The following is a 60,948-nucleotide window of genomic DNA, read 5'->3' as shown; positions in this document are numbered from 1 at the left end:
TCATCCAAATTATATACTTACCTCCGCTTTTTTTTAGTTGACACGTATTCCGTTTTAAGAAGTTAATGACACATTCTTTAGGATAAAAGAATCAGTTATAAGTAACATTTTCAACATCATTCAAAGTTAGACAGGTAACATTCATCCCAGTTTCCGATTATCCTTGTTTAGAACAAAGATAATTCACTTTAAAACATAAATTACAAAATTACATTTTACACATCCATATATTTATACAAATTAAACTGCATAGCTATGAATACAGTAAAATCACCTCCACCCTGATTATTCACAGCATCACATTCTCAATGCAATCGATCAAACGAATTTCTGTAAATTTCTGTTTCAGATATACTTCATTGCTGTCCAATCTCTCTACTATATCTCTCAACCAATGCACTTCCATCACTTAGGTGTAACAAGCAAATCTGAAACTTATGCCTTAAAAAAAGCTGCACGGCCCAGCAATGCTAATTGCCAATAGCATATACTACGCAAAGACAGGGACACCAGCAAAGACAGGAACACCAGCAAACACAGGAAATATTCTCTTCTTAAGCACTAGCAACTCGTATGGTAAGCGACAATAAATGGGGATGATAATCACTTTAAATGAAGTATTGAGTGCTAATTGAGAGTGATTAGAGACTTCAGTTACAAAAATAGACAATATCATTTTCATTTCCCCATTTATATCACCTATCAAATGAGCCAGAAAAGCTTACCCATTGCAGACAAATACCCAAAACTATATCTCTCAGCAATCAAAAAATTTCCCGCATCAAGATAAGGTAGTTTTATCTTTTATGTTTTTGAGGGGAGGGGGAGGGCACATATCTACAAGGAAGCACGGTAGCCGAAAAACTTATAGTCAAGAGTAACTTTAAAACATATAATCCACAGGCAAAGGCAGAAAAAAAAAAAAAAAACACCATAGCCTTAAGCAAGGAACAAAATGACACCACTCAAACAAAATCTTCCATCGTAAATCTCACTAGTCCGAAGATTAGGTCTTAATCCCCGGATCCTACTTGAGCTTAACAAGCTAACCTTTATATCTCAAGAGGATCAAAAGATCAATATCATCATATTTTCAAATTCCCTATCACACCAAAATAATAATCTGGACCAAGGTAGATTGTAAGCACATAAAGGATGAGAACAGAGATATGTACAGAGGATTATAGAGGAGACTGAAGTATGTTGAATGGAGTTGGGAAAAAGAGCAAGAGAGACAAAATAAAGCAATGTTATGAGCTTGGAACACCACTAATAAGATAGTCTGTCCCAAGTACTGGAGACAGCTTCCTTGGTTGCAAAAACAAAACAAGTCCCCATCTAGAATCTAAATACTACCTCCGTTTCATAAAATCTGCAACAAACTCTCTTTCACATTTCCCAAGACAAAATTTCTTAAGCAAATATTAGTAGAAAAGGGTATGTGATTAATTAGATGAGATAAAATTAAACACCACCACCACCCACCTAGTAACCCTCCCTCCCACCACCACTAAGATGAGAAACCCCACAACCACCACCCAAAACCCACCTAAGACACCCCACCACTACCACCAATCAGCTTGAACCACCTCCCAAAACCCCCACAACCAACTCGACCAGCCACCCCTCAACTCTCACCACCCCCCAAACAAACCCCACCCAATCAACCCGACCAGCCGACCACCAACAAACCCACCCAACGAACCAAAACAACCACCTTACCACCTCCAACAAACCGAAACACTAACAAACCACCACTAATTTAGATCTAAAACCCCAACAAACCACCACTAATTTAGATCTCAAACAACAACTTACCATCATCCAATTTCGATTTTGAAAAGGGGTGAACTTTGAAAATGGGAAAAGAGGCGGCCTCGGCAACTATGAAAAGGGGAAAAGAGGGGGGGCGGCAGCGAACTTGTGACGGTGGCAGTTGTTGAGAGGGAGTAGAGAGTAAGGTGGTGGTTGAGAGAGAGGAGAGAGGAGAGAGGAAAATTGGTGGTGGTAGAGAGGGAGGAGAGAGGAAAATTGGTGGTGTTGGTGGTGGATGTGGTTGTGACTTGTGAGGGAGAAGGGAGAAGAGAGAATGTGGGTTAAAATTATAAGTATGAATAAATTAATTTGGGTTAAAAAGTTAATTGGTTGTTTATTGAAGTTAAGTAAATATAGTAAGGGTATAACAGTAAATTTACACCAAAAAATTACTATATTAGGAAAGTTTTTTCTGTTGCGCATAATGTGTAGCTTCTGTTTTGGGTAATTGTTGCAGATTTTATGAAACGGAGGTAGTACGAACTTTAGGCATTCGTCACAAAATTTTACAGTTATCTACGATCCCATTTCAGTAGATTAAATCCCAAGGATTAACTTACCTTCATCACATTAATAACCCACAGGCCACAACCCTAATGAAGAACCAATACACACTCTAAAGCTTGTACTGAATCTCTTATAGCTGTAGATAAACCTACCCACTTTCATTACACTTCCCAGTAAAGTTATATAATCTTAAAAGTAACACAACTTTTCTATTAATTCTTTTAGACATCATGTCTAAAACACTTGCTGCACACCTTTTTAAAAAACAAAACGAACGAAAACAATCTTTCAGGTGACTAAACCTAGCAAAATAAATAAGTCAAAATGATAATAAATTTGCAAGAGCAACCTACAATTAAATAAGTACGAATTTTGAAAAAACAGCACAAAGTCGAATAAATGGCGCAAAGAATGAAGGTAAATGAATTGCAGCAATGAGATAAATGCCGAAAGCATAGCACTGATGAAACTATCAAGGGCTATCTATAGAATATGATCTGGGTATTAAAGTGCAATGACAACTAAAGGGAAAACACTCAGCACTAAGTTTTGGGATAAATAGGAAGATGGAAAAATAATCAACTCAAACCCTATGAAAAGTTACAGCGGTAAACGTTTTCGAACAGTTAATAACAGTGCAGAACAAACTAAGACAAATCAAGGCATACTGTGGCTACATAGGTTCAGTGGACCGGAAACATAGAAAGAGCTTGGTAATTTGGTATCATGGACATGGCAAGTTTGATATTGTAGTTCTCCAAATAAATTGGTCTCCTGGACAAAAGCATCAAGGTTGGCCAAATGTTTGTCAAACCCTTTTGATCTGGTCTTCTGGTTTAAGCAGGAGGCTTCGTCAAAGGAGGCAGGAAGCAAGCTTCGGGGCTTCAAAGTTTCAGCTGTTTTAATGGGAATGGAAAGGAAGACATGGAAAACATGAGTATCACAACTCCATACAGGGATTCAGCCTAGGTTAAGCAAACTTTTTCTCTACTCTAGATTACCAGAGATTAGAGATACAAAGTATGATTTTGGATAACATAACCCAGGGAACCAGTTACCTGAAGATACCTCTTTGCTAATCTTAATAATATTGTCTCCTTCTGGAGCCTGGAGCCTGACCAGATAGCCTGCCAGGAAAATCTTATGTTAGAAATTTTCAAAAGGGCATAGAAATCAGCACATCAATGGTTTATACATAAATAGTATTATGTTCCCAAACTGTAGTGATAATAAACTTCCATAATGCCTCAGTTCTCAGTAACAAATTATCTAAAGGAAAGTCCCAATCATTCTATCTTCATAAATAACAAGAGTTTCTACATCACCGATTAGTTAGTAAAACCCATCTCTCCCCTCCCTAAAACCAACAAAAGAAAGATGCAGCTGCAGGTAAGGATTTATTAAGAAAATAAAACTCACATTGAAGTGTGGCAAGTAAATATACAAGAATTCTCAATCTTACCCTGAACTACTACGCCCTGATGAATAGCTGCCATAAATACCATAATTACTCCCACTTCCAGTGCTCTGCAAATTAGGTTATCACGTGTTATCCATAGCCCAAAACAGAATAAAGATGAACATATCAGATTAACAAGCCATATACAATGCAAGAAAAATGAAAGATGTGATATAATCAAGTCTCAGTTTAACAAGCCATATAATCAAGTCTCAGATTAACAAGCCAGATAATCAAGTCTCAGGAATTGAAAATGTATAAAACGACAAATTATAAGGTTAACACCCATCAGATCCAAGTGGAACAGGCAACAAATATACCTGTATACCAGCATAGCTACCATAGTGATCAACCGAGGGCAAATCATTTGAGCCACCATATCCACCTGAGTATGAAAGCCCACGACCATGTCGTTTACTATCTCTACCGTCATATGGCATGGAATCATGATCATCAGGTGAAAGGGGGACATAAGGAAGAACAGGAAGCATCACTTGCCCCTCCTTTTCAAAGAGGTTTGCTCTTAATCGTGATGCAATATGTATAAGAGCAGTTTCAGCTACATCCAGGTCACCAGAGATCTGACAGGTCAAAGATATTTTTTCATTAACATCAATCAACCAATTAAATGTTATCACTAATCACAAGACAAGCAATATCTACAATTTGCCTCATTGCTTTCTTTACCTGCACCATTTCTTCATCATCTGCAGCAACCTTTGGGAGATCATCCTTTGAAAGGATGCGGATATTAGCCTTTGTAATGTTCCTCATCTCAGTGATAATAGCACCTCCTCTACCAATTAAGCAGCCAATACGGGTTGAGGGCACAAGGAGACGGGTTGTAAATGCAACAATTCCAGAGTCCCTCTCAATCTTCTCACTACATCTGGGTTGCAAGCGCCTAGCTGCTTCAATTGTTGGAGAGACTTGATCTTCAAAATACTGTTCAACAAACATGATATTATCATAAAGATGGCAATAAAATCAATCATCCCCATAGATAAGCATAAACATTTATTTATCTTACCTCCTTCGATGATATTGTTATCAGGCAGTCATCCCCTTCGGTAGATGAACTATCCACTTTGATACCTGCTCTAGTTTCTTGTCTGATTTGATTTATGATAGTACCACCTTTTCCAATCACACCTCCAATATTTGCAGTAGGACAGACAAAACGAATGGAAAAATCCTTCATTGAAGAATCTTCCCTTGATGAAGGGTAACCAGAACGAGGCCAATCTCCCCTCTCAGCTTTGTATCCTCCATATGAACCAACAATAGGAGCAAAAATAGGAGCACCACCAGGTGCCCCAATGAGTGAGCCTGCTGTTTGATACAGACTAGGAGGTACAGCAGAAGTCAGCATGTGTTGTGTTCGTGAAGGATTATCATGAAGACGGGAAGCAATCTGGAATAAAGCTTTCCTCACGACTACAGCTTCTCCAGATATCTACACCACATGAAAGCATTTTAAATGAGTTAATAGAGTTTAGGAAAAAGGGAAAAAAAATTGCCAGACCTTAATGCTAAATAACACCTGATCAAGTGACAAAACATGAATATCAAAAACAACACCAAATTGCTTTCCCAGCACACAAACAAGATAATTATTTTTTTTTTTTTTTAAAAAAAAACACATTCACATTAGAGGGATGAGAGAGGGAAAGGGTGAAAGTAAAACAATCATCTACAAAAACGTCAAAACATGCTATTTCACTTGAAAAAAAAAAATTTTGGGGGGGGGGGGGTGGAGAGAGAGAGAAGAAAATTGATTAATTTTTAACTTGCAAAAATACACACATTTGGACCACATAAAAAATCCTAATGTCATGATTCTAGCAAAAACAGTCTATAACAGAAGGCAAAATAGTATCTCAAATTACCTGCAAAAGTTCATCAGTGCTTAAGGCACATGCCGGCAAATGATCATCCTTTAAAATCCGTATCTGAGCACCAGTTTCACTACGAATGGTTTGAACTATCTGACCACCTTTACCAATAATACATCCAATCTGATCAGAAGGGACAAGCAGCCGAGCAGTAACATTTTGATTACCTTCAGGCTCATCATCAGCACCTGCATCCTCAGCAATCACTCTGTCATGCACCCTAAAGAGTGCATCCTGGGCTGGACAAACCTGAGAATCCATTTCATCAAAGGAATTGGTTTCTTCACTCGCACTATAAATCGTCACGACCCGCTCATCACATCCTGGCACAGTCTCACCAATTCTGATCTTTGCTTTGGTGTCCAATCTCAATTGTTTGACAATCTCCCCTCCCCTGCCAATAATGCTTCCAATCTTTGTTGCAGGGCACAAGTAGCGGTATACAGTATCATCTGTTCCAATTGAAAAAGGATCTTCACCTGAACTTCTTCGTTTATTCCTACCATTCTCAGAACGATCCAGGGAATGAGCTCGCTTACCGTGATTATTTCTCTGTCCTGCCATTAGGTGAAACAACTTTCTGCCTAAAATTTAACCACACAAGACTGTTAGTTTATGAGGGAGTAAACAAAATTTCTCTCTCCATAAAAGACTTGATAATAAATAAATAAATAAATAAGCCACATAAAAGACTTGATAATAAATAAATAAATAAAAAAGAATCAGCCCATGCCAATGCTTCGCACCTATTCACAACTGAGCCCCCAGATCCACAAAATGTCTGGTAATCTTCAAAGGATAGTATTGTGGCGCCCCCAGAATAGGTAACAATTTCTTGGTGAGTAACAAGTAAATTTACATTACAAAACGAAACGAAAATAGAAAAATATCAAGTGTTATGAAAGCTTAACTTACAAGGGACTCATCTATTCAATCTACTATTTAGGAACAAAATATACACAGCTTACATTGACAGATTTATCAACGATTTTACAAAAGTACACTAAATTTTATTTTATTTTATTAAAAAAAAAAAAAGTCCAATTTATAATAATGGGATAAAGTAAAAACCAAAAAAGGTAAAAAAAAAAAAAAAACAAGAATGTTTGTGTCACCTCCCATAACCAGAAAGAAATCAGATTTCCCATTTAACATCACATAATCTATCTACCCTTTCTAAATTTGGAGAACTCGGATGATATAACAAATCCCTTTATAAAATTACAGGTGAAAAAAAGATACGCGGCAAAAACTATACAAGCATAATATGGAATGCTGCAACTACCTCCAACATCTCCTAATTAAAATTTAACATATAGACAGTCTAATTGAAGCCTAAGTTCACCAATCGAGATCGAATAAACTAAGTTCCAGCACATCATCTATGTCTTGAATTCCTTAAATACATAAATCTCGCGAAAACTCTTCAATGAACTTGCCTCCCAAACCCACAAGGCCACAATAACTAAACAGGGCAGCATACTAAAAACAATCAGAGAATTAATCCAATTATTCATCCCGATGATCAAATACACCAAAATTAATACCAAAATCGGATAATAAACCAAAAAATATATCTTTAACGTAATCTAAAGTTCTAAACAACAGTTTGCAAAAACCCTAATCAAATATTTCTGCGATACTACAACAATGTAAAATTGAAAGCCTTATAACACAAAATCCTCCAAAATATGAAAAATAAAGACAATATGTTTTGATAAATAAGCACAATATCCTTAACAATCAGGCCATAAACCCTAAATAAAGAAAAAAATCATCAAATTAAAAGGTCAATCAAATCAAATCAAATCAAATTAAAGCGAAACAAAACAATCAACAATCAAAAATAAATCGATTGTAGAGTAGAATTGATTAATTGTTAAGAAAGATGAAGAAGAGAGAGAATAATAACCTTGGGTAATCGTAGAGATCGAGTTTGAAGAGAGAGAAAATTGATGATGGTAGAGAGAGAAAGAGAAGATTTGATACGCACTCGTGGAATGTAATTCAGTCTCAACACTTTAGACCTCCGAAAACCAAACCCTAATAAGCGGCTCTATTTTACCAATTATATAGGACAATATAGGAGGGTAGTTTTGGGTTTTTGACATAATCTGAGCTACTGTACCTGCAGGACTTTGACTTCTGATAAAATTCTATCGGTAATTTTTTTATTTTCACTAGTTGTTGGCCTGCGCGCTACGCGCGCGGTCCTCCAATGTGATTTCGTCTCGTGATTAGTGTGTAATTAGTCATATTTTATGTGTTAATGTATTTTAATTTTGCTAATGATCACTTTAGTTATAGTACATAATGATGCAAAAATAGAGGCTAGAGTGGGCAACATCGGATGGCATGCTGAAGGCATATGAGCATGTTATTAAGGGGAATGATTGGCGAGATATTTAGCATTTTGTTATAACATAAAGATTGTACAAAATGAGTTATTAATATAGTTTTAGCATTGTAATGGCTTTATCATCAACTAATCAAATCATTACAACTGTTCCCTAATATTTTCTTGAATACAGTCTTGTTTTTTTGGTGAACATCCTCGAGTATTCCTTTCTTTCTGTAATCATCAGGCTTGATCCTCATCACCTAAATTGCGCATAACTAATGCTTGAACTAAAACTGGAGTCGCGCGGTCCCCCAATTTGGTGATCTATCCTTGGTGATTAATGTGCAATTATGCGATGATATATGTGTAGATTATTTATAACGTTTTATTTGTAACAATTTAGGTATAGATGTTGGCGTTGATCAAAGTTGAAATATGATATAATAGATTGTGCTGCTAAGGAATTAATGTAATGTATGGGTATGTTGATAAAGTACAAATTACATCAATGTGAGCCAGTGAGTGTGTGATTAAAGGATTGGTAAATTAGGTGTAGTGATTGGGGAATTGGCAAACTGGATGATGTGATAAAGGAGATTAGAGGATTAGCAAACTGGGTGGTGCGATTAAGGCGATTGGAGGATTGGAAAATTGGGTGGTGCAATCAAGGTGATTGGAGGATGGGAAAACTGGGTGGAGCGATCAAGGTGATTGGCAAAATGGGTGGTGCGATCAAGGCAATTGGAGGTTTGAGTGGAGGATTGAAAAACTGGGTGGTGTGATCAAAGTGATGGAAGGATTGACAAACAAGGTGGTGCGATCAAGGCGATTGGAGGATTAGTAAAAGGGAAGTTGCTTGCATCAGTTTAATGTGTTAATACCAACCCTTACTCAAATTAAAATGAACATAGGCAAGTGTGGTTAGACTCCTAATTTAAGTATATTGTATATAATACAAATACTTATTGAGATTAAGAGAGGGAGGTCGGAAGAAAGATGGAGATAGAGAGAGACAGAGGGATCAATTACTTCATTCTTTTCTCCTAGACCCTCCCCCCCCCCCCCCCCGACCCCTTCTCAATCTAGCACAATATCTTTGTTAATAGTGCTTTTATATAATTCATGTTCACTATGAGATAATCAATAAGTTTATTTCAAATAAATCCATCTCCTTCTAATCTCTCCTTTTAGCACTTATTTCAAATAAATCAATCAATTCAGTTCAGCTCAGCTAAATTCAGTAAATGTGAATATGCTTTACTCTTCTCCCAATCTCTGCTTTTAGCACTTATTTCAAATAAATCCATCTCCTTCTCCCTCTTGCCTTGAATCCTTTTTTTTTTTTTTTGAAACCCCTTGAATCCTCTTTTAGATTGACATAATATTCTAACTGTACTATTTCATACTGCAAGATATCTTCAAAAAATGCTTTTGATACTTATTGCAAGCTAATAAATTAGTTGATGACGATGCTAAGTAAATAATTATCTTAGGATATTCGTTAATTATAACATGAGTAGTTAGTTGAAATTTAAAAATGATTGATCACATAAAGTTTTTAACATGCTTCGATTAGCAAAATGTGACGGAAGTCATACTTGTTAACAATAATGAATTTATAAATTTTAGGTTGTACTTTCCCCCCCCCCCCCCTCCCCCTCTAAATATATTGTGTATTCTTTTATCTTTTATTGTAACTTTTTACATGAATACACATTTTACATTACTTTTTCCCCATCCCTCTCTCAGTATATTGTTGAATAGCTGATACTTGAATTATTGCAAGTGTTTGGTAGGCTAACAGCCAGGTAAATTGGGAAGAGCACTCGACGAAGCAACCACACTCAACTCCATTATTAGAATTGTCAAATTAGGCTCCAAAAATCATTTAAAGTTCTTGCTTGAAACATCAATTAAGTAACAAATTTACTTGCTAAAAACTCTCATAACTTTAGAATATATGACAAATATTTCAATAACTATGTACTCTGTATTATGTTATTCAGCTCTTAAACATTAGATTCATGATTTTGAGCCCAAAAAAAAGAAAAACAGAATAAAAGCCTATATCAACACACAAATTTGAGGTTATACCATTTTTCAAGAACCCTACAAAAATACTATCCATAACAGAAAAAATAGGCATAACATACACATAAATGAATGTAAGAACTTGGAATCATGTTGGTGCTAACTCTTACAGCTTTGACTATCCAACCATTCCATTGCAATTCAGCCGTAAAATAAACACATAATATCTGCAATATTTTCATTTTCTTGAACATTCAACCCCACCATCAGCGTAATCAATGAACACACCCAAGAAGAGCTGGCAGGTCACAAACTTAAGACAAACACATAAATCTGCAAGAATTTGGAACTATAAGCACAGCAAAGAACAAAAAAAAAAACAATTCAAAAACTTTTTGATAGCATAATTTTTGTTTGTACATGAAGAGCTGGCATGTCACTATTTTTGATAGCATAATTTAACCAGATAAAGGTTTAATGGAAGGATACAAGAAGCAAAAATACATGGAATGGATCAACTTATTCTAGTATAGGGTGTGGTTTTTTTTTTTTTTTGAAAAAATTTCTAGTATAGTTAGCTGAACCAAGAGTCTTAAGACTATATTAATTTAAACACCCAGACAAAACTCTATATAATTTCTTAAGTACAAGCTGCTGTAAAATTAGGGTCCTTTAATTTCTGAAGTACAAGCTGCTTTTGCCTCCCCCCGTTAAATTACCCTAATTTTACATCTTGATATCCATAAAAATGACTTTCTTGAGAAGTAGTAGCTGTGGACAAATTAAAAATCAGTGATGTAACTTGGATAGCAAATGTGTGATGCTGCCCCCCTACACATGACATGAATTCATCATCTGTATATCGACATGACTAAACTGAGTTTAATTTTACTTGTACTTCAGTAAGCTCAAATTTGTGCTTAATTCAATTAGGCTCAAAAAATCACACAAAATTCTTCTCACTTTAAAATATCAATAAATCACTCGTACACTCTTTACAAACTTCATTAATATGATACAGAATATTGGAAGAGTAGATTGTGAAAACAATATAAGGTGATTAACAAAGACATCTTCACATATCACAACTCAAAACTCAAAGTACAAACTATGAAACAATCATCAAACAAACGACATACCATGCCTTTTCTTGAACTTGACTTAGAATAGCTGAAAAAAGCTTTTCTTTTTGAGCTGTCTTGAATTCCTGCACAAACATATTACTATTAACCCAACTTATTTATGATAATCTTATATCCTTATTATTCAGCAAAAATAGGTAATTCAATAATTAAGCTGGGACAGTCAAAAGGGTAAAGGATGTCATCAAACCATCATGAGATTTCAAAATCATCAGGATCCTGCTTCTATAAAAAGTGCAGACAGTACAAAACACACAAACAATATAAGTATTTGACATCAAATGTGAGAATATAATCCTAAAACTTACTTAAGTCTATCTCTACTTGCTTAGTTTTCCCTTGTTCTTGCAGCTTCCTATATCTTTCATGAGCCCTCTCTGTTTTTCCAATTCCTCCCTAAAAAATGAATACATATGATAGTCATATTATGAATAGTGTCGCCATCTTCACTCAAACTAACTCAAAATCATGCATTAGATATAACCAACTAATAACATCACTTTAAGTTGAGCAGATTTTCTTTCCAACCGATAAATTTAGGCTGGTTGCTGCAAAGTGTTACAAACATGCCAAGCTTCATACACAGGGTGGTAATTTATATAGCCACACAACATTCTCATGAAACTTAGTCCCAATCTTGTATATGAGATGCCTACTTCAATCCAATTTTGATCGGACAATATCATTCAAAGAATAAGGTGATAAGCACATGAATATTAAAAAAAATATATGACTTGATTACATAGACCACCATAGGACATACCTGCAAGGCTGCAAATGCATGCCAACCAATTTAGTGGCTTTTGATAGCCTAACTTTAAGATCAATGGAATCCAACATACGTAGCCGCTCCTCGAAGCTTATTTCAAAACTTTGCAACAAATAAATCTGCCAGTGTTCAGTGACAGATTCTTAAAGAACTTTTTGTCTTCCCACCAGTCTTTTGTTTCTGGAGACATGAAAGCATAAGTTTAGTACCTTACCGAGCATACTTTTTGAACAAAAAAACATTTTAAAAAAAGAATAAAAAATTAAGGGTCATATGAAAACCTAAAACCCCTAGATTAAATGAGAAAATACCCACAATCTATGTTCATTCAAGCAATTCATCGAACACTTTAAGAGCGCATATTTACATGACAAAAGCACATAATATAACATTAAATTAGATTCGAATGAACTCACGTTGGCAGATACATTGACAACTCAATCAAGAATTTTTTTAATTCAATCTTGAACATATGGGTTTCCTACAAAATCCCCCAAAAAATAAAATCAGAAATAATCAAGCTTAAGAAGAACCCTAAATTGACAATAAAATTAATGATGAACCCTACAATTGGTATTTGACGAAAAAGAAAAATTCTTACCTCAGAAGTTGATGTATTCTTTTCCGTTTATCATAATTATAAGTTTCAGTTGTTAAACAATTATCTAAAAGGTTTTTCAATAATTATAACATAGATTTCTAGCTATTGTATTATTTTACAAAATAGGTCTTAGGGCTATAACCAGTGAGGTAAAAATCTTCTATTTATCATATTTATTTACTTGTACCCTGGTTACCTTTTTTAGTAATATCTTTTATTCAACAATCTCTTTTTAAGTGGTCTCTTCTCTTTTTATTTGTTTTAACAAATTGCATAGTTTATAGTTAAGTCCTACTTGCATATGTACCTTATTCATTTGGATTCATGTTTATAAGAAATTTATCTAACTCAATTTTACAGGTTGTACGTACTCCCTCTCCTCTATCTCTCTCTCTCATAAAAACATTAATGTGCAAATCTAGCATGATTTTATTATAGATTCTTATTAGTGTTGTTGTCTTTTGACCCTACCTTGCCTCATTTTCACTTGTTTAATTGCTTTCCTTGTCCTTTACCTTCTTCCCCATTTTCTAAAGGTTTTACAAATTTCAAAAATTATTTTTGAATTTGATTTTTCCCTTCCCTCATTAAGTACTTTTCATACTTGTCTTTTACGATTTTGCATATTTCTTAACAAATTTCATTGCTGGTTTTCCTTTTGCTTTGTTTTCCATAAAATAAACCATACACTATTAACGTTCTTTACAAAAATGATCAATATCTTGTCTTCAAATTTAATTTTAAAATGGTCATAACTTTTTTTTTGTTCTTTTTGATAATCTTTCTCCTAGTTTTTAGATTTGTTAATATTATAAAGTCAGTTCCCACTTGCTCTCCTCCTTATCTCTCCTTTTATCACTTATTTCAAATTTGTCCATCTCCTTCTCCCTCTTACCTTGAATCTTCTTTTAGATTGACATGGTTTGAAATTATACAAACTATTTCATATTCTATACAAAGCTGTATTATTTCATATTGCAAGATATCTTCAAAATAAAAAATGCTTTGAATACTTATTACAAGCTAATCATTAAGTTGATGACAATGCTAAGTAAAGAATGATGATCTTTAAGGATTTTCATTAATTTTAACATGAGTAATTAGTTAAAACTTAAAACTGATTGATTTGTATTTTTTTCTTCAAAATTTCCTCATATATTAAGAATTTTATTTATATGTTCAACGAATGAGAAAAAAGGTTAATTTTTAACAACTTACATAATATTTTTTTTATAAAAAATAAGAAATTATTGAATTGAACAGCTAAGGAAAAATCGAAAAATTATAAAAGTTGTTTACATTACTAATGGCACATGTTATTTACAATTTTTCCTCAATTTTTCAAATTGAAATCTACAAAATTTCTTCTACTCAATACAATATGACCAGACCCCATCAATCTCCAAATAAATAACCAACTTTCTGCCATATACACCTCGTGGTTGCTCAATTAAATCGGCAGAATAATGTGAGTAGAAAAACCTGAAATTTTGCAAAGAGGCAATTAGTCTTTATGTAGCTACAATATAAATTAGGAAACTCCAACTATTCACCTTAAGAATGGCTTAAGACATACTTCAACAACCACTAAGTTGTCACTGAACAATTAAGATGTGAGTCTTCCAAAAAATAAAAAAAATATAAAAAATAAAAAATAAAAAATAAAAATGATGAAGATATGTTGTTAGCTTTTGCTACAGCTAGATATCCAGAATAAATTGACCTTATTCATTTCCATAAGGAAGTAAGATATTGTTGTTCAAAATTCCAAAATGAAAACAAGTTTCGAAAAGAAGCAACCACGCACATAAACATATTTTTTTACAAAAAAGACTATCAGTTGAAGTAAGAAAAAGCTCTGGAGTCTAGAACTTGTGAACCAATTAATAATTATAAGAACATCTAAGGTTAGTAAGGTATTACCTTTTTCTCTATTTTTTTCATACCCCAAAGCCTGGTTATATCATCACCACAAACAAAAGTTAACCTTTTAACTCTTACACACACTTGGATCCACCTATACACATTTTCAAGCACACAAGCACTTGATCTTGAGAACTTAGACAACAACCCTGTATATTTGTCTGTCGTACGACATAGTGTGTGCTGTTAGAGCAACAATACACTTGTTCCTGATTCCAATCTTTGAATCTCTTTCGTTGCTTCATAGCTAAACCATTGTGTAATCTGCAGTCACAAGACAGTATATTGTATATATATATATAGAAGTGTATTACCTGACAGGCCATCAGAATAAAGTCAAATGGAGGGAAGTTCCAGCTTAGAGTTGAAGTTATACTTGCTGCTCCGCATCCTTCGGAATTTAGAGAGGATTTGAGAGTGTTTAGTGCATGTGATCCATATCCGACAGCCATGTCCAGCTCCTACTTTGTCCAGTATTATTGTAGCCACTCTCTGAAGATCTGTCTTTTGCAAGGAGGATCTTAATTCCTTCTAAGGATTTCTTCTGTTCACTCGAATTCTTTACAAAATGCACATCCTTCCTTTCTTTAGAACTACTGCTGATCAAAGTGCTTCAATTCTCGCCCTTAGAAGTATCACCCCCCCCTCTAATTCTCCCTCTCTCTCAGACTAAGTATGACCCCCCCCTCTCTCCCCCTCCCTCTCTCTTTACCTCTCTCCTCCTTGCCCCTTTATATCTCTCGGCTTCTCTCTATCTTCCTCTTTGTTCAAACCTCACTTTCTTTGTTTTTCCTCCGACCCATCTCTCTCTCTCTCTCTCGACCATGTTTTTTCTTTATTACTCTATATCTTTCTCTTCTGACCTTTATATATATATATATATATATATATATATATATATATATATATATATATATATATATATATATATATATATATGTATATATGTATTTCTCTCTCATCCCTAGCCCTTTAGATCTTATTCAATCAATCACAAACAAGGATAGTACGCGTTACAGAGTTAACTAAAAAAAACATAGCAAATAAGGTCTGATAGACCAACCTTTAGCCACAACTCCAAGTCATGAGGATCAGGCACTGCAGTTTTGGGGATCTGCAGGGAATTGACAAACCAAAGATAAATAATCCTGTCATATCATGTCCTAATAATGTATTGAATTCGATATAAGAGAGTTTGAAAACATGAATGTATTTATTCAAATCATATCTTACCATTTCACTGATGGGTATAAGCGTGTCGAGTCCCTTAGCTAGCAGCCAGAAGAAAATGTGAAACATAAAGTTAGAGAAGCATCTGAAAGTTTGTTACAGAATTTCATGACAGGAACCTTTTATGTTAATATAATTAATTTCCAATATGATATTTGATAGAAATATAAGTTAATGTTATAATTTGTTAATGTTAAAAAATGAGTATATTACCTTGATAGTAGCTAGGAGTTCGCTGTCATATCAAGTCCAAGAGCATAACCTGAAAAGTCAAGATCACTGCAATTAGCTTTCTTTTCAAATTAAGAACAATTGTAGTTTTAGATCATTAGGATACTAAAGAAGGATTCTAATTCAAAAGGATGTTGAAAAAGTTTTAAGTGGACTACTTTCACTCTTCCTACGAATTACTCGTATGCTCTTAAATAGTATGTGTATGATGTCACATGTTTCTCTTACCCCTTCCCCAAAAGACAATTATACATGAAAACATACGTAGTACAAGAGATAGTCACGGTATTATGGAGTATGAAATTTCAATTACATTCATAATAACGAACTAAATCAATTGTGATCTAGGAGTATTATTTCAAGTTAGAAAAAATTCAAAGTATTCACCATACAATATTGAGCTTGTCATCAAATCTCATTGCTAATTTGCTTTGTGACAGACTTTTTTTTAATAGTGATTCTATATTACTTATTATTGTACATTTAATTTAAAGCTCCAAATGTGTCAAAAAAAAAAAATTAAAGCTCCAAAACAGTGCAAGTAATTTTCTTTAGTCAATTCTCCCACATTTATACTCATATGGATTAAGAATGGGTTTTGGGCTGCCAATTAACCTGATGGGCCTGAGCACAGTGGTCAGTCCAAAACTCCAAAAAGACCCCAGTCATTTCATGACTTACCAAAATTCATTTTATAAAATTAGATTTAGATCCCAATCAAATGAATCAATTAACATTGATTATTAAACCAGAAATGAAAATTGCATTTTCATTTTGTCAAATGGCTAACAATTATTATCGTTAAGTATAATTAAACATTGGTAATGAAAATTTGTGTTAATATAATGAAAATTTGTGTTAATATCTATTTAAGTCATAATCACTGTTTAAAAAAAAATAAAAAAAAAAACTATAGTTAAGTTAATATATAAATCGTGCAAAAAGTCAATGTGTGTCAATTATTCTAAAATAGATAATGTTATAGTAGGTTGCGTTCATTTTCACCATATTTCTCAATGATTAAACTTCAATCAAATGCGGCCTATTATATATAAAGAGAGTAAAAGAGTAAGAAGACGAAGAGAGACAAACCTCCAACGCAATCCAAGGCCTCAGATCCAGAAACATCGCGAGCTTTCTTGCCAATAACAACAGCAAGCTCAGCTTCATACCAAACTTGCTGCATTGAAGCTGGGATTTCAATGGTTCCTCCATTTTCCAAGTATGATGATGTTGGCTTCAAGAACAACACTGGTTCCTATTAACCCAATAACACAACAAACAAATCAATCCCCCATCACAAAATTATAGTCACGTACTCACGTTACATAACCTTGTTAACATGTCCGGAGACAGTTGTCACATAGATTTACTAAAGGCTAAAATCACAAATATATCAAACTGTGGTTGATTTTATTGTTATACCCTTGCTAAAAAGAACAAAATTCAGAATAATATGCTTACTTGCACTCTGTTATAAGCAGGTCAATAGCTTTGTCCCTTTGTTTCTTGTTTCTGAGCAGGTCCATTGGCACTGCTTCAAGGACTACTCTTCGTAAAATTTACACATCAATAGTCAAAGTTCATTCAAGAAAACAGATCATCCTATTAACTTAGACAATCCAAAAAGAATAAATAAGTGGGAAGAGAATCTACTCACAAAGACAAAGGCAAATAGTATACATGTATATTTCAGTTTCATTATAGTTGCTATAGGCACTTAATTATTAATCCTGATACAAAAAAGTATGCTGGGCGAAAAAGATGAAGTGACATGTAGATAGAAATTTGAATGCATGACTCTACAATATGAAATTTTCATCCAAGTACAATAAGCTGGCCTGTTACCTGAGCATTTCCTTTCAATCTCAGCTCAGACATCCATCCTGTATCAGCATTGTGTCTTCCCTCGAGAACTAACTTTGTCCCTTGACTGACCACATGTAAAATAATTTTTTTTAAAAAAAGGTTCAAATACTTACAAAATCATTGTCAACAAGAAGACTATAGAAAAAAAAATCCTCTCTTTTCCTTTCTCTTCATCTCTTACACACGCAAAAGAGGAAAAAAATGCAGATAAAAACATATAAATTAATTTGTGTTGCACCCAAGGAAATCAAAGTATTTAGAAGAGGAAATAGTATAAGAGCACAGCAATTGTCATCTACTGAGAATAAGAGCTAGCTTGCAAATTGCAAAATGTGTTCACCACAGCATACCTCTTAAGATCGTACCATACAGGAGATAGATGTGTAAACTTGGGGCAGAACCTTTTAGCTAGATCATAACCAGCCGAGTCCCTGCACCGTTTGATTAGGTTGCAACTATTAGTATTGGAAACTGGTTTAGCAAAAACAAAATTTTGAGAAAGGCTTGATAGAAACCTAAAAGGAAACACAGCAATAAGAAATCAAGGCTAACTCAATCAACAATAATAAGGTTTATCATCTAATTGCAAAGTTTGAACTTTAGTTGAGTCAAAAAAAAAAAAAAGTTTGAACTTTAGTCCTACATTTGTGAAATAGGTGCTAAATTTGGAGGAGAAAGATTTATGTTGATGACTACACGGAATAATCAAATTTGGTTCATGTTAGCCGACCCCACTTTTGGGATTAAGGCTTTGATTGATTGATTGATTGATTGATTGAGACAAGTTCCAAACCCCATTCTCCGGAGCATATAGCGTTCTCCCAGAGGTCAGCACTAATCACACCAAAGCTAATCTGAAAAACAAGTACTTAAGTTCACGTCTCTTTAGCTCATTGAGCTACCTTTCGGATTAAGCTCGTCTAAATTTTTTTAAAAAAATAAAGAGCCATAACTAACCCAATAATGCAAATAATCCCAAGGTATAATTGAATTACTTGAAAACATTACAAATCAATGCAAAAAAACGGCGGTAACTAATGAAAAAAACAAATTTAAGATTAGCAAAATGGGGTTACCTGCAGTTGAAACGCAGATCAGCAATTTCACCAGATTTCAATTCCCAGCCTTGGCCTTTCTTCCATCAGACTGTAGAATTCGCCCCACAAGACGTATTCATGCAAATTCTTGACCCCATTAAATTTCAAAAACCCAAAAAAGCTAGCAAAACTCCACTCCAATTAATCTGCAATATTAAAGATTAAAACACATCACAATTAACAAACTTTAGACCCCAAAAACTTTCACAAAAATCCCAAACAGCCCTCTCACACGTCACAACATCTACCCCGCACAACATCAGCCCACAAACCTCACCGATCGCGCACCACCATTAATTCTCCACCTACGCCCAACAACAGCCACAAGCAGCCCATTAACCACCATCACCGACACTACAACAGCCACTGCGCATCTCCTCTACTACACAATCGCACACCCCCGCATTTCCCCTGCTACACAACCATATAAACTACTACTACTGCTACTCCTTGCCACTTCACGGTCACATTCTAACCGCAACCAACACAATCTAATGCCAAACAACAACGACATCAAGCAACCACCATTCGGCACCTCAAAAGTCCAATTTTATCAACAAAACCCACCACAATCCCTGATTATGAATAAAACCCATCAAAATAAACAGAACTTAAAACCCAAAAAGAATATGAAATTACCTCAGTAATCGAATTTGAGAAAATTACTCCATAAGATCAACCAAAACAAATTGAACATGTACCCTAGATTTTCGAATTGATATTAGATGATTATTAAAATGATAAAAGATCTTACCTCAAGGAGCTGCTGTAATGGAGAAGAGATAAAACACAGAGTACTCTTCGATCCCTCATTTGAAGCTCGGAGTAAGCTTCAATGGAGGAAAGGAAAAAGAAAAACGAAAGGGAAAAACTTGATTTAGCTAACCAGAGAGGATAAATGCCACGCGTCAGCTCATTGAGAACAGCTGGAATATCAAAGCGAAAAGACCAAAATAGCCCTGTCAATCTGGGAAGGGTGCTAAGGGCAAGGGAGGGCAGAAAAGTCAATTCTCTGTTCATAAGGAACAGTAAATTGGGAATAGTAAGGGTGGTTGGGGCTTTTATAAGGGTTATAGATTTTTTTTTTTTTTTTTTTACAACAGTTTTTGATTTTGGCACACTCTTAATTAATACTAGATTAGTCCCGTGCGATGCACGGATTTCTTTAAAATATAGAGTATATATTTTATGTATTCTTACATATCAAAAAAATTATTGAGACATAATCATTAGTTGTAAATACTAATTTTATAAAATTAATCTTGAAGAAGAACAAACCGAATATGAAAATTTAAGCATATACATAAAAGTGAGTTTTTAAATATACGATTTTAATTAAGCAAATAAAAAATGATTTTAAACTTGTAATATATAAAGGAAAATAAAAAAATTTATACATCAAAGTATTTTGTTCGATGAAGCATAAGGGAAAAGATATATTAAATACCAATGGTTGATGATAGAAGAAAAACAATTAAATTAAAGAGTATAGCTAGATAAATTGAAAGGAGGAAAAATTAAATTTGAAATTTGAAACCAAATATAATGACGTCAGATTTTTATTTAGGCGGGAAAATCTTTCTTATAAAGCTGCCACGTGGACAATATGATGTCAGCGGTTATTCCTTTAGTTTATTTATAGATTGGAAAATTGATTTTGGCACACCCCTAATTAATATTGGCACACCCCTATGTGAGAAACTTTGCTCTCACATAAGATGTGCCAAAATCATTTCCCAATGTTATGGTCTTGTTTGACTTAAATAGCGATAGCGGGTAGCTTTTAGCAATCAAGTAGCGGATAGCTATTAAAGTAGTTAGTCGCTGTCAATTAGTAGTGGGTAGAGGTTAGTTGTCAAAGTGACGGCATATGTGTTTGGTAAAAGAAGCGGTTGCAATACTAAACTATATCAAAATTCATATAAATATTACATACTTCGTAATAAGTACTAAAAATATGTCAAACATTACCCGCTACTTCAAAACGCTACTATTTTCAACATTTGAGAAAAACTACTTAAAAGCTACCGCTATCGTTAACCGTTACTTGAACCGCTACCTTGCCAAACACTCTCAAATCTTTTCTAAGTAGTGTTTTAGCTAGTCAAGACACTAATCGCGACCTCAGACACTACCACTAAATAAAGCCTATATGAAATATATATGAATATAAAGATAGATTTTACTTAGGCTCAACCAAATTGATTTGATTCAGTTCATTTTGGTGAAAAATTGTGCAAATTGAGTAGTGCTTAATTAATTCTCACCCCTTACTTTGCCACAGGGTGCAAATTGATTGGTCTAGTGTAGTTCAATTCAATTTGGTCCAGTCTTAATCCGGTAAATAGCTCTAGAACGAACATGCCCTATAACCCCGTCCAATAAAACTTTTTTTTTTGGGTAGCGGTTCAAATAATCACAAATTCAGCACTTCAACAATTATTCTCGCTTTAGTGGCAAGAGTGTGGGCTCAATGTACCATTTCCCTTTGAAACTTGATACATACCAGGTAGTCCATATTCTTTGCCAGCTGAGTGATGTTCTCTACTATACTCTAAACCTCTATAGAAGCTTTATATGGGTACTTGAGAACTTGTAAACCAAAACCCTTCTGGACATAATTTTTTTTTAAAAGTAAAATACATTGAGGAGCTAAAGTAAGTCTTACCGCAAGACCGTGACCTAAACTATCACGGAGTAAAAAAAAATAAGAAAATTTACTATCTAATAATGGATCTATATCTTGATGAATCGGAGTAGGGTAACCGAGAGAGTCAATATAATCTCCTGCTTGATTGCCTTCCCGATAGATGTGTCTTGCTCAGCTCATAAAAGAATCCAAAATAGCCATGGCATCAACCATAAGAAGCTAAAGTTTCCATGAACAATTGAAATGGCCCTGCAAAATATTAATAACAATCAGACTATACTTTCAATTATAATATTAGAAATATTATTCCCTAGCAAGAAGGAGGCTATTTCGAAGGGCTATAGATTCAACAAAAAATAATAGACTATAAAGCCACAAAAACCTTAACAAGGTCATATAGGTCAAAACGAGCTCATAAGGTGCAAATTATCCTCATGAATCAGATGTTTTAGGGGATCTTAAAATTTCAAGTGTTCCACCCATGAATATCCAAGAATTCCAGGTGTACCCCTTGACTCTTAAAAAAAGGCAAAATTTCAGACTACTCATCGACTCCGTGTGCTCCGACAACTTCTCAGGTGCCGTCGACGGTTGCTCAATCTCGTCCATGTAAATATAAAACCATTTGTGGTAAGTTATGAAGGGTAAAGCAAAACTTTAAAAGATTTTAAGAACAATTTTAAGTACAATTTTTAATGGTAAGGTGGTGGTGCTAGTAGACCGGTAGGTGGTGGGATAACTAAAGTACTTCCTCCATTACGTATTATCTGCAACAAACCTTGTTGCACGTTTCCCAAGATAAATTTGGTTAATGTTGATTGACTAAGTGAAATGTGTGTGTTAAGGGTAAGAGAAAGAATTAATAGCCACCACTACAAACTGCCATGGCCTCCTCAACACCACCTACCAGCAGCAACATCCACCACCACCACCCATATCCACCCACTCGCCGTTACCACATAACCACCACCATTCGAAACCCCACCAGCAAAATCGCAGAACCCCACCACCACCCTCACCTATCATACCCACCACTAAGACAACCCACACCCACTCTGTAACCACGATCTTTCACGATCGATCCATCCTTCACCAAATTTGCTTTAGATATGAGATTTCAAGCTTACTCCCTTTTTCCTAATTGATTACTAATTTAAGGTGGAGCGGGCGACTTGGAGAAGGATAAAAAAGATGGCGGTTGTTCTGACGAGGGGAGAAGAAAGCGGCGGCAAACATCACGAGGAAAAGGGGTGGCGATCATACATAATGGCGTGGTTGCGGTGTGGTGGGTGAGAGATCTAAAAGAAGAGAGTGAAAAGTGGTGGTGGTGGCGGTGGCTGAGAGGGAGGAGAGAGAAAACGTGGTGGTGGTGTTGGTGTTGGTGGTGGTCTGGTGGATGTGGTTGTGAGAGAGGAGAGCAAAGGTGGGTTAGGTTTAAATAATGGATGAACTAATTTAGGTTAATAGATTAATAAGATGTGAATTAATGTGTTAATTGAAATTAAGTAAGGGTAAATTGGTAATTATGTACAAAAAAATTTATTAAAGAGGAAAGTTCTAGTTTTTTTGCACATAATGTGTAACATCCATTTTTGGAAAATGTTGCAGACAATGGCAGATCTTGAAACTTTTTCTTTCGGGGGCCAATCAATAATATAATATGAACGAAACTCAAAAACTAACTTTAAGCATATATTCATTGTGACCGATTTATTTATTACCAATGCATTACAATTACAAATCACAACTATTAATCAAAAGTTAAAAATAACTTGTCAATTGATAGATATTACTCCATAGTAAAGAAATAAAGAGCGACATACCGAAGAAAAAAAGTACTCTATACTTTTAACCAAGTAATTTATTGACTTTGATAACATTTTGTCACCTTAAATTATCAATTTGTTTTTAGTGATCAAACATAACATAGAAATTTAATTGTTAAAAAAAAAATTGAAAACAAAAAACAATTATAAATAAAAATAATAAATAACAGTACAAAGTAGTCGAGTACTAAGTACTACGAGTAACAGTGGCGGATCTTGAACCTTTTTTATCGGGGGCCAAAAATTTTTAACATGATAAATCATACATGACAATATTAATAATAGAGTTAGTATTATATAAACCTGGATCATGATACTCCATACTAATAATGATTGAGTTATTTTGCCTAAACATTATCTTATTTTGCTTAAATTATATGTTATTTACTTTAACAAAAAAAGCAAACAATTATAAAATAACATGTACTTTTTTGAAATAACATATATATAAATTGAAATATTAAGAAATTCATATCTAATAACATAAATTTTGTAAGCCTAGAGTACCTTATGTATGGTACTCCAGGAGTAAGATAGAAATTGCGCAATATAGTAAATAGCACAATAATGTTTTTTTTTTTACTACCAAGCCGTTTAATATTTTTTGCACTTTGGGGTATAATTTAAGAGATATAAAATATTTCAAAGTTGTAAAAAAAAAATAGGGAAATTCTCAACGGCGACCCCTAACTTTTGCTACGCACCAATGGTAACCTCCCCATTTTTTTATTATACAAAATGACCTTAGTTAAAAATTTCATCTCACTCATAACCTTATTTCATTAAATATTAACTATGGTTAGATTTATATTTAAAAAAAAAAAAAAAACTCAACCACCAAAAACAGCCACCACCTACCCAGCCACCATCTCCCTTCCCGGCGACTACCCCAGATTCTTCCAACCGCCGGTGACTCTACGCCAGCTCCACCTCAACCACCGCCAATTGAAATTCCCAAATCCCCACCCACAACCCTCCCTTTCTATCCTCCTTTTCACCGTCACAACTCACAACCCAGACCACCAAATTCTTCTCTTGCTTAATTCTCCGGCCAGGTTTCCTAGCAGAAATTCGACGAGGTCGGCAAATCTGCGTTCACATAAGGTAATTTCTTTCACCTTCGTCCCCTTTTTCTTCGGATTTTAGAGATCTAGGTTTAAAACCCTTGGGCAACAACTCCTACCTTGCCGGAGAATCTTAAAAATGGCCGGTGGTACACCTTCGCAATTCATCCCTCGCCTCGCTTGGGATTTCGGGTCACTGTCCCGGAAGGAACTCCTTCCTCGCAAAATCTAGGCGAGGATCTTCTGGATGTTGTCGTCCCCAACCATCGATTCTCACCATTCTCACGGCAAAGCAGTGAGAATCGAAGGTCAAAGGGGTGAGAGTTGTGAGCTTATGCTTCGGATCTAGGCGGAGGAAAGGGTGGAGGTGATGGTTCGGCGGTTTGATGGGAGGTCGGTGTTTTAGATGAGGGGTCTGATGGCTCCGGTGAGGGTGGAGCTACGTTTGGTGGGGATGAGGGTGGAGGTGGTGGCTAGGTTGGTGGTTTTTCTTTTTAGTTTTTTTTTTTTTCAAGCTAATCATAGTTAGTTTTTTTTAACCAAATAACACTCATTAATGTCATAAGTGAGATAGATTTCATAATTAAGGTAATTTTGTATGATAAATAAAAGGGGAGGTCACCATTGGTGCATACTGCATAGCAATAGTTGGGGGTTACCGTTGAGAAATTCCCAAAAAAATATAAAACAAAGGTAATATCTTTTTTTATATGGTGGGTTAAAATATGAATTACAGAGTTTGATACAAGTGAATAAATTAATTGAGAAAAAAAAAATTCATATTGTAAATAACAAAATAATAGACATATTGCTAATTTGGCTTAAGTGGCAATGTAGCATATTTGAGCTTTAAGTTATACACCTCAATTTTTTTTTCCAAAGACCTTTCAGGGGCCAAGCCCTTGTGAGCCTTCACAAAGGTCCGCCCCTGACGAGTAATACCTGATATTGTTCAATTGTTCTTGAAATGGAATTGATCCCTTGAAAAAAGTGCCAATACAATTGTAATTTTATCGGTTGGTGACAGTACATTTTTGGAATTAGCCAATTAGGTAGTTATTGACTTAATATAGATTGGTACTACTCCACTTTATAGTATTTAGCTTTACTAGGTTAGGTCCCGTGCCATGCACGGTTATTATTATTATTATTTATTATCGATTTAATGTCATATTTAAATGATAGAATATAATATATATAAATTGTGTAAATTTATCATGGACAAAAATGAAGTATTTGACATAATGAAACATGGAATTTCATGCTTAATTAACACTCTAATGTTTCAACAATATAAGAATATCTATATTAGCCAGATATAGAAAGATAGAGATAAAAATTTATTATAGGAATAAAAAAAATAAATTCCTAAAACACCATTGAAATAAGAATTGACAAAAGGGAGAGGATGTGAGTTTTGACGAAAAAAATCAATACCTAGCTATATACTTATCAGTGATCATATATTGTAAATGTCTTGTTTTTAGACGTTAACTTTTGTCTATCTTAATTGTATGATTTGTATCCTTGAAGTAGGTATTATGTTTGGCACACAGAAACTTATAGTAGAAGATTGTATTTTATTTTACAAAGATTTTATTTTGCGATTATATTTTCCAATTAGTTTTTATTTATTTATTTATTTTATTTTTTAAGAAATATATTTTCCAGATTAGTTGATTGACTTGAATGTCAATATAAAAAAAAAGGTAAATATCATTGATTTATATAGTAATCAAATTTTAAAAACCCTAAAATTTTCTCTGTTCTCTCTCTTCAAACCTAGCCACCATGTTAAAACTTAGGAGCTGCCATCGATTTTTATCGATGGTGTAGACACCCATTTGTGTCTCCCCAAAACCAAACCCAGTGATGAATGCCTTTCACGTCGAACCATAATCGAATGAGGTGGAAGTGTGGAAAAGTCAAGTGTTGCGGTTTAGTTTTATTTAAAATTCTCTTCTCTCTGTTTTCGAAAATAACTCTATTTATTTAAAAATAGCCAAACTAGTTTATCTTGGTCCATAATTAGGGTCCAATAATAGTGTAGTTGGATGGGGTTCGAAGAGACCTTTCCAACGATATATTATAAGCCTAATTCCGATGAATATTGAGGAAGTTATGGCCAAAATACTAAACTGGGCCCGGTTAATTATTTACATACGGCTCAATGATCTAGAGGAGGGCCCAATGTTAATTATTATTCCTAAAATTATTAGGATTAATTATAACTTTCTAGAAGTTTCTAGAAGGTTCCTTTTAATTCTAATATTATTAGATTTAATAATTATTTATTTTAAAGTGGACTTTTATTTGGAATAAAATATATTATTATTATTGTTTTAATATCATTATTATTATTATTATTATTATCTTTGAGAAACACGTTTTTATCTTCTGTACGGATTCCGTAGATCAAGTTGATTAAAGATCGGATTCCGCGTGGAAAAGCGCGTCTAAGTCAGGCTGTTGCCAAACGACAAGTCTGTCGTCTCGCGACAGACCCTGTCGCATCACGACAGAGTGAATTCCTGGCGACAGCGTGTAGTTTTATTCCTTATCAAATTCCATACTTTTCCGGATTATTTCCTTATAAATAGGGTCTCAAACCTCCGTTTTTATTCATCAATCAATTTTCTCTATTCTCTCTCAAGAATTACTTAATTCTTATTCTCTCTCTCTTTCTAAACCAACCTTTTAACAAACAATATTCCGCATTCACAAGACTTAGAATCATCTAGCCAAGTTCGAAGTTGCCTTCGCCCTAGACGTGCAAGGTTTGATATTTTCTGAGGGTTTGGTCCAAATCTAGTCAAAACTTTATTTAACTTTATTTAATTTGATTTAATTTAATTCCTCTATTCTTTATTATTTTCATTAAGTTTACTAACTTGTGTATTTTGTTATTAGAAAGAGGTACGAGGCTTCAAAGTAAGTAGATTAGCTTACTGTCTATTTCTTTCACAATATAGAAAGCATGATTATTAATGTTTAATTCCTAGTATCATGTTAGGATGTTTAATATTCCTAGTATCATGTTAGGATGTTATTTTATGCTTTCTAGTATCATGTTTAGGATGCTCTTTATTATTTCTAATATCATGTTATCATGTTAGTACCATGTTAGGTTTAAAGCTTTGATCTTTATTGCTTAGTGACATGCTAGGATTTGTTATTCTTGTTAGTATCATGCCTAGGATCTTGCTATTATTTTAAGCTTTATTATACCTTATCATGATTATCATTATATTATGATTGTTATTATTGTTATTTATCGTTTATTATTATGTTGCTTGATTTTATATTTTTATTGTTATTGCTTGATCATACCTTTTATGCATGTTTAAAGGGAATTTGTACTTGAAATCACGCTTAATAAGATAATTAATAATTTGATTTAGGTTAATGTGATTTTAATTCAAGTGATCACCAATAATAGTCTTATTTGTGCATTAATATTCAACCAACATAGATAAACAGGGTAGGTTTAATATAAAGTTTGTATGTTATTCGAAAAGCGCACATGAATACGAGTAGAACAAAATAGAGGCCTATTTTATAGGGCGGGTCCTTTCTTTTGTAGATTGGATTCGTACCCTCATCCCCGAACCCTGTTTGGTTCAAGACCTTATGGAGTTGATGGTCATTTTGGATTGTCTTTTGGGTTTACAAGTTCCTAAAACTTGTTGGCGACTCTTTTGCTCTATTTTCTTTCCCTTTGGAACGCCACCATACTTAAGTGTATGATCACAGTGGGGTTCAAGTTTGGGATCATAATACTTGAAATATTCCCTACAGATGGTAAGCCCCAAATTTTTCTTTAATTTAATGGTTTTGGTTAATAAAGATCACCATCAGTATGGTGATTATAGTCAGTCCCTCCATGTAGGGTTTTGTAAGTCCCTCCATGTAGGGTTTAGTATTGTTTGGTTGTTTGGTTTTAGTGTGTGCAGGGATACAAATTTAGAAGATTCGTCTTGTAAATTTGTGGAATTGTGCGTCTGTTGGTATAGGGATGCAGATTTAGAAGATTCGTCTGACAAATTTGCAGATCTTGATGATCAATCAAGTTATATCTCTTTTGCGACTATACATCAATGGAGCTCCGTCAAGAATGATGCAAAGACATCTAAAATTATCAAGGAGCAGTTCAGAAGCGATGCCATTGGTTTAGGGGTATTTAATTCTTGTATTGACAATTTAGATCTCTTAAGGGATGATTGTAAGTGCCGAATGACTATTATTATTTAATGAAATCACCCCTCCCTATTCCATTCAAAAAAAAAAAAAAATTATAGTAATCAAATTTTACAAATTTCTTCTTTAAATAAATTTTCTATTAATTTTTTTTTAAAAAAAATACTAAGGACACACCAGAAGACGACATGTGTCATTGTTGGTGTGTCTTTTAGTATATAGTTAAATGTCTTGTTTTTAGTCGTTAACTTTTGTCTATCTTAATTGTATGATTTGTATCCTTGAAGCAGGTATTATGTTTGACACACAGAAACTTATAGTAGAAGATTGTATTTTATTTTACAAAGATTTTATTTTGTGATTATATTTTCCAAATTAGTTTTTTTTTTTTTTTTTTTTTTTAATTTTTTTTATTTATTTTTTATTTTTTAAGAAATATATTTTCCAGATTAGTTGATTGATTTGAATGTCAATATAAAAAAAGGTAAATATCATTGATTTATATAGTAATCAAATTTAAAAAACCCTAAAATTTTCTCTGTTCTCTCTCTTCAAACCTAGCCACCATATTAAAACTTAGGAGCTTCCATTGATTTTTATCGATGGTAAGCCCCAAATTCTTCTTTAATTTAATGGTTTTGGTCAATAGAGATCACCATCAGTATGATTATAGTCAGTCCCTCCATGTAGGGTTTTGTCAGTCCCTCCATGTAGGGTTTAGTATTGTTTGGTTGTTTGGTTTTAGTGTGTGCAGGGATACAAATTTAGAAGATTCGTCTTGTAAATTTGTGGAATTGTGCGTCTCTTGGTATAGGGATGCATATTTAGAAGATTCGTCTGACAAATTTGCAGATCTTGATGGTCAATCAAGTTATATCTTTTTTGCGACTATACATCAATAGAGCTCCATCAAGAATGATGCAAAGACATCTAAAATTATCAAGGAGCAGTTCAGAAGCGATGCCATTAGTTTAGGGGTATTTAATTCTTGTATTGAGAATTTAGATCTCTTAAGGGATGATTGTAAGTGCCGAATGACTATTATTATTTAACGAAATCACCCCTCCCTATTCCATTCAAAAAAAAAAAATTTTTATAGTAATCAAATTTTACAAATTTCTTCTTTAAATAAATTTTCTATTAATTTTTTTTAAAAAAAATACTAAGGACACACCAGAAAACGACATGTGTCATTGCTGGTGTGTCTTTTAGTATATAGTTATTGATTGATTGATGATTATTGATTGATTGATTAGGGCCTAGGCTGTTACGCTAGAAAAGCAATCATTTTTTTTAAAAAAATTATTGGGCCTATACATGCTAAGTAGTACAATTAATTTCTCCCAAAGTTATCAGGGGCTAAGCCCCGTTCCGCCTCACCTATGGTCTGCCCCTGGTTGCAGATAATACGTAACGGAGGAAGTAGAAAGTGAATATTGGAATAGACAATGAAATGGGGTACATTTTATATGGGGGGCATGTCCGTAAAGTTCAACAAAAGTACTATTATTATCCGGTAAATATCGAGTGTGGTTTAGCGATTCACTAACCAAATTTCATCCGCTTTCCGTAGTTCATTCTCCGAAAAAAGATGTGTTCCGCAAACTAATCTCCGAGGCACCCTTAACGACATGACTCTTCGTGCAGCACTAGAATGCTTCAGCGCATCAGCTCAACTCATCTCCGCACCTCCATTATTAACAAGGTCTGTTCTTCTCTATCACCATTCTTTCCCCTAAAACTTCATCACTTCATACTCTCTGCTTTCCTTAGAAATTCCTCATCATCTTCGCATTCATCTAACAAATTAAGCAATACCCACTTTGATTCTTCTCCAGTTAATCCCTCATTTGTTGGGAATTTGGTGTTTTCCAAATGTTCCCATTTGTGGGATCATCGAATTGATAAGTCTGCTATTGCTAGTTCTTCTATAAATCAATTGATTTTGAATATTTCTTATGTATCCCCTAATATTTGCCGCAAATTTTTAAGGGTTTTAAGTTGGAAACCTGAGGATGTGCTTGAAATTTTACTGGGTTTTCAATTGGGTAGTGAAAGTTTGAGGCTTGATGTTGAAGTTGTTGAATCTTTGTGGGAGATTTTTAGGAGGGTTGATGATAGAAATGTGGGGTTCAAGCATTTGCCTCAATCTTATGAGGTTATGGCATCTATGCTTGTTAATGTGGGGATGTTTAAAGAAGTTGAATCATTGTTATCGATTGCGAAAACCCGAGGAATTTTACTGGCTAATGAGGAAGTTTTCAGTCGTTTAGTTGAGGGATATGCTAATATGGGTGAATTGGATAAGGCATGTTTGATGTATGATGCAATGAAGGGGTTATCTTTAGCTCCATCATTGTCATGTTATCGTTCCGTACTCGGTCTTTTGATGAAGGAAGGTAGAGTTGATCAAGCAATTCGTGTTTATGGGGATGTAGTTGAAGTGGGTTTTGATATAGGTGACGTTGAAGCCAAGAATTTGGAGAGTTTAATTAGTTTTCTATGTCGGGATGGGAAGATTAGGGAAGCTAGAAAGCTTCTTAAGAAAATTGTGGTTACTGGATGGAAGCCAAATACAATGATTTTGAGTAAGGTTGCGGATGTGTACTATGAGAAGAAGGATTTCGAAGATCTTTTGAGTTTCTTCGTTGAAATGAAATGTGCCCCGGGTATCTTTGTTGGTAATAAGATTATATATTCCTTGTGCAGTAATTTTGGTATTGGAAGAGCAGATTCATTTTTGTGGGAGTTAGAGAGATTAGGTTTTGTCCCGAATGAGATAACATTTGGGATCTTTATCAGTTGGAGTTGCCTTGATGGAAAGGTAAGAGACGCCTTTTTTTATCTCTCTGAGATTTTGTCTAGAGGCCTGAAACCTGATAGGCATTCCTATAATGCACTTATCAGTGGTTTGTTCAAGGCAGGTATGCAAGAGCATGCTCGAGAAATCTTCAATGAAATGATTGATAATGGGGTAAAACCTAATCTTGCAACTTTTAGAGCTCTTTTAGCTGGATATTCTAATGCCAGGCTATTCAATGATGTCGAACTAATGATGTCTGAGATGGTAAATCATGGTTTGATTACCCTCCCACATTCAGAAAATCCAATATCGAAAGCGTTAGCTATTTTGGGGCTTAATCCATTGACCGTAAAGTTGAAGAGGGACAACGATGTTAAGAATTTTAGAACTGAATTTGTTGATACTTTGGGGAATGGTCTTTATCTAGACACAAATGTGGATGAGTTTGAGAAGACTGTGATGGGTGTTCTTGAAGATTCTTTGGTTCCAGACTTTAACTTGCTTGTGGTGAGGCAATGTAGTGCCAATAATGTTAAAGAGGCACTGTTAATGGTTGATGAGATGCTTCAATGGGGACAAGAATTATCACTTCCGGCTCTTTCTGTGTTGGTAAGATTGCTATGTGAATCAAATTGCCATATCAAGGCAATTCCAGCTCTCCTAGATAAAGTGTTTCAGTGTTTTGGCGAGCTAGATTATGAAACTCTGAATTGTATTATCAAGGCTTTAGGTGAAGGAGGCTTTATAGAAGAGTGCAGGTTACTTCTTCAAGAAATGTACAGAAGGCATCTACCAATCTTTAACACAACCTATACTGCCACAATTGTGGCTTTTTGCAAGCTTGGGAGCATGACTGACATTCGTTACTGCTGGGGTCGTGCACATAAAGACAATTGGTCACCTGAATGGGATGATTTTATCATAATTTTGGAAAATTTATGCCACAGAAGAATGCTTGAAGAAGTGCTTGGGCTTTTTGACATTATGCTGGCAGCGAACCCTGACTTGCAAATTCAAATTTGTGATGTGCTTTTCGAAAAGCTTACTTCTAAGGGCTTCACTTGCGTGGGGGATATCTTGGTTAAAGAACTCAAGCGGAAGAATTTTGAGTTGGGCCACACTGTTTATAGCCATCTTATTAAAGGCTACTGTCTGGAGACAAGATTCTCAAAAGCCTTAATGACATATGATGAAATTCGAGCTGATAATTTGGCCTTGTCGCCAGATGCTCTAATGTTGTTAATCCCTAAGCTTTGCAAGTTAGATAGATTTAAAGAAGCAGTTTCTCTAATAGATGCTGGTTTCATGGACCATCCTTCCGTCTTGTTCTCCCTTCACAGTGCTCTTATTATTGGTTGCTGCAGGGCTGGAAAAGTTGCAGAGGCAGATGGTTTATTTCATGAAATGTTCTTGCAAAATAATCATCCAAAGGGTGAGATTTATAATTCTCTGCTTCAGGCTCGTTGCCAAAGTGGTAATCTGAAGACAGCGAAAGAGCTATTTTGTGTCATGATGAAGAGGAGTATCAGTCTCTCAGTCTTCAGTTACCGGGATCTGATATACCTATTATGCAAAATGGGGATGTTACATTTTGCATGGGGGCTAAAGAATTTCATGGCTGTTGAAAATAATACTCCCTATTCCGTTGTACATAACATTTTTTCTTACTGTCTATTCCGAACAGGGAAACATCACCTTGTTGATGCACTTTTGGATGAACTAGAACAACGCAGGCAGCAACTTGATGAAGTTGGTTACAATTTGCTGATACATGGGTTTTCAGTTTTCAAAGATACGCCTAGGTCAGTGAAATTCCTGAATGACATGACTATTAAGGGCCTTAGACCAAGCAATCGTAGCCTCAGAGCTGTAATACGCTACTTGTGTAGAAATGGAGAAATTCAGAATGCTTTACAATTGAGTAATCAGATTGAATCAAGAGGATGGCGTCTTTGTCCTACTGTACATTTTGCAATTCTGGAGGGCCTTTTCTCGTGTGGTAGAATACATCAAGCAGAAAGATTTCTGGCTCAAATCTTGGGGAAAGGTTCAACTTCTGAAACCACTTACTATAACAATTTAATACGGAACTTCTGCCATTATGGGAAACTGGAAACCGCAGTAAATCTCCTGGATCAAATTTTGAAGAACAAAAGCATACCTGATGCCTCCTCCTATGACTGTATTGTCCAAAGTTTTTGTGGGTACAACAACTTGGATTGTGCTATGGATTTCTTTAATGAGATGTTTTATAGGAATCTTAAACCAAGTATAGGGACTTGGGACATACTGATTCAGAAGCTCTGCATAAACGGACAAACTAAGGACGCAGAAAGCCTTCTGATTTCAATGATTGAAGTTGGTGAAACTCCTACCAAGGGAATGTACTCCTCAGTGATTGATAGATATAGTTTTGAGAACAACCTGTCCAAGGCATCAGAATTACTGAACTGGATGCAGCGACAAGGTTATGAACCTGATTTCGGAACACAATGGTCACTTATCAGCAGTTTAAGCTACTCCAATGATCGGAAAAGTAACAATGACAATGAAGGTTTTCTATCAAAGCTGCTTGTGAATAGTGGATTCCCTTCAGAAAATCCGAAGTCCAAACTGAAGTGATGTGCTCTTTTTGTGATTTGTTTTATATTCTCTTCCCACAATGAGTTATAAGATTTTAGCAAAATGTACATAGTTTATCTCATACTATCAGAGAAACTAGCATACTATAACAAATCTATGGCAATTCAAAGATTTTTTTTTTTTTTTTAATGATTATTCAGTAGTAATACAAAGTATAGGTAGAGCTAAATTAGTTTGTTTCCAACTACCTCAGTAATTAATTTTGCTTAGTTTGATTGTTGGGCCCTAAGTTGAGGCCCAATATTACTCATTTGTAACATGTTGAACTTCATCACACACTACTCTCTATAACATTGGGTCTATATTCCTTCACATACTACCGTACTACGTATATAGGATAAGATTAATTATACATTTAATTCGTTCAATTATGCATGCGATTATACTCTCTCAACATTGATTATACATTTAATTCGATCGATTCACCCCGATTTTGAACCTCCTAACGCTTTTGGTTTTCGGATAAATTTTATACCACAAATTCATTGAATGTTTGCTCTAATCCAGCTTGCCAAACATGCATCAATACCTATATATATTTCCAAAAGTGTATATACATATAGCTAGAATTATATGTATAATAGTCAAAAGAAAAGATGGTGCATCAATGCATCCTCATATGAATCTAGGGGAGCTGGAAGAATTTATGAGGAATTCTAGGACTCTAACTGTTAGAGTCTCATTTATGACTCTAATAAGGGCATAATCGTCCATTCACTTTTACCACACTTGAAAAAAATAATGCCATAACACATGTTGGTATTTCATTATACTTTAGATAGTATCACCATGATACCAACCACATTATTCAGTGATACCAACGAACATAAAATTGTTTTGTTGGTATCGATATAATTTGTTGTTGGTATCATGTGAAATACCAACGTGTACTGTTAGAGTCCTAGAATTTATATACTAGTATCAGCTATTACATATAGAGCTACACCAAGCATGTAAAGCTATCTATTAGTGGTAATTTCGAAAAAGATCGAGGACATCGAACCTTAAGCTGGACATTGAACTTTTTACATTAATGTTCATGCATATATACCAACACATTGTTCCTACCAAGACTGCCATTGTCCAAATCTGGCCAAACTTGAATGGTGTTGTTGTCCCGACGATGTCCTAATAAATATCCGATATTGACTTTCAAACATATGACATGTCTTTTTTGTAAATGTTGATATATGTATAAGATTTCACTAAGTATGTAAATAGTACTATCAGATGGTTAATGGAACATATAGTTTTGCAATGACCATTAGGGCCTGTTCTCATTGACTGAACTTAGCTAAACTGAACTGAACTCAGCTGAACAGAACTGAACTGAAATGAATATTTTATAAGAGAAGGAAATTAGGAGCTGAACTGAACTGAACTGAATTGAGCTGAACTGAACTGAACTGAGCTGAACTGAATTTTAACGTAAGAGAACAGGCCCTATATAATGCGCCTAAAATGACTCATGTTGTCATCGACATCAAATTTTTTACCTCCCACCAAAGAGTTGTAAATGTGCATGTATTTTTGGCTAATAAGTTAAATCATGTCATGATTCATGCAAATGATCAACATTTTAATCAATTTCATTTGTAAATGACAAAAATTACATTAATTTCTTCCATTGTCCTCAATTAGTCTTTTGTTCACATTAGTTGTTTAAATTTTTGGAGATGTATAATTACTTAATTAGGGAGTAGACATTTTATAAATTATAAATTAGAGGCATGATATGCGAATATGCTTTATTTATGATAAACATGTAATCAAAAAGTTGCCACGATAACTCTTTACCTAATTATGTTTATTAATAAAACTTATAAATAATTTAATACTAAAGTAAACTAGCTTGAAATCGCCTTTTACATGGTGGCATACTATGATTGGCTCAAAACTAAGAAATACATGTCACTTTATTGACTCACCTTTCCAATGGAATTCGCTAGAATTAGAAATACTTCACTAAATTAGCAAGGTTGTTTGACAAATGACATGAAGACTTATAATTAAGCAACAATTATTGTTATTTCTCATTCCAATACTAATAAAAGTCGTAGATTGTCTTCATACTTTGTAATTAAGTATAATGTTAGAATTTTACTTAAAATATTCTTTATTAATTAGACGATTCTCATACACTTTTCTTTATCTATCTAAATAAAGGTATAATTGGCAAAGATAATCACAAATCATAATTGATTTTGGAAAAGTTAATAGCTTTTTCGAATATTATAAAATAGTACTTCGCATATGTGATTATCTGTTAACGATAATCTAATCATAAACGCATAAACTTTCAACAAAGTTGACGCATATATTGATCTTGATTTATGAGGTTTGTACATTATGCTAAGCTTTATAACACATATTTTAATTATGTAGATTTGGTTAGCCTAACTCTTGATTAAAAAGTCTTAAATATACTACTACGTATTAGAGCTTCTTACAATTTCTAAATAAGCCAGGTGTAATGTCCCTTGTCATGGTCTCATGCTGCATCTTAGGAAACAGGGCCCACCTTTAGCTAGCTCACACTGTAAAGCTTCCATGTCTAAAAGCATACTATTGGTTTTGGCTTTTCAGTGACGCTATGGTTAACCACAACCTTTTCATTTTAATAATTGTGTTAACCTAAGTAATCCATAATAGATTAATAGTATGGAGTATTAATGTACTCATATAATACATGAGTGTAATCTTAATACAAATAAACCCTTATTGATACATAGAATCTCAAGCAAGTTTGGTGAAAAAGGTGGGAACTCTCCTTATTGCGATTTCGCCCACAAGTTCAAACTCTACCATCAACATTTGTTTGACAATAGGGGCTTAGGGTGATTTCCTTACTTGGATCCTCCCTCTACTTTCAAGCAATGACCTATGTAGCTGAACTAAAACTCGTTAGAGTACTGTGACTTACTGACTTGAACATAAGCTTACGGGCATCTTGGATGGCATGTTTATTTTGAAGTAAAGGATAAAGTACAAAAACTAATATGACTACCCTTACTTCGAACATCCTGGAGGAGAGTTTAATTTATAGATGTGACGATCCTTAGACACAATTCAAATTCAAGGTATTGAATGGCCGATTTGCCTTGTAATTTGTAACGTCGGCCAATTTCAACAGGTTTGCATTCATATAACTCAGTTAAGAACGAAATAAAGGATCCCTCATATTACTGCTTCTATTGCCGAGTTGCACCATATTGGGCAGCCCATGTCGTTAGGACTTCATTATTTTACCTTATTACATGCCAAAATAATATGCCATGTACATGTGTGTTCTTTTTTGAAATCGATGATTACTTTGACTTTTATATTATTTTCTTCGTATATATTAATTTTAACCTTAACTTATGAAAATGATTAAAAGAATGTGATGATGAACATGTTAAAATAGGTATTATGGTTGAGAATATTACAAATTAGTATTGCATATGAGTATTTGATACACTAGAACTACATTAAACTTGCATCACTAAGCAAGTGAAATAATTTAACCAACCTATAATGATCGACATACTAGCTACCAAGATACAAATACATATAAAGACAAAATCATGTACAACACACTTGTACATTACGAACACGACATACAATATATCATACATAAAATACTTTATACTTATATATAAAATTTCAAAATACGATTATACAAAGTGAAAGGAGAACTTAATTATTTGATTATAGCCACATAAAAGTGTACACGTTGGAAGGTTGATAGGTTAATATAAGCATGACGGCAGTGTCTAATTACCCGATTTTATTTGGATGTGACGTATTAGATACTAATGTTGACACACATATTAAATTAAAGCCGTCGGATAATGTTTAATTATGGTTGGATACACGACTAAAATTCCTGAAATATGGGCTTATATTGCCACGCGTCTATTATATAAGCAATTAGTTTCCTGAAAGGGAAAGGGTATATTTCAATTGGGTTTTGATCAAATTAAGAAATAATTAAGTATAATCTTGATTAGTATGATTTTAAGAGAATGGAAGACCATGATAGTCATGTATCCTTTCCATGTAAAACATGAATGACCAAAGCGTCTTCGTTGGTTTATAATTTACCTAAGGCTTTCTCTAAGTATATATACTCGTGCATCAGCAAAGAATATAACCAATTTGTAAAGAAGGATAATCTTGATAGGTTGACAGCAAATGTGAAAGTTACGAGAAACAATTTCTCAAAGTATTCTCGTGCATCAGTAAAGGATGTAACCAATTTACAAAGGAAGATAATCATGACAGCAAATGTGAAAGTTATGAGAAATTATATTTAGTCTGGAGTCCACAAAATTGTTTCAATGAGACTTTTGAATTTTTTTGGTTATAATTGGCTTTGATTAGAATGACAATTGTGAATGAAATATGATGATTTTTTCCGTACTTTAATCTAAAGTTAGTCTTTGTATATCAGCAAATTTTTCCATATGAAGACAGATAACTTTTAATTGCTAGAAAAGGATGGGCACAACACAATGATAAGCTTGTCAAGCAAAATAGTGTAGTGGGCAATTTGGATGACGAATTTTTTCTAACTGAAATTTATTATACATAAACTACGTATAGCATGACTGCTTGTACACTTAGTTCATTGAATTTTGTTCATCTCATGTGTATTAATGTTGTAAAGGCACTTTATTAGATCAACCTTTTCTTTTAGATTGAAAATCTTAACAGTTTCAATTAGGAAATAATGCTTCAAATGGTAGCCTACTATGTTGAAATAAAGTCTTGGTTACAACAAGTTTTGAGGGGATTAAACTTGAGAAACTAAATTTAACATAAGCTATATATGGACTTATGGTAGTTTATTAGATTTGTGTAATCAACAATGAGTATATTGTGTGTTTGCCTTAGTGATATCTTATGTTATGGACTTATGGTAGTTTATTAGATTTGTTGCAATTTCTAAATCACTTATATTATTAGTGTCTTATAACTCAAAACTCTTGTAATTAGATTAGATAAGAATTGTAGTTAATATGTTATTTTAGGGATTGAGTGATGATCAGTACGTATTGAGTAATAAACTTTAATTTCTACCCTATACGCCTTGTCAAGCTTACTTCAACAACTAGTTAAAAGTTAATTTGTATTTGTGGCCGATCTTTTTACGCCAAGATAAAAATGTCTAAAGTTGTTATATGCATGCATTTTAACTAAAGATTTATCAAGAACAATCTCTAATTTTTTTTTTTTTTTTTTTTTTGAATAAATCTCTAATTATCAATTGTAAAACTTCTTAGTAGATAAGTTAATTGAACTAGCTGGTACCATTCTTTGTACCACTTTCTTCTTTTAGTACTTTGTATGTAGTAATAGTACTTTGATACTTATATATCCTAATAAGCAAGAACAAGATAATTGTTTATTGACAATAAGCAAAAGATTAACATCTATTAAAGTCTACTCGGTGTATCTTAATACATTAATTAATGTACGTGGACATTGCTAAGAAAAGTTTGTTACATGAAATCATTGCATGGGAGATAAAATTACCTTATTTGTTTAGGCCTCGTATGTATACCAATATATGTGAAATTTGAGGACGAATTTTTTTGGCTGTTATAGAAAATAAGAAAATAAATACTATTCCAATATGCAAATTAATGTGATTTAGATATTTAAGCGTTCTTTGTTTTGACAATAATTAGTTTTGGAACCGAGCCTACCACGATATATATAGTTTAATTTATATACTCCCCCCTTTCAAAAATTACATTCCTACTTCTCTCTATTATGTAAGAAATAAATGCTAATAGTAGGAATGTATTTTAGGGACGAAGGGAGTATCAGTTTTTCAGGTCGGGGTTAAACTTATTAGTCAGAATAATATGTAAATATTTATTGTCCATAATTAGCATTGTATTTATGAAAACCCCAATATCCTAGAGTACGTGTCCCTATAGTTTATTAATCCTTCCATCTCTCAAAGTCATGTTTGAATGGTGATTGCCCAACAAAAAAAACAACATATGTACAAGATGAACTTTTAGACTAAGGGCCTGTTCACTTCAGCTTAACTTTAGTTTAATTTAGTTCAGTTCAGCTCTAATCAGTTCAGTTCAATTCAACTCCTAATTTTCTTCTCTCATAAAACATTCATTTGAGCTCAGTTCAATTCAATTCAGTTCTAATCAGTTCAGTTCAATTTAGTTCAATTCAGCTCAGTTCTATAAATATGAACAAACCCTAAGAGGGAACAATAAAATGTATTTTCTTCTTTCCAATTAATGGTAACAGTATGAATGGCATATGTAATATATGTTAATACACAACTTTCATTATTAATACTGTATATATAACTATAAATTGATAAGAAGTATTAGAGTGCACTATATTCACCTGAGTTTCACTTATCTGAAATAATATTATTAGAATTTATCTGAACTTACCTTACTTAAACTTATCTGAACTTAATAAAATTTATTTTAGTTGTAACTTTTACTTGGGTCACCCTTATCAGAACTTATATTTCATAAACTGAACTTATATGAACTTATTACACCTAAAATATGTGAAAATAAAGTAAACAGAACAAGCTCTTATATTGCTCAAGACAAAGTCTTATATGTGGCTGGCCACACCGTGTGGCAGGGGTTACTTCGTTAGCGTAATAGGGGTTACTTAATCAGTGTTAAAGGGGTTACTTTGTCAGTGCTATAGAATTACTCAGTTAGTATTACAGGGGTTACTCATCTAGTATTACAAGGGTTACTTGATCAGTTTTATATGGGTAACTTTGTTCTTTTATAAGTGGGCACACGGTGTGGCTGGCCACACAAGACGGGCTAATTACTCAAATATCATAAAGACTAATCCAAAAAACTTCTTCTTACATGAACATTTGATTTCTAAGTATTGGTATAAAAAAAAATATACTAATTAAAGCTGGTACATCACATAAATAATGCAAAAGTCAAACTATTGCGATTAATTTAAATTTTTTTTTTTGAAGGTTGCATATTAAAAAAAAAAGAAAAAAAAAAGAAAGAGAGAGATAATACATTTGGTCGATGATTAGGAAAGTGATTAATCTGTAAACTATCATAATCCAACTAAAGGTAGGATTATACTTGTATGCATATATGAAAAATAGAGTCGTTTTCAATATTTCTTTTTTTGGGAAGGTTTGTAAATGAAATTTCAAGAGGTTGTTTTTGTCAGATTTCCATGATTTTATTAAAATGGGTGATTGAAGATATTTTATTATATCTTCATTAAGATATTTTCTTTCTTTTAGATTAAGATGTTATGTTTAAAATGGGATTGCACTTTTCGAATTGATGTCCCAATTGTGCATTTTAAGATTCAATTATATAATTCTCATATTTCATATAATTACACTTATAATTGGTATGTAGAAGTTTCTAAATAATTATTAGTTTTCATATTGGTGCGTGTTGTAAGCTTATTCACCAATACGAACGTATTCCTCCAATATTGAAGTAATTTGAGCATCACCATTCACCACAACGACAATATTATAGTGGCAAAATACTAAGAAAACCCTAAGAAAAAAAAGAAAAAAAAAAGAATAAAGGGCAGAAGTTTGTCATGAGAGTTTTGATAAATTTTATTGAAGTAAATAGCTTTAAAATACTTTAACCATGGAGGATGGAAAAGCTTTAGTAAACTTCGTCAATGGAGGAAGATCAAGCAAAGACTTGGCTCCTCCGCATGATCCGTCACAACAACCACCACTTATTATATTATTGCTATTAGATACACATTACTTGTTTATCTAGGTGAGGAAATTAGATACACATTTTACTTGGTAACATTTACTTAAAATAAATTATTCCGTAATAGAAACATGAGGTTAAAATTAATGTATGAATATAAAATAATGAAAAGTGTTATAATAATTTAGTACTCCCTTTGTTTTAGAACAACTAATACAGTTTGATTGGTGTATAAATCAATAATAATTATTAATAATTGTTGTTAACAAAATATGTATGTATTAATACTAAATTAACACTACTTTACATGATAATATCCATGTTTTAATTATTAGTAAAAAAATATAATCAAAATTATTATGTGAACGGTAAAACGTTAAATCCTATAGATTATTTTGAAACAGAGAAAAATACTAGATATGAGAAAACGACACCTAAATAAACTAATAAAGAGTATAAGCTAGAAGAAGAATAATCAAGTAATTGACAAACAAAACTTGATTGTAGCTAATGAATGGATGCAAATAAGAGAGACAACAACAAGTCCTTGCAAAGTTTATGTTGTCTTATTCCATCACTTGCTCATATTATGGCCCATATTGCTTGATACCGTCAGCTAGATATTGGGATTGGTCTAATTTTTATTTATTTAATCAAAGAGTATGAATTTTTTTTTTGGGTCACACATTATTTTTAGGCTACCAATTATAAGTGGCATAGTGGGGTGAATTTAACCATAAGATATAATACGTTGGTGGGTCGTATTCATACATGCGAATCTTCATTATTTTAATCATATTGCTCATGTGAAAAACTAATTTTTTTTTCCTACTAATTTTATATTTAGGTAATCAATTACCATTGTTAGACTTACCCAAAGAAGGCTAAGTTCTCCACATAGATGAAACTATGAAAGTTAGAAAGTATAGCATAATTTGTTTTACATTTAGGATTGAAGAATACTATGAACTAATATGATGTGGATTTTTAATTTTTAAAAGGCAAATGGTGTATATATGTAGTAAATGAGAACATGTTGAATGACTGATAATTCCAAATTTCCAATTTGATGGATGCAAAGAGCAACTAAAAAATTGATTTGGTAAAGCTGGCACATACGTAACTACCTCAAGACCCAATTTTTATTACCGAAGATGAAGGTCCAGAATTAAACTTATTGCCGAGTTAAATAGATCCGAACCCTACATGAAATTAGCTAGATTAAAAGTCGTGAAACAATATTAGTCGAACCAAATTAAATAGAATGATTCGAATTAGAATTAAGAATAAAAAAGGCATGTAGAAAGCTTGTACCTAATCAATGTGAGTATATCATTTCTTCTTGAAATGAAATTGATCTGGTTAGATATATTGAAGCAAATTTGATTACTTGAATTTCATTGCTTGATGTCTTTTGTAAAATTGTAATTGAAAGGTTGCTATTTTCATATAAAAGAACTGATCATTGCAATACACTATAAAGTAGTAATTATATTTATCTTATAAATTTTTCTTACACTCAATTTTTTGAAGGAGACTCAAATTTGACAAAATTTAAAAGTCGATAAAAATTGCCTATCAAGTATCAACTCAACCTAAATCAAGCTCAACCAAACAAAGCTAGACCCTATGTCCCTATGAGAACTCATACACTTGTACCCATAGTGATTAAAAATGAACCAACTTGATTGCTAAAATGACTTGACCCAGCATATAGTCCGATCTAATATACTATTCGCGATTTTATAATTGGTACCAAATACAATATAAAATTTAAACTTAAATGGATGAACTAATATATTACTTTCTTAACTAAACAATCTATTTGCCACATTTGAATATATAAAATGTAAATTTTAAGAGATGTTATATACTCCCTCCGCAAACAGTTATCTGCAACATTTGCCATAAATGGGTGCTTCAATTATCTGCAACAAATTTATTTATTTCCTTATATAGTAATAATTTAAGTGGTAAAAGACATATTTACCCTTACTTTTTTTTTTGATCATGTTTAACTCTGTTTAATTACACACAATTAAACACCTAATGATCTACAACACTCTAATTGTTCCCACCAAAAATTAACACCCTCACACTCTCTCACATCAACAACCTCTCATCTCCCAACTGCCTCATTCAATGTTCTTCATTGAATTTCTCTCGATTACGATGCCTCCTTCATCAATTCTGGAGAAATCTCCAGAAATTGAACAAAACCCCTCACTTCTCTTTTATTTTCACACACTCTCTCCTGATCTCTCCCCTTTTCTCTCTCCTGCGAAACCCTAACTCCACATTTTCCTTGCTTCCTCTTCTGAAATGGATCAAGATTCAAATCAGTCCCCAACAAACAACACACCTCCTTGTAGATCTGAAGGATCTACCCTCTACAAGCTTCAACGCGGAACTAGAGAACTAAAACCAGTTCGTCGCTGCACTTCCTACTTTCGAAGATACACTCGAGGCAAGATCGGAGCAAAACTCCGAGAATATGTGTCCAGCGACGAAGAGGAGCAGGAAAAGGAGGCATCTACGGAGGGGGAGGGGCCAGATCTAGCCGTGGGTGGTGGTTCTGGTGGAGAGACGGGTCTCCAGAATGTTGAGGAGGTTGTTGGTGAACCTTCCAACGCTGTAGCTGTGCCTGAAAAGTCTGCTGAGGACTCTGATTGTGTGGAGATTCACGTTGAGCCTCCACCAGTGGAGGTTGTGGTGCTCCCTGACTCTCCTGTTTCCGGGGGGAGGGTCTTACCTGAGTCCCTGAAGTCGACAGCATCTTCCTCCAACTGTGTGGGCAAGAAAAGAGTCAGATCTGTCTTCAACCTGGACTACAGCGACTGGGACCCTGCTTATTTGGCCTTCCTTAGGGACAAGTACCCTAATGATTTCCCTCCCAACAACTGATCTGCGCAGCGTAACTATTTCTTAACCCTAATTATGGTTTTGATTGTTCTTGCATATGTTGGTTGCTTTTGAACTTGATTTGATATGCATATTGAGTCCCTTGGTGTTGGTTTATGTTTTATGACACTATGTACTACCTTGTGTTTGTGTTGGATTTGAGTCCCATGCTGTTGGTGAGATGTTGGTTGTTGTGTGATGATGTTTTTTGGTTGCTGGATACAGATTGTTTGCTCTACTGAACTGCTTCTATTGTTTTGAGATGTGGGTTTGTTCTATTTTATTGTTATTCTGGGTATTTGATGTCTGTATGTTTAGTGCCTGATGAATGACTGTACTTATGGCCAAGGGAATGTAATTTTGATGCATGATGAGGCATGTATTGGTGCCTACCTTGTCCCTGTGCTTATTGATGCATGTTGTTCTTGCAAGTCTGTCCCTAGCCCTTTGATTCTGAGTCCCCTCTGCTGTAGCCTACATGTATGAGTCCCTCAATTATGCATGTGTTAATTTTGACATTCCAAATGATGAAGGGACTCACTTTGAATTGAATGTGTGAGGGGGCTTTGCTCCAACAAGTGTGTTTCACATTTGTTGTTGAGGTATCCCCCTTATATAATTCCAATGACAACAAAGTTACCTATCTGATGGAATATACACAACCTATGCCAATCCAATTTTCATTCATTTCATGACATCATTTTACAGCATAAAAAGTTTCAGTCCTTACCCATTCATTACATGACTGCCCTAAAATGTAACAGGATAATTAACAAAATACAGATAACCAAACCAGATTAAGAAAGAACAAAATACAGTTGCTTACATTGTCAAAAAGCATGTTTTGAGCACTTGTTTGGTTATGTGTGGCAGTCATGTCTTACTTGAATGGTCTTCTATGCCTTGTCCCTAATCTGCATCCACTTCAAGCTGAGTATTGTCTGGAATGTGGTGATTAACTTCAATGAAAAGTGTGTTGAGGTGGTCCACTGCTTGTTGAATGAGTCCCCTATCACATTCCAACTGTTCTGGTAGCAACCCCAGGCTGTCTAACCTCTTTTTACCCATATGTGGTGGATTAAAGTTGTTGCCCCCTTCCTTTTCTAGAATCATCTGCATGACTCCTTGCAATGTAATCCATGTGTACTTGTTGAGGATGGAATCAAACCATTCATAAGCCTCATAGACTTTTTCAATTAACTCCTCAATCTTAGTGGGAAAAGATTGGTATTGTAATGATTGTATGACCTTGAAGAGTCCCAAGTCAAGCACATTTAGGTCAGGTGACTGTGCTGGTTGAAATATCATTTGAATATTGAACCCATCTGAAGTGCATGCAGCTGTGAATTCCTCATCCATAGGAATCTGATGTGGCCTTGCATTGTCCCATTGTATGTTTATATCTTTAGGAAGACTTGGGTGCCATTGTCTCTTTATTGCTGGTATGACATTGTGCAGCAGCATCTTCCTGATTTCTTCCTTGTTCACACTCTCTGTGGCCTTAGTTTCCAATACTCCTGCATCTCTGTTCTTGCTTTTTTTCTTAGCCCTCTGTTCATAGATGAAGGGGAAAATACCAAACTTCCCATCATGTAGCATGTTCCCATTGCTGTCATACAATGGTTTGCCAATGACCCCCATGAACATAGCTTTGATTTTGTACCTCTTTGACTGCTGACATCTGTAGGGGTTTTCTTCCTTAGGTAAGAGGTAGAACCTCCTTGTTTCTGGGTTCATGTAGAACCATTTTTCATCAATATGTATGTCCTGTTGCATGTCAACAAAAGTTGGATTCCCAACAGCTGGAATTGGGTGAATGTGTGCTAGTGCCCACTTAATCCTTGCAATTTTGTGATTTGATGTGAGAGCTGGATGGTTTGCTGCAGTATGTGTTCTTAATCTGCCCTTTTTCTTGAGTTTGTGGAGAAATCCATGAGATATTTTTAGAGCAGCTGCATAGCTCCTCTCTGTTGTCATTTTGTACAAAGGGACAGACTGCAAGAACTCATCTAATATGTCCCTAGGTTTTGGACCTGTTTTGCCCAACTTTCTGCTTCTGACATCAATGACATTCCCTTGAGCTATGCTGTCTTTTACAAATTTCCAAACCCTTTGAGATGTGCTTCTATGTACTCCATACTTTCTTGCAATGTTTGACAAAAATCCCCTTGTGAGTTCCCCCCCATGCATGTTGAGTAAAAAATCATCTACCATTTGCCTTTTTGTTTGGACAGTTAGTTGTTTTCTGCTTGTTGGTTGTGCTGGTGTCAGATTTTGCTCTTCATGGTTGTCTGCTTCTTGCTCACTGATATCTCCTTGACTGTCTCCTTCATCCATGCTTGACTCACCACTAATATACTCATATGGTCCCTCATTGAGTAGTTGTTCAATATCAAAAAATTCCTGATCAAAATATTCTTCCATGTGTGTGGTCCCCTCTCAATTTTTTTTTTTTTTTTTTTTTTTTTTTTTTTTTTTTTTTTTTTTTTTTTTTTGCAGATTGATGATGAAGGTGATGAAGTTTTTTGTGGCTGAAGTTTTTTTGGAGAAGACCTCAAAGAAGCGGAACCCTAATGCTTCCCGTAGTTTAGGACTAATCTTAGTTTAGGCAGTGTATATTTTGGACTAATTATGTTAGGATTTAAGGGGGTTTGTTTTTGAAGAAACTGAATTCTTAATTTTCTAAGCCATGAGGCTTTGGTTCTGTAATTAATGCTAATTGTTGGAATGGTGCCCTTTTATATGGCACTTGAATTGCTGAAATGTTGGTGAAATGTGAATGAATGTGGCAAAAGTTGTGAAAATTTGAAATTTTTAAAAATTTGGGTGGAAATGTAAAACTTTGAAAATTTCACACCAAAAAAATAGAGGAAAAAGTACATTCCCTCTACTTTTTGGTTTCTGATTTCCACCCAAAAAAAAAGAGGACCACTTTCTCTCTCCATTTTCCCCCTCAAAAGTACCCACTTGCAAAAACCCACCCATGTGATTCCCTTTTCTCTCTCTTCTTTCCCTCCAACACTACACTTAATTAATCCCACCCAAATGTAATTAAACCTCCCTAAAAGTTTTTCCTAGGAGTCCGCAAAAAGTACAGTTGTTGCAGATAACTGTTTGTGGAGGGAGTATATATAATGGTTTTTTTTTTTTTTTTTTTTAAATTTATTTTTTAAAGAACATGTAAGGTTTAGGTAAGGAAAAAATGTATCCAAATTCTAATACTGTAAAAATTATACTAAATAAATTCATTTTATGTTTTCTTCCATTATGTTGTGATCCCATTTTCATTGATTTTTGAAGGTATCTTTTAATAACGATAGCAAAGAAAATTAAAAACAGTACATTGCCATGCATAAATAATACATTGTGTGGGGGAACGAATTAACCCATTTGTCATTCTATAATTAGATCACACTATGAATGACACGTTCGTTGATCTTGAACTATTAAGGAGAAAACAAATTACTATTAAGTGAATATTAGCCTTTTTTTTTGATGCAAAAGAGGGCAAGCCCGAGAAAAGGAACAAGAAAATTACACCACCATACGTGGCAAAGCCACACCCACTGTGTCCTCCCAGAGAAGGTCTTTTATTTCGATTGGAGGATCATCGAAATAAACTACCTTCTCTTGAAGGACAACTCCCAAGCTAGCAAGCTTATCCGCCACTCTATTCCCCTCCCTAAAACAATGAACAATAGAAAAAGAATTACCAAAAAAACTACAAAGACTAGGACAAGAATTAATGATGTGCACACACTCTCCATGCTGCTTGTTTGTATCGACAATAGCTTCTACACATGCTTTGTTGTCCATTTGCACAATAAGTCGAGAGATGTTTAGCTGCTTTACCATTTTAAGACCATATTCAAGTGCACGGAGTTCTGCTTTATAGACACTGCATATTCCAAAGCTAGCTGCGAAGGCCTTGACAAATCTACCTTCAGCATCTCTTAGAACCCCACCCCCTCCTGAAATACCTGGAGTACCTCTCACTGCTCCATCCGTGTTCAGTGTGAACCAAAGAGCTGGTAGAGCAGACCAGCGAATCAAGGCCTCTTTCTTTTGCTTAATTTGCTTGCCAATTCCAGAATCAAACAGACGTGGCTTGGAAAGAATATCCCATATCTCTTCGACCTCGAATAAAAGCACCTTTGTCAAAAGGAATTTCTCCACTTTGATCAAAAACTTTCATGTTTCTCCATATTAGCCTTTTTTTGTGTGTAAAAAACGACGTATTTAAGGACAATATGTAGACGGAATTCAATTTTAGGCCTTGAATACCACCTATTAATTAATAACACTATAACCAGCTAAATTAATTAACACCCACGAATATTTACCTTCTAAAGCACACCTTGGACACTTCTTAATTTAATTAATTTATACAATTAGATATTATCAGATCATTTCATGTATAATCTCACACAGTTTTACAAATAATTCCATTGTAAAAAGGTCTAAAATATGAAGACTTGACTAAGGGTCTGTTCTCATTGACTGAACTCAGCTGAACTGAACTGAACTCAGCTGAACTGAACTGAACTGAACTCAGCTGAACTGAATTGAACTGAACTGAACTGAAATGAGGGCCTGTTCTCTTACGTTGAAATTCAGTTCAGCTGAGTTCAGTTCAGTTCAGTTCAGTTCAGCTCCTAATTTCCTTCTCTTATAAAATATTCATTTCAATTCAGTTGAGTTCAGTTGAGTTCAGTTCAGCTGAGTTCAGTTCAGTTCAGTTCAGTTCAGCTGAGTTCAGTCAATGAGAACAGGCCCTGAATATTTTATAAGAGAAGGAAATTAGGAGCTGAACTGAACTGAACTGAACTAAATTGAGCTGAATTGAATTGAACTGAACTGAACTAAACTGAACTCAGCTGAACTGAACTGAACTGAACTGAATTTCAACGTAAGAGAACAGGCTCTAAGGTATACATTTGACAGTCTCACACAGAGCTAAATAACAGTTAGCAAAAGGCTAATGAAGTTGAAATTTGTATGTTAACCGTGGGAAATGGACTCTTCAAGTCTCAATGTTAAGGTAGTAGTCGTTTTCTTAGAGCTTTCCTTAGAGTATAATGTCCTTATCAAACATCATATTTATCATAAAATAGAAGAATATACTTTAATTTTTACTCTATTTTGTTTGAAATTTGACACAGTAGATGGGCTTTGGTTAAACAACAACATCTAATTACAATTCTTTCTCCTTTTATTTAATTGTTTAAAATTATTTATTTTTGAAAGAGGTAAATAAATAGAGCTCACAAGATACTCATTTATTACACTTACTTGGATAAAGTTCACTTTATTACATTATTATAAGTAATAAAGTGATTACTTTTGCGGTAAATGCGCGGAATGTAATCTCAAGTTCATGCGTACATTTTACGCTAAGTAAATATACAAAGTATCCTCTACAATTACTTATCAAAGTCATTTAAGATACAGACGATGAGGGTTTTTCGGACCTTTTTTTGAATACGCGTCTACCAGATTATTAACCTTCATTATCATACTTACAAAATTAATTACTAATCTCCATAAAAAGAGATGAAATGATTCTAGTCAAATTAAGAAAGAAAAGTTGAAGTAGAGGATAGAGATAGAAGGTTGAAACAATCTACCCAAGAGAGAGTTGCGTTACAATTCACGTTTCTTTCTTTCTTCCTCTCAAAAAAACCTGTATTTAAGGGTGTTATGTTGTGCTACCATACCTCTTTTCTTAACACCTTTGCCATTTTCTAAATCACCAAAACAAAAAAAAAAAAAAAAAAAAAAAAAAAAAAAAAAAAAAAAAAAAAAAAAAAAAGAAAAGAAATCAAAGGTTTTATTCTACTCCTTCATTTCTCAAACTCTTTTCTTATTATTTCCTCTGTTTTCAATTCCCCTGAATTTACCTTGCTATAGTTTCTTGTTTATACTTATTTCATGTCATTTTTCAATTGAATACTCGTAACTAAAACATTTTTGTGGGTTTTCTTATTGGTTTTAAAGGGTTTTTGTAGCCTTTTTTTGCGAAAATGGAGATGGATAATTATTCAACGATTACTATAGAAGATGAGAACATGGAACTACCACCCGGCTTTCGCTTTCACCCTACCGACGAAGAGCTGATCACCCATTACTTATCAGAGAAAGTCCTTGATGGCAACTTCACCACAATCGCGATCGGAGAAGCAGATTTGAACAAGATTGAACCATGGGATTTACCAAGTGAGTATACATATATACAAGAACAATCTCTTAAGATTTCTTTATTTTTTTTTTGTTACCATTTTTTATATAAATAAATGCTTGTTTTGGTCTTACAAAAAAATGTTATATCAATCCAAATCAGGTCAAGCAAAAATGGGGGAGAAAGAATGGTACTTCTTTGTCGTTCGTGATCGAAAATACCCAACTGGACTAAGAACCAACCGAGCAACCGAGGCCGGGTATTGGAAGGCCACCGGAAAAGATAAGGAAATCTTCAAGGCGAAAGTCCTTGTTGGTATGAAGAAAACCCTGGTTTTCTACACAGGAAGAGCTCCTAAGGGTGAAAAAACCAATTGGGTCATGCATGAATATCGATTAGAAGGAAAATTGTCCAAGTACAATCTCCCTAAAAATGCTAAGGTAATCAATAAAAAAAACATTCCTCTAATTTCCCCTGTTTTTTTCATGAATTTGAATAAAAAAAATTTAAAAATTCAAGTTTTAATGTCGAGTATTTGATATGGGTACTTAAATAGCTAGTAAACTTTTTTACAGTCGATATTTTCTAACCTATACATGTTGATTGAGTAAAACTAAATTTTCTTTATCGACGTTTTTGTTTGAATGGACAGAATGACTGGGTGATCTCCCGCGTATTCAAGAAGAGTTCGGGTGCAAAGAAGCCGGACTACATGGATGTGGTGAGCCTAGAGGAGTTACAGCCAAATTTCCTACCACCATTAATGGATTCATCACCTTACAACAATGGTGAGACGACAAAGGCCGTGGATGCCAACCCGTCTCACGTGACCTGCTTCTCCTACCCATCTATGGTTGAGAATCAACAATTCAAACCAACAAAACAAGAGGAAACAACAACTACTAATAATAACAACATATTTGGCATTGGCAACAATATCCCTTGCTCCCCTCTTTTTCGAACCTACTCCAGAACATCGCTTACTAACATGTTATCGGAGCCAGATTTGCCCGACTTTCAATTCGTTGATTCATTGTTTACACAAGATCAACCTATGATGAAGCTTCTACTCGAAGGCAATCAAGAATCCAACCCTAACAAAGAAGAATTATCTGGCATTGATACTGGTATTTCAAATCATGATATTGTTAATAATAATCAAATTGGTCCATTTGACCATGATTGTTTATGGGATTATTGAATGATTAGAGATGATTTGGCATAAATTATTGGAAAGGAAAAAAAAAACTAAGTATTTAAATTAAAAACTAGTCTTATGTATAGTTTAAATTACTAGAAAGTAGTAAAATGTAGGTAATTGTAAGTGTATTTTCTATATGTTATAGAAAAAAAAAAGAACTTGATCATCTTTTAATCTTCAGCTAATTTATTTGAGATTACTAACTGTAGAAATAGATTAATATACAAATTACTGCTTATTTTGGCAGGCAAATTTATTATTGTTTGATATTATACAATAATTTTATTGTGTTACAGTATTCACTTGAATGACTGTTACATATTTTTTATTTAATGTATTTTGTCCTCTTGTCTTAGAGTAATTCGAACATTTTATTAAACGGGATTCATGAACCATATCCGTAAATTGCTTGAAGATGTCTAATTTCTCTAGCTATGTCTTTATTTTTTATTTTTAATTACGGAGTATTAAATATAAATGCTAATCTATTGTCCGTGTCATCGGAATAAATTGACCTATTATTTTAATTAATTAGCAAAAAAAAAAAAAAGCCGATGATTTAATTAGTAATTTACAAAGATAGTGGTTTAGTTTTGTCTATTTCAATTAGCGGTTTTATTTTGGACAAAACTGTCATTTATATCAACTGGTTGGTTCAAGGTAAAACCGCTATTTCAATTAGTTGTGGAATCGGTAAATACAAAGTATACAGAACGGTATTTACAATTGATGGTGTGAACGATAGATTTAAAATTATGTATTTATGTTAAATAGGGGCATGATTGAGAAAACTTAACACCTTATACTAGTATTCTTTATTTTCTTTAATATTCAAGAGAAATTGAAAGGGTGTTGTGTTGGGTGTACCCATATTTCATCATAATAAACAAGTGTCAAACACATTGACACATATCCTCAATTTAATGGCCAATAAATTAGTGCACAATTGCTGTAATTAATTAGCTAATTAGCCAATTTGAAAAGTTAATATTTTTATTTCAACGAGTAACTTGGGTTAAATAGATTTAAATTGCAGATTATAAACGTGATTTGGTTGATTAGTTAGTGACAAACACCATCTTTTCTGGCCTTTTGCTAGCAATGGATCAATCAATCAGTTAAAAATTACGGCGTGTTAGGCCAACAACCGCCAACCGGTGAAGTGAGTTCATTGCAAATTTTTCGATTTTACATAGGCTTAGGAGTTTGGCTTTTTCACACAGCTTTCTATGACTGCGCAAATCTGATATCATAGTATTTGTTAAATACGGGTTTAAGTCCGTTCAAAAAAAAAAAAAAAAAAAAAAAAAAAGGTTTAAGTCCAGCGTATGGTTGGTGCACCCGAGTGTACCATGCATATGGTGCACCCGGTTAAACAAAAAACGGCGGAAAGAACATTAGGTGTTTGAAAAAAGAACGTTGAGTTGTTAAAAAAAAATCATGTTTGTTTTTAACAAAGAACATGCATTACTAATGAACATAAAGACATTATAAAAAGAACATGATAAAAACTCTATTAAAATTTTATGAAAAATTACACATTAACGAAAAACTTTTTACCAAAAATTTCATCTTCCAAAAATAGTTTTCTCTCTCTCCAAAAATTCAACTTCCGATAATAATTTTGTTTTTCTCTTTCTAAAATTATCAAGTGTAAATAATATTTTCTCCGTTTCTTTATACTTACAACATACACTTTATCACAGTATTTAAGAAAAGTGGACCTCACATGATATAACATACTTTAAATGGGGTTAAGTGGTTGTTATGAGTATAATCAAGTGGCCCATGTGTTTTAAATAAAGGTAATAGTACAATTTCCACCATAATAACCTTCCTTTTATAGTGTCTTGCAACAAGTGTGATATTTTCATTTTAGGGAAATGTTGCAAGTATAAAAAAACGGAGGAAGTATAAGGTTTCATTTTCAAAATTCAAAATTACATATGTTAAAAGAACATAAGTTAAAGAACTCATTACCTTAAAGAACATATGAGCTGAGCCATCTTTCAAAAATAAAATAAAAAAATAAATAAAAAAGAGCCAAATTCAAAGAACATACGAGCCAAATTAAAGGAACATATTTTGCATTATTGAAACCCAACAAACATGTTTAATCAACATATGTTATAGAACACAAGTATAGAAGAATATATTATCAAACATATATAGGCATGTTCTTTGTCAAACACAAATATGTTCTTTTTCAAACACTAGTATGCATGTTCTTTTTCAAACACTAGTATATTCTTTTTTTACCCATATTCTTTAAAATATGTCTAGTGTTCTTTCCGGGTGCACCCGGATGCACTATACTATTTTCAGTTTAAGTCGCACCTATTGTCAAGAGAGAGTCTACTTCACAAATCAATATATTCCATCACAAAACTATATATGAATTATGGCTTTTTTTAGCTTTATAAGATGTTTAACTACTTTCCCTTCTTTATCAATATGGAACACTTAGAGCTTCTCTCCCGATTTTAGGGCATCCTGGGATCGATTCTCACCCTGCCTTTGCGGCTCTCTAAACGTAAAAAATAAAAAAATAAAAATCAATGTGGGACACTTACACGTGTTGTTTGAAAAAGGTATGCTACGACAGTATTTTATCGGTTGTTAAGATAGGTTGTTCACTGAAATATTTGGCAATCCCCATTCATAGCCCAAGCGGCTGAATTGGTTCTGATTAGGGATGTCAGTGGGGCGGGTCAAGTAGAAGACCCGCCCTACGGCAGGGATGAAAGAGTTATGTCTTCGATAAGTGCAATTACTAGATATATCAAGGATCACTATTATGGAGATAATAAGTTCATTCTATAGGGTCGTCAATATCTGTTGCTAGATATGATAATTGATCTTTGGGTTAGTTAAATAGCCCAAAGCCTTATAGAATGGATCCTATGGGGTCACACAAAAAGGGTATTGGATTAAACAAGTTAGAGGCCCATTAATGGGCCTCATGAGATTATGACATACCATGTAGAGTGTTGGGCTAGAGTAGTGTGTTTAGGATAAGGGTTTTGGGCTTTTGACATGGGCTCTTATTTAGAGATGTGATTTATAAATAAGATTCATGCCTAGGGTTGCAAGTAAGCAGTAACAATCAACATACAGTAGATTGTGAAAGAAGCAACCAAGCCCCAAAAACCCTAAACACTCTCCTCACTCACGGCCCTTTTCTCTCCCCTTCACGTCCGTACGTGTGGCGCCCCTCATGGTGGCTCGTGGTGTTCGTCGTGGTGGTTCGTGGTTAGCTCGTGTCTCTCTTCTCTGTTGAAGGTTGATTGAGGCGTTCAATCACGACTAACTAGCATTAGTGGAGGTTTAACTTGTGCCCGTGGACCAAGTAGAGGAATCATGCTTGGGGTTCTTTATCTCCCATTGTTCTTGCTCGATCGCACGTGGATTCACGCTTCAAAGGTACAATTATGTGTTTTTTATGTGTTATGCAAAGATCCTTGGATTAGGTACTGTATGAATATGATTCATGTTTATTTCCGCTGCGTAGTACCTATAAACTCCTACAAGGGATATGTCCCGGTTTGCACTAGTAGAAAAATGCAAAAAGGCACCGCTCAATGGCCACCGATTTTTAAAAACCGGTGGGAAAAATAAGGGGAAAAATGGGCGGGATTGTGGGGATATAGTATTGCCACCGGTTCAAACCGAACCGATGGGAAAATAATATTCCCACCAGTTCAAAACCGGTGGCTTAATTTAAAAAAAAAACCGCCCCCCTTATAAACCCCAAACCCTACCTCATTTCCTCTCAGTCATTCTCTTTCTCTCTCCTGCTCTCCCCTCTCCTCTTTCTCTCTCCTCTTTCTCTTTCTCTTTCGTCTTCTCTGTTCTCCATGAACAGTTCTCCCCTCTCCTCCTTCTCTTTCTCTTCTCCTTCGTCTGCTTCTCCCTCTTCTCCTTCGATCTCCTCGTCTCCTTCTCCTTCGATCTCCTCGCCTCCTTCTCTTTCATTTCCACCATCACCAAGACCACCACCGCACAATAACACCACGAAGACATGCACCACGAAGACATGCACTAGGTTTGTGTTAAATTAATCGATTTTTCTTGGTTAATTAATCGATTTTTGAATTTTGTTGGGTTTAATTAATTGATTTTTCTGGGTTTAATTAATCGTTTTTGGAATTTTTGAGTTTCTTAATCGATTTTAATTTGATTTTTAATCGATTTTAGTCAATTTTAATTCTGGGTTTTTTTTTTGAGTTCGTGAAAATCAATTTCTTGGTTTTTTTTTCTCGATTTTTTAACTTATTTCTGGGATTTTGTTTTTACTTTTGTTTAATTTTTTTTTTCTGGGTTTTCTTCTGGGTTTTTGTTTAATTACTAGTTATTGATTTTTGGGTTTTTCCAATGGGTTTTGTTTTTATTTTTGTGGGATTTTTTTTTCTTTTGGGTTTTTGCATTTTTGTGGGTGTTATTGTTGCATGTCTTCATGGCCTTAGTTATTCTCTTTCTCTTCACCTTCGTCTCCTTCTCGCAGCTTATTTTAATCGATTTTTTTTTGTTTTGATTGATGCAGGAATATTATTGATTTTGATCTTAAATCGAATCGAAGAATCAAGATGAAGGAATATTTTTTTTTAAAATTAATTTTTATTTATTTATATTGTAATTTTTTTAATCGATTTTAGTTTTGTGTAATTTGATTAATTTAGTTCTTTTAAATTGGAATTGTTGTAGTGTAATTTATTTGTAGTTATTAATTTAGTTTTTCACTCTTAAAAAGTGTACAATTACTAGTTTTGGATGAATATATATGTGTTATATATATATATATATATATATATATATATATATATATATATATATATATATATATATATATATATATATATATATATATATATATGTATATGTATATATATATATATGTATATGTATATATATGTATATATACACTATATATGTATATATACTTATATATATATATATATATATATATATATATATATATATATATATATATATATATATACTTATATATATAAATATACTTTTATATATATATATATATATATATATATATATATATATATATATATATATATATATATATATATATATATATATATATATATATATGTTTCTACTACATTTTAAGTGAAAAAAATGCAAAAAAAAAAAAAAATTGTTTGTTTAGGGCATTATTGCCACCGGTTAACCGGTGGCAATAGTTGTTAATACAAACAAAAAAAAAATTGCAGGAAGACTTATTGCCACCGATTAACCGGTGGCAATACTTGTTTTTGCCACCAGTTTTGAACTTGTGGCTTTGCATCAGATTATTGCCACCCCCCAAATGCTCACCGGTTCAAAACCGATGGCATAGGGGGGTTTTAAACCGGTGGCCAAATGCTTTTTTCTACTAGTGTTGGCGGGTGGTAGGGCAGGGATGGGGATAAAAACCATACCCGCAATGGGTGATGGGGCGGGGGTTGATTATTAGGTTGTACCCGCCCCAACCCCACCCCTTACCCATCTATATATTTTTTAAAAAATAATTATATACTTTTATACAATTTCATATAAATAATTTTGTAAAATAAAGTAGTAAACGTAATACATTGTAATATACTTATAATATATTGAAAAAAAAAAGTAAAAAGTGTAATATAAACAATGAATTTTTTTTTGTTGTAATTTTATTAAATTATGTTTAGTTGTTGTATTTGGGAGACGAAGATTAAGTAGGTCATGTGGGGGATTAGGCAGGGATGGATTTCCAAGTGGAGAAGGGGTGGGGCGGGAATGATTTTAGAATTGGACCCGGTGGGGCGGGGATGGGGATGAGTTTACACCCGCTGCAGGGATGGGGATGGAGATGAGAATGTTAGGCGGGGATGGGATGGGAATGCCAAAATTCTCCCAGCCCCGCCCCGTTGACATCCCTAGTTCTGATAGTGGGCTTCTAGGATTTTCCCATTGTCTCTCCTCCATTTGGTAAATGGTAACAGAGAAAGATTTGATTAAACCATCTGATATGCATCATATATATATGTTAGACCTTATCTCAATAAGGTCATCTGTGAGTGTCACCTTGTCTTAGAGTCAGGCTGATATGTAGGGATTGGGTGTGTTCCGTACAAAGGGGTGTGTATATGCTTACACTTGAAGGTTTATTCTTAAATGCAAATGTGAATGTTGTTTGTCTCACATTAAAAAATAAAGCAAAAAGCTTTTAGTTTATAGTCCAAGCGGGATACTCTTATCGCCAATTGGTCTCAATAATGCTTTCTCACAATGCTCATATAAGGAACAATGAAAATTATAACGATCTGCTCACTACAAGTATAAAAATTGATGAGCTGACTTCCACGAGTATTTGCGCTTTACTAATGAATGTCCAAATTTTTTGCGTGAAAAGCAGTTGTTCAAACTAGAATTTTAATTGTGGTCGGGAGAATAATTATTTCTTGACATAGTATATCATATCTTAGGGCAAACAATACTGTCCATAATACACAAAGTGCACAATGGAAAGTACCTAGTATTTTGTTCTGTTTCCAAAAATAGAACTAGAATAATATCCTACAATATATGCAAAATAATATACATTTTTTAATTATTAGCATAATTTCAAACTCGTTAGTTAGTCCAATAATATATCTATTGAGCCAGAATAATTTTCCTCTTGTAAAAATACATTAAAGAAAGAATCCTTACCCTTTGGAAAATCTTAAAATTATTCGCCAACTAATAAACCACATTAAGCTAGAAAAATTACCCGCAATAATCCGACCTTTTGCCCGTCCGCTGAAAATAATCCCACCTTTGGATTATTTTTTAATAATCCCACCTTTACCCCTAATCCGCTTCCAACGGTCCCGGGAGACCAGTTACCAGTTAAAAAGGTATTTTTTGGGTTAAAATACACGTGTCAATAAACAATTTGTCCAAAATTTTTAATAAAAAAAATGAAAAAAAACCTCCACCCCACCCACACCAGCTCCAGCCACACCATTTTAGCCACCACCATCCCCACCTGACCGTAACCCACCACCATCCCCTCCTGAACGCAACCCATCAAACCGAAAAGCCACTCCCAACCGACGCCGACCGGAACCCTACCCTAACCAACCCTAAAACTCCTTCGAAACCCACCAACCCTATGCCCGCAATTCGTAGTTGTTGGTGGGTTTCGAAGGAGTTTTGGGGTTGTTGGTCGATGAAGGTTGTTGGTGGTTCGGCAATTCGTGGAAGAGGGTAGGAGAGGCACCGTGCTGGGGGAGGGGGGTAGGGGCAAGGACACTTCAACGCGCGTGAATTCGGGAAAGGGGAAGGTCAACGCGGTCGGAAAAGGGTGAAAGAGTGGGCAAGGGATGTCGGAAAATACATGGGGGTGGTTGCGAGGCCGGAATAGGGTGGAAGAGGGGGCAGGGGAAGTCGAAAAAGCTGGGATTGGTGGCTGGGAAAGTCGGCGCACCGGGAACGGTGGCTGGGGAGGTCCGCGCGCCGGGAACGGTGGCTGGGGAGGTCCGCGCGCCGGGAACGGTGGCTGGGAAAGTCGCGGCGCCGGGAACGGTGGCTGGGAAGGTGGTTTGGCTGGTGGGTAGTTTAAATATTAATTAACTTTTTTTAAAAAACTTTTTTCTTATATTTTTTTTTTAATTTTACTATCTGGACTAATCGGGTGTCGACACGTGTCAAGTAACTTGCTAAAGCAAGTTAGATGACCGGTTGGGACCAATAAAAAAGATCGGGGGGTAAAGGTGGGATTATTAAAAATAATCCAAAGGTGGGATTATTTTCAGCGGACGGGCAAAAGGTCGGATTATTGCGGGCAATTTTTCCCATTAAGCTAACATATTTTTTGTTTTATTTCCCTAACTGGCTTGGCAATGTTCTGAGTACCGACTCAACTTTCTTGTTAATTACAACAATTAACTCGCTAATAGAAAACAATAAAATCCATTAATTTACTAAACCATTCATGTACACTTACAAACAACCTAACTAGACTAACTATGACAAAGCATTATCCTAGTTATTATCTTCATGGTTCTTCAAGTCTTGAAACTTTCTTTGATTGAACACTTCAAATCATCAATTGCTTATTTCTTCATTTTCATTAAGAAAGCTAAACACTTCAAAACTCGAAATAGTTGTTATCACACATAAGAAACAGTTAATGATACAAAGCAAGCAGCAAACAACTCATAAGTGTTGATCATCACTTTAAAATCTAAGGAACCTAACAAGATTGCGTTTGATTTAATAAAGGAAATATATTATTTTATTGGACATTTTGTCAGAAATTACCTTTGATAACAATTTTTTTGCGAGAAACTACCTTATAAAAAATTTGTTGTAATAAACTACCTTTTAAAAGGTTTTTTTGTTGTAAGACACTACCTTAGGTCGGAATAGGAGAGTTGACCTTACTTTTCCGGCGTTGACCAAGTCACGTGCTAGTCATGTGACTTTTGATATCCCTTTTCCCCCCTTTTTTTCCCTAATTTTTCATCTCCTCTCTCGATTAAACCCACTGATCCCTAATTTTTTTCCCCTTTTCTTCGTGCTTCCTCTTAGTTCAATCAATTCTCTCTCTTGTGAACTGAAACTACATCAAAGTTGGTAAATTTATGGTGTCATTGTTGTTTTCGACCAAACCCCTCTTTCAATTGTTGGGTTATATGTCAAAATTTGCTTGTTCTCTTCAGATTAGGGTTTAACGATTTTGTGTAAATTGCAGGTTAGAATGGCTTCAACTCCAAATTCCAAGTGCAAATATGGAATCCCCATTGCAAGGTTGACCTCATGGACGCATGAAAACCCTGGGAGAAAGTTCGAAGCTTGCAAATTTTACAATCCCGAAACAAATCAAAAGGGCTGCAAAACCTTTAGA

At 34.2% G+C, this 60,948-nt stretch overlaps 4 protein-coding genes and 1 pseudogene across 9 annotated transcripts; 2 read left to right on the top strand and 3 right to left on the bottom strand.

Annotated features, from left to right (window-relative positions):
* Positions 1-2,883: 2,883 nt before the first annotated feature.
* LOC145593623 (KH domain-containing protein At4g18375-like) lies at positions 2,884-7,717 on the bottom strand. 6 transcript variants are annotated; one of them, XM_081649913.1, is made up of 10 exons: positions 7,589-7,699; positions 6,423-6,465; positions 6,216-6,260; positions 5,671-6,128; positions 4,812-5,237; positions 4,469-4,726; positions 4,102-4,362; positions 3,785-3,849; positions 3,381-3,449; positions 2,884-3,218 (listed from the first exon to the last, which is right to left on the bottom strand). In XM_081649913.1, the coding sequence occupies exons 3-9, from the start codon at positions 6,238-6,240 to the stop codon at positions 3,404-3,406; spliced, it is 1,539 nt and encodes a 512-aa protein (XP_081506039.1). In that variant the 5' UTR covers positions 6,241-6,260; positions 6,423-6,465; positions 7,589-7,699; the 3' UTR covers positions 2,884-3,218; positions 3,381-3,403. The 6 variants fall into 6 exon arrangements, with proteins under 6 accessions (XP_081506039.1, XP_081506038.1, XP_081506035.1 ...); XM_081649912.1 differs by lacking the exon at positions 6,423-6,465 and having other exon boundaries at positions 7,589-7,717; XM_081649909.1 differs by having other exon boundaries at positions 5,671-6,260; positions 7,589-7,698.
* A 3,665-nt stretch (positions 7,718-11,382) lies between these two features.
* LOC145594310 (oxaloacetate tautomerase FAHD1, mitochondrial-like) lies at positions 11,383-17,288 on the bottom strand (annotated as a pseudogene).
* Positions 17,289-30,229: 12,941 nt separating this feature from the next.
* LOC145595372 (pentatricopeptide repeat-containing protein At5g15280, mitochondrial-like) lies at positions 30,230-34,273 on the top strand. The gene has a single exon (XM_081651769.1). The coding sequence runs from the start codon at positions 30,302-30,304 to the stop codon at positions 34,070-34,072; it is 3,771 nt and encodes a 1,256-aa protein (XP_081507895.1). The 5' UTR covers positions 30,230-30,301; the 3' UTR covers positions 34,073-34,273.
* An 11,336-nt stretch (positions 34,274-45,609) lies between these two features.
* LOC145594308 (uncharacterized) lies at positions 45,610-47,124 on the bottom strand. Its single transcript, XM_081650645.1, has one exon. The coding sequence runs from the start codon at positions 47,122-47,124 to the stop codon at positions 45,610-45,612; it is 1,515 nt and encodes a 504-aa protein (XP_081506771.1).
* Positions 47,125-50,571: 3,447 nt separating this feature from the next.
* Positions 50,572-52,160, top strand: LOC145595371 (NAC domain-containing protein 92-like). The gene is made up of 3 exons (XM_081651768.1): positions 50,572-50,916; positions 51,041-51,318; positions 51,531-52,160. Exons 1-3 carry the CDS (start codon positions 50,724-50,726, stop codon positions 52,077-52,079), a joined length of 1,020 nt encoding a protein of 339 aa, XP_081507894.1. The 5' UTR covers positions 50,572-50,723; the 3' UTR covers positions 52,080-52,160.
* Positions 52,161-60,948: the final 8,788 nt, after the last annotated feature.

The sequence above is a fragment of the Chenopodium album genome, chromosome 19 (assembly GCF_948465745.1).
Source record: "Chenopodium album chromosome 19, dcCheAlbu1.1, whole genome shotgun sequence".
In the NCBI taxonomy this organism is placed as follows: Eukaryota; Viridiplantae; Streptophyta; class Magnoliopsida; order Caryophyllales; family Amaranthaceae; genus Chenopodium; species Chenopodium album.
The sequence above is the reverse complement of the archived record's forward strand: the minus strand, read 5'-3'. Positions and strand labels throughout refer to the sequence as shown.

Coding starts and splice junctions, on each gene's coding strand:
- LOC145595372 (XM_081651769.1), top strand. CDS start 30,302: ATGCTTCAGCGCATCAGCTCAACTCATCTCCGCACCTCCATTATTAAC.
- LOC145594308 (XM_081650645.1), bottom strand. CDS start 47,124: ATGGAAGAATATTTTGATCAGGAATTTTTTGATATTGAACAACTACTC.
- LOC145593623 (XM_081649908.1), bottom strand. CDS start 6,240: ATGGCAGGACAGAGAAATAATCACGGTAAGCGAGCTCATTCCCTGGAT. Junction 4,727..4,811: donor TAACAATATCATCGAAGGAG/GTAAGATAAATA, acceptor TTTGTTGAACAG/TATTTTGAAGATCAAGTCTC. Junction 3,850..4,101: donor GTAGCTATGCTGGTATACAG/GTATATTTGTTG, acceptor CCTAATTTGCAG/AGCACTGGAAGTGGGAGTAA.
- LOC145595371 (XM_081651768.1), top strand. CDS start 50,724: ATGGAGATGGATAATTATTCAACGATTACTATAGAAGATGAGAACATG. Junction 50,917..51,040: donor TGAACCATGGGATTTACCAA/GTGAGTATACAT, acceptor AATCCAAATCAG/GTCAAGCAAAAATGGGGGAG. Junction 51,319..51,530: donor ATCTCCCTAAAAATGCTAAG/GTAATCAATAAA, acceptor TTGAATGGACAG/AATGACTGGGTGATCTCCCG.